The sequence below is a fragment of the Homo sapiens genome, chromosome 10 (genome assembly GCF_000001405.40).
Source record: "Homo sapiens chromosome 10, GRCh38.p14 Primary Assembly".
In the NCBI taxonomy this organism is placed as follows: Eukaryota; Metazoa; Chordata; class Mammalia; order Primates; family Hominidae; genus Homo; species Homo sapiens.
In genome coordinates this window covers 111,428,613-111,500,701 of record NC_000010.11, presented here as the reverse complement: position 1 = coordinate 111,500,701, position 72,089 = coordinate 111,428,613, and the positions used below count along the sequence as shown (strand labels likewise).

General features: G+C 40.6%; 1 long non-coding RNA gene and 1 pseudogene across 1 annotated transcript; one reads left to right on the top strand and one right to left on the bottom strand.

Annotated features, from left to right (window-relative positions):
- On the top strand, nt 1,761-2,526 carry RPS6P15 (ribosomal protein S6 pseudogene 15; annotated as a pseudogene).
- Nucleotides 18,788-66,771, bottom strand: LOC105378485 (uncharacterized). Its single transcript, XR_007062289.1, has 7 exons — nt 66,533-66,771; nt 61,172-61,380; nt 59,274-59,353; nt 57,916-58,067; nt 22,278-22,393; nt 20,595-20,756; nt 18,788-18,872 (listed from the first exon to the last, which is right to left on the bottom strand). It is a non-coding gene; the product is annotated as an uncharacterized LOC105378485 (long non-coding RNA).
- Between the last annotated feature and the right edge of the window lie 5,318 nt (nt 66,772-72,089).

Here is a 72,089-nt window from a genome sequence, read left to right as displayed (position 1 = left end):
ACTTTGTCAATATCCACAAAAAACAAAAACTTTCTAAAATTCTAATTTGGATTGCATTTAATATATATTAATGGTTGACAATTAACATTTTTACATTATTGAATCTTTCATATATGAATATATACCATTTATTTATGTATTCTTTAATTTCTCTCAAGAAAGTTTTTAGATTTGTGTTTATAAGTTTTGTTAGACTTACTCCTAAATATTTGATGCTTTTAATAGTATTGTTATTTTAAATCTTATTTTAAAATAAGATTCATTTTAAAATCTTTTATTTATTAGTATGTAAAAAATACTGATTTTTTAAAAAATGTTAACCTCATACCTTCCTAATTTGCCAGACTTATTTTAGTGTAAATTCCTTTGGATTTTCTAACAACTGATCTTCAATACAATGTTGGATATATGAAAGTTAACAATAAACATACTTGTCTCATTTCTGATCATAGAGGCAAAATTTTGATATTTTATCATTAAGTATTATGCTCATTATAGGGTTTTTGTAAATAGTGTTATCAGATATAGGATGGCCTTTACATTCTTGGTTTGCTAAGAATTTTTATTATAAATGGGGATTGATTTTATACATGTCTTTGTTGAGATTATTATATTCTTTTTCTCCCCTATTCTGTTAATGTGGTAAATAACATTGATTGGTTATTAAATATAAACAAACTTCACAAATTCTGTTTGCAAACTTTATTCCTAAAATAAAACCAGTCACCTGTCTACCTACCCCTCCCCCACACACACATGCACACATATACATCACTAGAGTTATTTACTAATTTTTAGTTTAGACTTTTCATTTATGCTCCTGAGATTTTCCTGTAACTTTCTTTTCTGGTCCTGTATGTGTTAAGTTTGGTATTAAGTGTATGTTGTCCTCATAAAACAAATTTGAAAATGTTTCCTCTTCTTTTTAACTTTCTGCAAGCATTTGCATAAAATTCTTATTTATTCCTTCAAGATTTAAAAGAATTTACTGGAGAAGATGACAGCTGGGCCTAGATATTTCTTTGTGAAAGAGTTCTTTATTGCACATTCAATTCCTTTAAATGAAATAAGACCATTCCGATTCTCTATTTCTTACTGTACCAGGTTTTTACAAATGGGCTTTTATGAAATTTGTCCCCTACGTCTACATTTCCAAATTTTCAGGAATATAATTCTTCAGTATATTCTCTTGTTATCTTTCCAAATCTCTGAATGACCTGTGGCAATCTCCCTTTTTATTTCTGCTATTGATTTTTTTTTAATTTCTCCTCTTTTCTTCTTGCTAGAGATTTAACAATGTTATTCACCTTTTCAAACATTCAACTTTTGGCTCTTTGAATCTTTTGTGTTTATATTTTCTGCTTCATTAATTTTGTTCTTTATTATTTTTTCCTTCAGTTTCATTTGGGATCTATTGAATGTTCTTTCTGAGAGTGATACTGAGATTTTTCAGCCTTCCATCTTTTATTAATGTATGCATTTAGACCTAAAAATTTCCCCTTAACCACAGTTTTATTAGCATCCTCCAAAATTTTATATCGTATTTTCATTTTCATTAGTTTGAAATATTTCATAATATTACTTGTGATTCTACCTTCAATCCCTGGATTGTTTCAAAATATGTTGCTTAATTTCCAAGTAATTGGGGATGTTTTAGCATTCTTTTGTGCTTGATTCCAGCACAGCCTGAATGAAATTGTTCATTTAAAATATATTGAGCACCTTTTCATGACACCTCAGAGGTGATCAACTGCTTCAAGATGAAACTGAATATGTCCTTCCCAGCCACTGGCTTCCAGAAACTCATTGAAATGGATGATGAATGCAAATTTCATACTTTTTATGAGAAGTGTGTGGTAACAGAAGTTGCTGCTAACACTCTGAGTGAAGAATAGAGTGGTTATGTGGTCTGAGTCAGTGGTGGGAAGGACAAACAAGGTTTCCCCATGCAGTAGTGTGTCTTGACCCATGGCTGTGTCTGCCTGCTACTGAGAAAGGGGCATTCCTGTTATAGACCAAGGAGAACTGGAGAAAAAAAGCACAAATCTGTTCGAGGTTGCATTGTGGATGTCAGTCTGAATGTTCTCAACTTGGTTATTGTAAAATTTTAAAAAGGAGAGAATAATGTTCCTGTACTGACTGATACTATGGTACCTCATTACCTGGGGGCCCAAAGGAGCTAGCAGAATCCAGAGTCTTTTTAATCTGCCTAAACAAGATGACATCCTCCAATATGTTGTAAGAAACCTTTTAGACAAAAAAGGTAAGAAACCCAGGACCAAAGCACCCAAGAGTCAGCATCTTGTTATTCCACGTGTCCTGCAACACAAACACCAGTGTATTGCTCTGAAGAAACAAAGTATTAAGAAAAATAAAAAAGCGGCCACAGAATAGGCTAAACTTTTGGCCAAGACAATGAAGGAAGCCAAAGAAAAATGCCAGGAACAGATTGCCCAGAGATGCAGACTGTCCTTTCTGCAAGCTTCTACCCTAAGTCCAAGTGCAGTCAAAAATAAGATTATTTGAGTAATTAGAGGAGATTAGACTCTCAAAAAATATGTATATTGATATTTATGTTTCTGCTTGTAATCAATTTTGTTCTACATGCACTTAATAGAATGTGTATTCTGCCACTGTTGGCACTGTGTTGTACATATGTCAGTTAGATCAGGTTTTCTTGAATTGTGTTTTTACTGATTTTCTATGTCCTCACTGAGCATTTTGCTCTGCTTGTTCTGTCAGTTACCAAGGTATGTTAATGTGTCTTACTGTGATTGCACATTTGTCTATCTCTTAGTTTTTTACTTGTAAATTGCTTATCAATTAGTTTTTGTTTTATAATAAAATTTACTTTTTAGGTTTACAGAAAATTGACAGGTAGCACAGAGTTCCCATATAAGCTCTCCCTGTCACACATATACAAAGTTTCCTCTGTTTTTAATATCTTGCTTTAGTATAATACATTTGTTACAGTTAATGAAACAATATTGATTTGTTATCATTACCTAAAGTTCAAAGTTTGTATTAAGATGCACTCTTTGTGTTATATAGTTCTCTATGTTCCCTCAAATGCACAATGTCATGAATATACATTATACAATAATACCCTAAAAATTCCCTATGCTCCACCTATCCATCCCTCTCCTCCTTCTAAACCCTGGCAGTCACTGATCGTTTTACTATCTCTATAGTTTTGCTTTTTCCAGAATGTCATATAGTTAGAATCATATAGTGTGTATTCCTTTCAAACGGACTTCTTTTGCCTAGAAATATGCATTTAAGGTTCTTCCACCTATTTTTGTGGCTTAATAGCTCATTTCTTTTTACTGTCAAATAATATACTATTGTATGGATGAACCACATGTTGTTGATCTATTTACCTACTAAAAGACATCTTGGTTGCTTCCAGTTTTGGGCCATTATAAATAAAGCTACTATTCACATTCAGATTTTTGTGTAGACATAATTTTCAACTCTTTTGGGTAAATACCCAGTAGCACAATTATTGGATTATATAGTAAGACTATATTTCGGTTTTTAAGGAAATGGCAAACTATCTTCCAAAATGATTGTATCATTTTTGAATAGGAGCAATGAATGAGAATTCTTGTTTGCTCCACATCCTCATTGGCATTATTTGGTGTTATCAGCCAATCATTGATCCTCTTGGCAGGTGGTTAGGACAGGGCCATAACACCTTAAACCAATCAGGGGACTCACTTCTTTGAGGTTTATTCTCAGACGTTGTAAGGCTTGGTCAACCTCTGATCCAACCCCACTTCTATAATGTAGCCCCTGAAGGATTCACCCTGAAAATCTTGTGTGTTTTCCAAGATCCCTGATTCACCCTGAAAATCTTGTGTGTTTTCCAAGATCCCTCATTCTTAGAGTCTCAAACTTCAATGTTTTCTCTCTCCTGTAGTGTTAGACTGATGAAAGTGCCACTTAGCTTTTTCGTCACACTGTGCTCTTTCCTGAAAGTTATCATATTCTCTCTTGCTCTCATTCTCTACCTCTTGTTCTGTAACTCCTCTTTAAGAAAAGGCAAAAGCCTCAAGGGAATAACTGTCACAGGCTCACTTTCCTGCATATCCCCTATCTCTGTAATCCTGGCCCCTCAGTTCTAGTAACCTCAGAATCTCTCTAGTGCTTTTAGATAGACTGTATTTAAAATGTCTATTCAGCAAAGCAGTTGTTTAGAATACATAATTGATTAAAAGAATGTGTAATTCTTTCCTGATGTCTGTATTGTCTGGCAAGAATACAATCTCCCTGAGGGCCAGGACAAACTTGTCTTTAGCCCTACCATCATCTGAGTCATTAGCGCAGTGCTTGGCTCCATAAATTTTAACTGTCTTTTGGAAAGAACAAATAAAGAAAAGAAGAGGAGAGGCAACTTTAAAAGAAACTTCCTCTTATAGAATCAGTAACATAAAAACAAAGATTCTTATCAAAGATTCTTGAAGCTGAATGTGCTTGAGTTGTGTGCGCCAGACTGCCCTGCAGTGGGAGTAAACATTTCTGAAACTTAACAGTTCATTTTCCGTTCTCCATCTTCCATACTCCTCTGTCCCAGTGGAAATGGAAATGGAGGCCTCATATTAATGGCTCCTGGTTTCACTGGGTTCGATGTGGTATTGAGTGATTGTTAAAAGAAAAATCTAAGGAGAAATCAGGTTAGTGGTTTATGTGAAACAACAGTAATATTTGAATTAAAGCTATAAATCAACTATGCAAATAAGCCTGTGCTCAGGGCAGAAATGCAATCAAATGGCCTGTAGAAGGAAACTTAATAAGCCCTGCCTCTCCTTCTGTTACCTTGCAGTAAGTTTCCCGAGATTCAGGTCTTGTGGGGACACTGAGAGAGGGTAGTTCCAGGCATTCCAGTAGCTCTCACAGCAACTGTACTGGCACCTGGCAGCATTCTAACACCTCAGAAAGGGTTGAACAGTTTGCATCTGTGTCTCTATCAAAAGGCATTAAATATGCATCTGATCAAGATAGTAGTCAGGACTATGAAGTGCCTATGGGGGGAATTTGCTTGAAATTATGACTATATGTACATGCTTTCTTTCTGAAATGGCTTTGGGGCTGAAATTCTCACAAGAGAATTGGTTAAAGAACGGGAGATGGTTCAACAAAGATTGACTGTTAACAGTTTGGGTGGAAAGTAAGGGGGGCAGCAAGACCAAAATTCAGGGCTCATTACTAAAGATGGGGCCCAGCCCTGCCCATGGAATTTTTACCACTTGTTGGTGGCCATAGAATCATGGTAGTCAAGTAATCATAAGTCTTGGTTTGCTCAGAATAGTCCCATTTTATTTGTACTGCTCCAGTGTAATTGTTATTAGCACCTCCTTTTGTTCTTAAGAGTGTCCTCGTTAGGATGATAAATTATAGGGCCACCCTACAAAGTAAGGATTTCCAAAATTATTTACTTTTTGAATAAGTCAAACACTCAAGACTATTATTTCACAGTCCAGTAGGCCTCACAACTCATAGCCCAGATCTACATCCATTAATGAGAGTAGTAAGTTTCCTCTCCCTATAACTATTCAGGTAAAGACTAGAAAAGGAGATGAGGTCAAGGAAATTTGGACAAAAAACAAGGGCCTATGTCAATGGTTTTGTGAGATTCCTTCTTTCCCTGAGGTTCAGCAAATCTGAGAAAAAAACTCATAGGGGAAATAGTTTCTCAAGTTTGTACAAGAAGATGGTAGCTGATGAAGAGGCTGAGCCCAAGTTTTCTCACTTTCTTTACTAGAGACTGATTATGATTAGGAGAAAATAAGCCAGACAGGGAAACACTTAGAGTGGTTCTAGGTACTGCATGTCTAACTCAACTGAAACCTGTACACCCACTCCAGTTTGAATTCTAAGGGCAGTAGAGTTTTTGTTACATGCAAAAATTCAGGTGGGAAGGAGGCAGGGAAAGATGGGGGGGATAGAAGTCTCCACCAATCATGCCCCCTGCAAGGACACCAATTTAACAACTTATCTACACAGAAAAAACACGATCATAAGAACCAAAAATCAGGCAAGCCCTCATAGTATCTGGTTTTAACATTGTATCACTGTAAGAGACACTGAAGAGATAGAAAACAACAATCTTCAATTGCTGACGCCACCCCTTCCCCACCTCTGGCCGCAGCAATGTGGTGCAGAGTGTCCCTGGGCGCTGGAGGAGGGTGAACACAGAAATTATGAAGCAATAAACTCCGTGCTGTTCTGCTACAGCAGAAAGAAACACCAGACCAAACTCAGCTGATGCCAGCCCATGGCAGGAGCATTTAAACCAGCCCTACCCAGAGGGGAATCACCAATCCCAGTGGTCAGAACTTGACTTCCCACAGACCTTACCACTGAGGGACAAAGTACTCTGTGTCTCTAAATAAACTTGAAAGGCAGTCTAGGCCGTAAGGACTACAACTCTTAGGTGAGCTCTAGTGCTCAACTTGGCCCAGAGACTAACTGGATGGTGGGGCATCCAAATACTGAGATATCAGCTGGGGCAGCCAAAGGAGTGTTGGCAACACACCTCCCCTACCCCAGGCTGCACAGTTCATGACTCCAAAAGAGACTACTTCCTCTTGCTTGAGGAGAGGAAAGGGAAGACTGGGGAGGACTTTGTCTTGCATCTTGGATACCAGCTCAGCCATAGCAGGATATGGCCCTGGTCAAAGTTGTGAGGACCCATTCAAGGCCCTAGCTCCTGGACAACATTTCTAAACATACCCTAGGCCAAAAGGGAACCCACTGCCTTGAGGGAGGGACTCAGTCCTGGCAGCATTCATCACCTGCCAACTGAAGAGCCCTTGGGCCTTGAATAAGCAGCAGCAATACCCAGGTACTGTGTCAAAGGCCTTGAGTGAGCCTGAGACTTGCTGGCTACAGGTGAGACTCGGCATATTCCAAGCTGTAGTGGTTATGGGGCAAAACTCTTTCTGCTTGAGAAATGCAGAGGAGAAAGTCTTGAGCCTTAGGTACCAGCACAGCACAGGAGTTAAAGCATCAAGTGGGATCATGGGGTCTCTGATTCCAAGACTTGACTCTTGAACAGCATTTCTGGACCTGCCCTGCAACAGAGGTGATCCTACTGCTCTGAAGGGTGAGTCCCAGGCCAGGCAACATTCACCACAACTGACTTAAGAGCCCTTGGGCCTTAAGGGAACATCAGCAATAGTCTGGCAGTACTCCTCGTGGCCTGAGGTCTCGGTGGCTGTGGGTTGAGGCTTTTCTGGCTTTAGAAAGGGAAGGGAGGAGAAGGAAGGACTACATATTGTGGTTTGAGTGCCAGCTCAGCTGCAGTACAGTAGAACACCAGGTAGACTTCTAAGGTTTTTGACTCCCAGATGGCACCCCTGGACTCACATGGGGCCTGGGGGACCTTGCCACCCTGAAAGGAAGGACCTACACCCAGCTGGCTTTGCCACCAGCTGATTGTAGAGCCCCAGGGCCTTGAGCAAACATAGGCAGTAGCCAGGAAGTGGTTACAGCAAGCATTAGCCAACACTCACTGCTGTGCTGGCTTCAGGTCTGATCCAGTGTAGGGGTGCTTGTGTCACTTAAACTCCAGCTTTAGGTGGCTCAGAACATACAGAAAGAGAGAGACTCTGTTTGGGAGAAAGTAAAGGAAGATAACAAGAGTCTCTGCCTGGTAATCAAGACAATTATCTTGGGTCTTGTCCAAGACTGTCAGTGTGGTACCACTAATGAGTCTGCAAGAATCATGTTATTAGGCTTGGGGTGCCCCCTAAAGCACATACATCTTAGATCACAACACCCAAGTCCTTTCAAATCTCTAAAATGTCTTGCTCAAGAAGGATGGGTAAAAATAAGCCCAGACAGTGAAGACTGCAATAAATACCCAACTCTTCAATGCCCAGAAACTGAAGAACATTTGCCAGCATCAATATCATCCAGGAAAACATTACCTCACCAAATGAACTAAGTAGATCACAAGGGACCAATCTTGGAGAAACAAAAATATGAGACCTTTTAGATAGAGAATTCAAAATAGCTGTTTTGAGAAAACTCAAAGAAAATCAAGATAACACAGATAAAAAATTCAGAATTCTACAAATAAATTTAACAAAGGGATTGAAATTATTAACAAGAATCAAGCAGAAATTCTGGAGCTGAAAAATACATTTGGCATACTGAAAAATATGTCAGAGTCCTTTAATAGCAGAAATGATCAAGCAGAAGAAAAAATTATAATGAGCTTGAAGACAGGCTATTTGAAAATACACAGAGGAGACAAAAAAATAATAAAAAACAATGAAGTACACCTACAGGATCTAGAAAATAGCCTCAAAGGCCAAATCTAAGAGTTATTGGCCTTCAAGTTATTGAAAGTTTATTCACAGGGTTAATAACAGAGAACTTCCCAAATCTATAGAAAGATATCAATATCCAAGTACAAGAAGGTTATAGAACACCGAGCAGAGTTAGCCCAAAGAACACTATTTTAAGGCATTTAATAATAAAACTCCCAAAGGTCAAGGGTAAAGAACTGATCCTCAAAGCGTCAAGAGGAAAGAAAAACAAATAACATGCAATGGAACTTTGATACATCTGGCAACAGACTTTTCAGTGGAAACCTTACAAACCAGGAGAGAGTGTAATGACATATTTACAGTGCTAAAGGAAAAAAAAAAAAAAACTTTAGAATAGTATATCTGGTTAAAATATCCTTCGAACATCAAGGAGAAATAAAGACTTTCCTAAACAAAAGCTGAGGGATTTCATCAACACCAGACCTGTCCTACAAGAAATGCTAAAGAGAGTATTTCAATCAGAAAGAAAAGGACATTAATGACCAATAAGTACTCACCATTAGGAACAAAACTCACTGGTAATAGTAAGTACACAGAAAAACACAGTATTATAACACTTTAACTGTGGTATGTAAAGTACTCTTAACCCAAGTAAAAAGACTAAACAATGAACCAATCAAAAATAATAACTGTAACAACTTTTCAAGACATAGCCAGTACAATAAGATATAATTAGAAACAACAAAAAGTTTAAAAGTTGGGGGATAAAGTTAGGGCATGGATTTTTTTATTCATTTCAATATTTATACAAAGTGTTACATTATTGTCAGGTTAAAATCATGGGTTATAAGATAGTATTTGCAAGCCCATGGTAAACTCAAACAAAAACATACAATGAATACACAAAATTAAGAAGCAAGAAGCTAAATCATATCAGAGAACATCACCTTCACTAAAGGAAGGCAGGAAGGAAAGAAAGAAGAAAGAGGAGACCACAAAACAAAAACAACCATAAAACAAATAACAAAATAGTAGGTGTAAGCCTTTCCTTATCAATAATAACAATAAATGTAAATGGACTAAGCTCTCCAATCAAAACACATAGAGTGGCTGAATGGATGAAAAAACAACACCCATTGATCTTTTGCCTACAAGAAACACATTTCACCTATAAAGTCACACATAGACTGAAGATAAAGGGATAGAAAAAGATATTCCATGCCAATGGAAACCGAAAAAGAGCAGGAGTCACCATAACAATATTAGACAAATAGATTTCAAAACAAAAACTGTAAGAAGAGACAAAGAAGGTCACTGTATAATGATAAAGGGGTCAATGTGGCAAGAAGATGTAATAATTTTAAATATCTATGCACCCAACACTGGAGCATCTAGATATACAAAGTAAGTATTATTGTAGCTAAAGAGAGAGATAGGCCCCAATACAATAATAGCTGGAGACTTCAACACCCTTCTTTCAGCATTGGACACATTTCCCAGACAGAAAATCAACAAAGAAACAACAGATTTAATCTATAGACCAAATGAATCTAATAGCTATTTACAGAACATTTCATCTGATGACTGCAGAATACACATTCTTCTCCTCAGGACATGGCTCTTTCTCAAGGACAGATCATATGTAAGATCACAAGACAAGTCTTAAAACATTCAAAATCATGCAAATAATATCAAGCATCTTCTCTGACCACAATGGAATAAAACTAGAAATTAATAACAAGAGGAGTTTTGTAAACTACACAAAGACATGAAAATTAAATAATATGCTCCTGAATGACCAGTGGGTTAATGAAGCAATTAAGAAGGAAATTGAAAATTTTCTTAAATGATAATGAAAACCCAACATACCAAAACCTATGGGATACAACAAAAGCAATGTTAAGAAGGAAGTTTATAGCTATAAGTAGCTACCTCAAAGAAGAGGAAAAGAATTCAGATAAATAACCTAATGATTTTGGGTTATCATAACCAAGTGGGTTTTTCTCTTGGGATGCAAGGATGGTTCAACATATACAAATCAATCAATATGATACATCATATCAACAGAATGAAGGATAAAAACCATAAAATCATTTCCATTGATGATAAAAAAAAAGCATTTGATAAATTTCAACATTTCTTCATGACAAAAACCCTCAAAAAACTGGGAATAGAAGGAACATACCACAACATAATAAAAGCCATATATGACAGACCCACAGCTAGTGTCATACTGAATGGGAAAAAACTGAAAGTCTTTCCTCTAAGATCTGGAATGTGACAACACTGCCCATTGTCACCACTGTTATTTAACATAGTACTGGAAGCCCTAGCCATTGCAATCAGACAACAGAAAGATATCAAAGGCATCCAAATGGGAAAAGAAGTCAAATTATTTTTTTTACAGATGATATGATCTTATATTTAGAAAAACCTAAATACTACACAGGAAAACTATTAGAACTGCTAAACAAACTTAGTAAAGTTGCAACATACAAAAATCAGTAGCATTTCTATCTGTGAGTGAGAACTCACTCACTGTCATGAGAACAGCATGCGGGAAACCACTCCCATGATCCAATCACCTTCCACAAGGTCCCTTCCTTGACACATGGGGATTACAATTTGTCTTACAATTCAAGATGAGATTTGGGTGGGGACACAGCCAAACCATATTATTCTGCCCGTGATCCCTCTCAAATCTCATGTCCTTCTCACATTTCAAAATGCAATTATACCTTCTCAACAGTCCCCCAAAATCTTAACTCATTCCAGCATTAACACAAAAGTCCAAGTCCAAAGTCTCGTCTGAGACAAGGCATATCCCTTCCCCCTTAAAAAATCAAAAGCAAGTTAGTTACTTCCAAGATACAATGGGGGCACAGGCATTGGGGAAATGTTCCTATTCAAAATGGGAGAAATTGGCAAAAACTTGCCCCATGCAAATCCAAACCCAGCAGGTGATTAAATCTTAAAGCTTTGAAATGGTCTCCTTTGACTTCACGTCTCACATCCAGGGAATGCTGATGGAAGGGGAGACTCCCAAGGCTTTGGGCAGCTCTGCCCCTATGGCTCTGCAGGGCATAGCCCCTGTGGCTGCTTTCACAGGCTGGCGTTGAGTGCCTGTGGCTTTTCCAGGTGCAAGCTGTCGGTGGATCTACCATTCTGGGGTCTGAAGGATGTTGGCCCTCTTCACACAGCTCCACTAGGCAGTGCTCCAGTGGGGACTCCGTATGGGGCCTCCAAACCCACATTTCCCTTTCATACTGTTTAAGTAGAGGCTCTGTATAAGGGCTCCACCCCTGCAGTAGACTTCTGCCTAGACATCCAGACATTTCCACACATCTTCTGAAATCTAGGCAGAGGTTCCCAAAGGTCAGCTCTTGCCTTCTGCATATCCACAGGCCCAACACCACGTGGAAGCCACCAAGGCTTCAGGCTTACACCCTCTGAAGCTACAGTCTGAGCTATACCATGACACCTTTTTGCCCTGACTAGAGCTGGAGCAGCTAGGACAGAGGACACCAAGTTCCAAGGCTGCACAGAGGAGAAGGGCCCTGGGCCTGGTCCATGAAACCATTTTTTCCTCCTAGACCTCTGGGCCTGTGATGGGAGGGGCTACCTTGAAGATCTCTGACATGCCCTGGGGACGTTTTCTCCATTGTCTTGGCAATTAACATTCAGTTCCTCATTACTTTTGTGAATTTCTGCAGCTAGCTTGAATTTCTCCCCAGATAATGGGTTTTTCTTTTCTACCACATACACAGGCTGCAATTTTCCCAGAATTTTATGCTCTGCTTCCCCTTTAAATATAAGTTCCAATTTTAAATGTCTGTAAGTGCATATAACTGTATACTTTCAGGAAAAACCAGGTCACGTCTTGAATGCTTTGTTCCTTAGAAATTTCTTCTGCCAGAAACCCTAAATCATCTATCTCAAATTTAAAGTTCCACAGATCTCTAGAGCAGAGGCAAAGTGCCATCAGTCTCTCTGCTAAAGCAGAGCAAGAGTGACCTTTGCTCCAGTTCCCAATAAGTTCCTCCTCTCCATGTGAGACCACCTCAGCCTGGATTTCATTGTCCGTATCACTATCAGCATTTTGGTCAAAACTATTCAAAAAGCCTCTGGGAAGTTTCAAAGTTTCCTACATCTTCCAGTCTTCTTCTGAGCCCTCCAAACTGTTCCACACTCTGGCACTTACCCAGTTCCAAAGTTGTTTCCACATTTTCAAGTATCTTTACAGCAGTACCCCACTAATGGTGCCAATTTCCTGTATTAGTCCATTTTCACACTGCTATAATGACACTATCTGAGATGGGGTAATTTATAAACAAAAGAGGTTTAATGGGCTCTCAGATCCACATGGCTGAAGAGGCCTCAGGAAACTTACAATCATAGCAGAAGGTAAAGGGGAAGCAAGCACATTTTACATGGCAGCAGGAGACAGAGAGAGGGGAGGAGGATGGGCCAGACACTTATTAAACAACCAGATCTCATGAGAACTCACTGTCATGAAAACAGCATGGGGAAAACCACCCCCATGATCCAATCACCTCCCACGAGGTCCCCTCCTTGACACATGGAGATTACAGTTTGGCTTACAATTTGAGATGAAATTTGGGTGGGGGCACAGGTAAACCATATCACTAAGTAAAATAAGCCAGGTACAGAAAGACAAATATCACATGTTCTCACTTAATTGTGGGATCTAAAAATCAAAGCAGTTGAACTCATGGGCATAGAGAGTCGAAGGATTGTAACAGAGGCTGGGAAGTGTAGTGGGGGTTTGCAGGGAAGATGGGGATGGTTAATGGGTACAAAAAATAGAAAGAATGAATAAGACCCACTATTTGATAGCACAACTGGGTGACTATAGTCAATAATAACTTAATTGTACATTTTAAAATAACTTACTTAAAGAGTATAATTGAATTATTTGTAACTCTAAGGATCAGTGCTTGGGGGGAATGGATACCCCATTCTTCATGATGTGCTCATTTCACATTGCATGCCTGTATCAAAACATCTCATGTACCCCATAAATATATACACCTACTATGCACCCACAAAAATTAAAAATTTTGAAAAAATTAATTAAAACAAAAAAAAATTTGGGTGTATATCTGCACCTAGGGTTTTGTGTCAGACAGAATAGGGTAGGTTTTGATGTAGTAGTAAACAAAATTTCAGTGGCTTAAAACAACATAGTTTTGCCAGGAGGAGTGGCTCATACCTGTAATCCCAGCACTTTGGGAGGTCAGGAGTTCAAGACCAGCCTGGCCAACATAGTGAAACCCTGCCTCTACTAAAAATACAAAAACTAGCCAGGTGTGGTGGCAGGCACCTGTAATCCCAGCTACTTGGGAGGCTGAGGCAAGAGAATTGCTTGAACCCAGGAGGCAGAGGTTGCAGTGAGCCAAGATCGCACCATTGCACTCCAGCCTGGGTGACGAGTGAAACTCCATCTCAAAAAACAAAACAAACAACAAAAAACCATAGTTTTGCTTTCTTCTCAGCTACACTTTCCATCGTGTATTATCTGGGAGCTCTCATCCATGTCAGACTTGCTCAGGAACACCATATTTCCTTGATTATTGAAGCAGTACAAAGAAAAAAGGGTGAATCACCCACTAGCTCTGAAAGGTTCTGCTGGCTATGACATATGTTATTTCGACTCACATTTCATTGGCCACAGAAAATCACATGGATATGCCTAATTTATTATGGGAAGGGAAGTCATGCCATTGTCATGGAAGGCAGAGAAGAGGAAATATTTAGAAAATAGCACAAACAACAGGTTAATGGCAGAAAGTATAGAGATGGCATGTCAAAGTGCCTGTTACACAACAGGAGCCAAACACATGCCAGCTTCCTGCTGAGAGATGCCCAGATTCTTTGGAGCCTTTCTGTTGCAGCTCCCCTGTTCTTCCTTTCAGATGACACTCCAGCATCAAGGATTACTTAGTCTGTAGACTCAGAAAGGGTAGAGTCCTATATTCCTCAAACAGGCAAAGAGTTAGTACCTGAATCATAGACAAGGACTTGTCGTATTCTGGCCTCAGCATTTTGAAACAGCAGCAGCAGCAGCAGCAGCAGCTAAACATCCAGCATTTATATGGCACAAGCGGTGTGCCAAGCACTTGCTGAGTTTCACTATTCTGTGAGACTCACCATGTATTTAATCCTGACAACAACTACATAGATAGTTACTGTTAGTACACTCTCTTTACAGATGAGAAAATGGAGGCAAAAATGGTAAAGTAACTTTTCCCAGGTCAATGGTTAGTAATTATCAGAGCTGGGATTCAAACCCATGCAGTTTGCTCCAGTATCCAAGTTCCATTACTTCTACGCTAGACAAATTGGGGAATAAAGACATGCCCATCTTATCCAATAGCATCTGATGGCATAGTACATACTACAATACGGTTTCTCAGGAAATGGAGCCCCTGGGGTCTTATGAAATAATTTTCTTGGCACTCAAAGAACATTAAATAGCATCGCCTCATATGATGGCAAGTGCATTTTCTTTTTATTGCTTTTCTCCCTTTGTTTCCCAATACTTCTGATTATGTCAAAAAAAAAATGTCAAAGACATGCTAGCACTAACCATTATTGTTAATCTCAATTTGGAAGAAGAGAAAGGCCCCCAGCACATAGCCTGCTGAAGGCAACCATATCCGCCTACATAGAAAAAGAATGTTTTCGTTTCATTGTACTTGTTTATTGTTATTCTTTACTATTGGAAAGTGATTCGATATTTCCATTTATGGCAATAGTGTAGTTTCACTTTAAACATATTTGTTTAATAAAAATGAGCTGATGTGATAAAATAGAAAATAAATAGCATGGCTAGTGTGCAGACAGGCCCAGAAGAGTAGAAGCAGTTGGTCAAAGACTGGAATGTGGGAAACACTATTCTGGAGGGATGAGTTTCCAGGGCAGTAGGCTGGACTTAGGGTAGATGCCAAGAAATTTCTTTCCTCTAGTCAGCTGCTAGTCAGTTAACAAAGAAAACAATAAGAATCTCCTCTTTTCTACCAATGACACCTGTTAAACCCTAAACCCTGCGAAGGTACACATTTAAGATGAAATGAGCCTGAGAGAAAGTGGTAAGGTGAAACAAAGAGGGCATTAGATTAGCAGGGGGAGAAATGGGCCTGCATCAGATCAGTAACAAACTGTGTGACCTGGGTGAATTTTCTACCAACTCAGAGAGCCTCTACCACCATCTATAAACTAACTTGGGGAAATACAGTCTACCTCCCACGGTTCTTGTGATTATTAAATCATATCATGGGGAAAATATTACCTGACTTATCTTGTTAGCTGTTGGGAAGATCAAGCATTCATTCCACAAATTTATAAACCTACCGTGTACTAGACAGTCAAAGGACAACCTCAGCTTTTGCCCTGTGAAGCTCAGTCAAGTAGGAAATTTCACTAAGAGCAGCAAGAGAAACAAAACCACGCAACTGCCACTTACTGAGGATTTGCCAGTGGCCAGGTATTGAACCAAGTGTCCTATTTGTATAAGCCCCTTTCATCCTAACAATAGTTCTGCAAAGAAATTTACATATGTATCACCACCCCCATTTTACAGATGAGAATCCTGAGACTTAGAGGGATAAAGAACTTACATAAAGTTATTCAACTGGCGAATGGCAGAGCCAGGACTCAAACACATCTGTTTTCTTTTTAAAACAGAGATCATTAGGCCAGGCATGCTGGCTCACACTTGTAATTCCAGCACATTGGGAGACCAAGATGGGAAGACTGCTTGAAGCTAGGAGTCGAGACCAGCCTGAGCAACATAGCAAGACCCTGTATCTACAAAACTAAAAATAAGAATATCCAGGCACAGTGGTGCATGCCTGTAGCCCCAACTACTCAGGAGCCTGAGGTGAGAGGATCACATAAGCCCAGTTCTAGTCTGTAGAGAACTATGATTGCACCACTGCACTCTAGCCTGGGTGACAAAGCCAGGCCTTTTCTCCCCACCCCCACCCCCCCTAAAAAAAAAGAAGTTATCCAGACAAATAGAGGTGGGATAGGTTGGAGCTGCACTTAGAGAACCAGCCCTGCATCCACCAAAGCACTTTGTAGATTATGAAGCATTAAGGAGGGAAGACTTTTTGATATTCACTATTCCTACTGCATTATTTTTAGAGTCAAATTTTCCCCATGTGGCATTCGAAGTTCTCCAAAGCTCCCATGCAAGTGTATGGGGTATTTCCAGTGTTAGAGCAATGTTCTTCAGTGCTTCCCAAGCTTTCATGGACACAGGAATCATACCAGGAAGGAATCTTGTTAAAAGGCAGCATCTAAGTCAGTAGTTCTAGAGAGGGGCCTGAGATTCTGCATTTTTTGATAAGCTTCCATGGTCTATGCTGCTGGTCCACAGACTACAGTTTGAATAGCAAGGGATTAAAGGCTTGCTTCAGAGCCTATGGCGTGATCTTTTCTACCCCTTCCAACGCATAGTGCCCTACTCAGCTCTGAATCAAGGTGCGGCCTGCACAGCAGCGGGGGCAGCCTCCCTGCCATGGTGGGAAATGAGCAGGAGCAAGTAGGACTTTTCAGTCCAGCACAGCAGCTTCAGCACAGAAAGGAAGAGGAAGGTTCACAATCCCCATCAGTTATCAGCCAGAGGGAAGCTAGTGAAGCTAGTGAGAGGAGCTTTTACTGTTTTCCAGTCACTGCAATAGCCCTTCTGGGCACTCAAGGGCACAACAAAGTGGTGGTTATTAAGGCTAATAAAAAAGCATGTAAAATGTGCAGTTAAATAACATTAACCCAGGGGTTGGTAGCTCATTTGGGGATGGGCTGTCTCTGCCCCTTGGTAGTGGCCTTTTTGTTTATTTAGTTGTTTCTCTGTCTCTAGCTATCCTGGCACTGGCAGGTACACAGAAAGCAGATAAGGGGCATCAGGCCCTTCCTTGGGGTCATCTCATTTTAAGAACAATAGCTGTGTTTAGAACCAGAAAGACCTGAATACAAAATGCAGCAGTGTAACTGTTGGCCAATAACCTAAGCTTACCAATCTATATGTGCCTCAGTTTGTCAGTCTATAAAATGAGGATAAGAATAGTACCTACCTCATAAGGAGTGTTGTAAGGATTATAGAGATGATGTGCACAAAACACTACCACTATTAATGTAACTCTTTCAAAGTGCTGGTCATTTTATATTATCTCATTTAATCATAAGGTTCTGAATGTGTATGTAACTTATTCAAAGACCCAGGAAGAGTGTGATTTGAATTAGATCTGTCTGGAATCTAAAACGATAGGTAGTTTACTTTCTACTTGACTTCACTCTCTCAGCACCTATCTGTGCCATGAATGCCTCATAGAGCTTACGTACACATTGGCACTTCATGGACATTTGCCTATTTGACTTGGTCTAAGTCCTAACCCAATATACACACTGAGAATCACCTGGAGGGCTGCTCTGGACATTGACATGAGGCACACACTGAGGGCTGCTAAGAAACCATGTAATATTGGCAAAACAAGGCTTGTTGACAGGCATCACAGAAAAGCAGCAGGGGATGGCATCAGCTAATGCAGACCTTGTCTCAACTGGAAGACGTGGCCATGATATCATTCCTCTGGGCTCAGAGAGGATATAGGAGTATCAATAGCTACCTTGTCTTCCTTTCAGAGCTGGCTGTAAGGATCGAGTGAGATCACTTATATGAAAGTGTCAGGCGTTGCAGGTAAGGCTTTCTCATCATTGTTATTATAATCAGAATGACAGGTATAAAAGTCCCAAGAGAACTCTAAAGCCATTCTGCTTTGGAGAAAATATTGCATTGAAAGAGACAGAAGATGAGAAAGACCCAGGGCTGTGGAAAGACTTATTATCTTCTATGGAAATATAAAAGTAACTGATTCCCAGTCTTAAGGCCACTGTGGAAAATAATAATGTGGCTAAAATTCATGGCCTGGTGGGCAGATGAATGTGGATTCATCTAATAAAAAGACGTAAAAGTGATTTAAATAAGCTATTTGGCAATATTTAAACTTTACCTGTGAAACTGACCCAGTTTTCTGGGCCACATGTGTAGTCTAGCAGCAAGGGGACAAGAGTCCCATTAAATAAATACAGAAAACCTGTCAAAGGATCTGTTAAAACTAGGAAGACTCTATCAGAAGCCTATTCAAAGCTCTGAATTGAATTTTACAGCTCAAGAGGTGAAGGAGATCAGTCCATGATTTACAACAGAGGGCAGCACAATTAGTGAGTCTGTTTTTTCAAGCTAACTGAGCAAGTCCCTCCAGAGATACACATGACATCTGGACAACTGTTCCCAGCTAGGAGGGGAGGCTGAGACCAAACCAGCATTGACCTTCCAGCACACCCATATGTGCACTGGTCACCAACTTTCTAGAATGAGGCTGCAATGATTGTAATTGGCCCCTTCCCTTGGGAGGCATCTCTAGCAGAGTTACAAAGCAGTGTCTTTTCAGGAGCTCACTGAGTAAGCCACAGACTTTCCCGGTCATTCATTTTTCAACTCACACTTACGGATCAGAGTAAGCAGATCTGAATCCTCCTCATCACTCTGTTTTCCAAGTGGAGCTCTCACTGGAATTAAAGAAGCTGTAATTAAAGTACCTTGTTTGGGAATGCTGCAATTAGTCACCAATTCAACATGCTATCAAATGTAATTCAAATATAAACACCCAGGCTGCAGGTGCCAATCCCCTGATGAGTTCTAGGAGACAGTGAGCCCTGCCTGCCTTCTTCATATGAACCTGTCGCCCCTGGGTGACTCACCTGGTGAGGTAGATACTGGCTCTGACCTGATCTATGGGAGTAAGCCCCAAGGCAGCCTGTCTTCCCAGTTATTTCTAAGCTTTGGGAGTTGGACTCCATAAGGAAAATGGCTGTGCTTTTGTCAGGAGTAGGCCGAGGTGGCCTTCCAGGGGCAGCATGACTCAGCGGGTTTGGAGCACAGGCCCACAACCCCACACATTATGTAACCACACCACATGAGGTACATTAACCACTCACGTAAGCTCGTGCTTGGCTCAGAGCCACTATTGTCTGTAAAAGGCATAACTACCCTGCTCATGCTGTACATACAGCTTGCTACCAGAGAGAGAATAAAGTCATGTCAAAACTGCCTCAAGTGTTTTTCCAGCTATCCACCACTTGCCTACCCACTCCCCTCAAACCTCAACTTGGGCTGGAAACTGATATTTGGCATGACAGACTTCCAAGGAGTTGATTTTGTCTCATTGCCACATAGAGAAGCTTAGGGTAAAGACAGCTTCTTCAATCTATATTTCAAAGGGAATAATGTGGCTTCATGATTAAACATAAGCTTTGAGGCTATATTTTCATTATTTCAGTCGCTAAAAATGCTGGGGCACTGAAATCTCAACTGGCTTGGTTGCAGCGTTGCCTCCCAGTCTGGCATCTGGCTTCAGCCCCTTCTGATCTGTTCTCCACGCATATCTTTTTTAAAATACAAATCAGATCAGGTTACAGTCCTGGTCAAAGCCCTCCACTAGCCCTCACTCCACTTGGAATCAAGTCCAGGCCTTTTGCTTTGGCCTCATTGCCCCAATGCCCTGCTCCTGCACATCCACCCTCTCACTGTGGAGCCCCAGGGCCTTTGAATTCGCTGTTGACTCTGCCAAAAGACTTCCTCCATAGATCTTAGCATGGATGGAAGCTTCTCGATTCTCGACTCTTCAGAGAAGCCTTTCCTGACTTAACATACCCAGCCTCTTCCCAGGCATTCCTTATCACACCAGTCTTTTAAATTTTCTATCCCATCAGTGTCTGATAGTTTCTTATTTAATTCTTTAGTCTTTCTACTTTCGCTGAGAATGCAAACTCCTTAAAAGGGATTCTTTGTCTTTGTCCCCCACTTCCTGAAGCAGAGCCTGGCACATAATAGAAAATATATTGGTGGGGTGAACGAAGCAATCTTCATAACAATTATTTATAAAATAAGGATGAACCTGCCTGAGCAGGGTAAGGTGAGTTGTGTGGCATGGCTGGTATGGAGCAGAGCCTCAATTCAAACCTGTCTTTACTACTCTAAAGTAGATCCTTTTTCCACCCTCACTGTCTTCTGTTTTGTTTCTTTCCCTTCCTCTGTTCCCAGCAGCTAATACAATGTTGTCTGAACATTTCATCTTTACGTTAAATGCTGGCGCATGACCTCAAGTCTCTGCCTCTTCTATCTGAACTGACTCATGGCTCACACTTTAAATGTCTGCATTCCAGCCTCCACTGCTTTTCTGAATCACTAGGAAACACTTATTCAAAGTAGACCCAGCCAACATATTTTACCTTTTATCAAGAGGTGCTCATCAAGTATCCTACATTTCTGTCCATTGTGCCTGCAGAAAAGCAGCATCCACCACTCTGCAGATCAGAACATGGAGGGGAAGTGTTTCTCCTTGAGGAAGATTCAACCAAGCTTGCTATCTTGGGGCTGGTGGGCCAAGCTTTCTGGAATGGAGGCAACACAACAGCTTCAAAATCCCAGACTGAGGCTTGGGGGCAGAACAGGAAAGAGGGTGAGGTGAGTTAGTGTGGGCACCTGGTGCCAGTTGCAGAGAGCTCATAAAGCAGGAGGCAGGGTTGGGGGAGGGGGGAACATCCACACCTGTACTCACCTTTTTAAAGAAAAAATGAGCAATATTGAACTGGGAGTCCAAGCACTTCCCTTTGAACACTTGTCTATTATTTGCTTGCTGCAGAGCCTCGGGCAAGCCCCCTAACTTCCCTGACTCTCAGAATCCTCATCTCCTGTGGATCAAGGTCAGCACCCCATCCCTGCTTACCTCAGGGCTTCCATGAAGACCATTCCAGATGATCAGTGGGAATGGAATCTGTGCAAGATATTATTGTGGTTCTTACATTAAGAGATGCCACATTTTGCAATCAAATCCACAGTATAAAGATGTGGCAGGGAGAGTCAAGATAGGTAAAAATAAGCATACTTTTATAATTTTAAATTATATACTTTTTAATTATAAAAATAAGGAGTTGGCTTCCCATCTCACCACCTATGCCTTTTCATTACTCAGCTACCAGCCCCAACACTCTGTACTAAGGGCCTTGGGCCCCCATGTTCTGCCCCATCCATTCTGCAAACTTCTCTCAAACTCTCCACTAGACCCAAATTTGGCCAAGAACAATACTGCTGCTGGCAGGAGGAGCTCTCCTTGGGCTCCTGAAGTCAGAACCTGTGGTCCCTGAAAGAAAAAAAATCCAGCCCTGGCCCCCTTCCAATGTAAAAACATTAAAAGAAGTCACATTAAGAAACAAGGTTTACCCTGAGAAGTATGCCCAGTCCAGGGCACTGTCCTCCATAACTGAAAAGCAAATCCATCATGTAAGACCAAGGATGAGCCTCTGAAAGCAAATGGAAAAGCGCTTGTGGGGGTGACAAATTCCATCACCATAGGAGGTGGGCTAATGATGTACATAATCCAGCCTCATATCTGCATCATGTTCTCGGCCCCATATGTCCTAAAGTCATTTGGTTGAGAAAAGGAAGGGGATTGCATTATTCATGGGTATAAGACTATTCATAGTACTATTCCTGCCACTGACTAAAATATTTACACCTCCATGGGGAGGTCTGAGCAGCTAGCCTTCTGGCACACCCACGTGAGTTTGTCAAGCCATTTGAAGAATTGGCATCCTCAAGGGAGACAATACCATATTCAGGGAAGATATTCAGCATCTCTACAAAGGGGTCACCCAGCTGAGAGCTGGTGAAGCACATTGTGTCCAGTTCAACATACCTTTTTTGAGCCCCTGCTAGATGTGGGCTATATGCCAAGAGTAAGCTCTTGCAGATCTAAGGGCAAGTCATAGTTCTGTTGCTTATTGCCATGGGATAATACATGACTTAATCTTTCCAAGTCTGAGTTTCTTCATCTGCTAAATGAGGATAACAGCAAAGCCTATGTCACCCAGAAAAAAGAAAAACACAAAAACAAAAAACTGGAGTTCACTCACCTGGCAAGTAACAAAAGACTCTCCACGAGAACACAGGTTTTCATCAATCATCAGTAAGAGTTTTATTACTTGGTGCAAGTGAGAACCCTGGGAGTATTTTCCAAAGCAGCATTTCCCTGAGGGAAAATGGCAGGAGGGTTTAATGGAGTGATGGATAGGAGAGAGGGCACATTGTTGCATGTAGAGAAGGGGTCCCAGTGATGCAGAGGCAGTGAGTCATTCTGCCAGCACATAGGTTGTATGTTATGGTAGTGAAGCTGTGGCTCCTCCTGGAGTGGAAACTTCAGCATGGTCATGAGGAATGTTCACTTGGGCTCATCTATAAATTGCCAGGATCTGTCAGGAGCTGGTTCCAACTAACAAGGTGACCGCATTCCACATGGAGTTTGGGGAAAAACAGGCTGAAGGGCAGGAGGCTGTAAAACAGGCTGATTGTTCAAGTTGATTAAATTCCTATAATCGTTGGAGACCCTCCTTGTCTGCTTATACCTGATTCATCAAACTTAGATAGTGTTCCAATAAAAATGCATATAAAAGTGATTGTAAGTAAAAAGTGCTATTCAAATGTTATCATCAGGGAGGACAGGAAGTGTATATAGAGAGGGGAGAGTACAGTGTCTTCCTCAGCTGGCTGAAATAGCAGTACATCTCAAGATACTTCCTTGATTTCGGTAAAATGGAATGCTTCCAATGGTGGACTTACATGACAGGCAACAGTGGTTAGAGCACAAACTTTGGAGCCAGACTGACTGGCTACTTCTGACCTTGGATAAGTTACTTACCGTGTCTGTGCCTCAGTTTTTCTATCTGCCAAATGGGGAGAATAGCAGAATCTATCTCCCAGGACTATTGCGAAGATTAAATACATTAATATATGTTAAGTACCTAGAACAGTGCCTGACCCAAGCAAACACTATGCAAATACTTAGTATCTGTTTCTATCACATAGACCTTCAAAAAGCACATTGTTCCCTGCCTGAAAGCGTCTTAGAACAGAAGCCTTCCCTGACCACTGTATTTTATGTTGCCCTTACCCATTACCCACTACTTGGGTTATCAGGTAAAATATGGGATGCTCAGTTAAATTTGAATTTCACGTAAACAAGGAATTACTTTTCAGCACAAGTATATCTCATGCAGTATTTGGGACATACACTAAAAAGGAAATAATTCCTTGTTTATTTGAAATTCAAACTTAACTGGGTATCTGGGATTTTTATTTGCTAAATCATGCAACTCTACCACCCTATTATCCTGTCAATAATTTCAGGCCACAAAAAAGTGCTATAAAACTGCCATTTTATTTTTTATTTATTTTATTTTATTTATTTGTAGAGACAGGGTTATGCCATGTTGTCCAGACTGGTCTCAAACTCCTGAACTCAAGTGATCCACCCACCTCGGCCTCCCAAAGTGTGGCAGGCCAGGTCTCACTAATGTAGGCCTTCGTAACAACTGTTTCAGCACTGACTGAGTGGTTAAGATAAATATTAAAAGCTGATAGAGTCAGTGCCCTCATACAAAGGCTGGAATGTAACAAAAGCCCGCCAAAAGTTTTGCCTAGGCCTTTCTTGGGCCTTGAAGCATGACAAGATAAAGAAGGAATTCTTAATAGGACCAGCTTAGGATTAAACAAGTTTTACTGGGGGTCTGAAGAAACTCACCAGGCCTCCGCAAACAAGTTTAGTGGGGATCTGAAGGAACTCCCCAAACCTCCATGATTTAGCAGGGACAAAAGATAAGGCTAATCACCCTAGCACCGGGACCCACTTAGATTAAGTAAATTTACTGAGGCTCCAGAGGAAGGTCTTCAGGACTCAGATCTTATAGATTAAAAGAAGTTAATCACTTACGTCTTTAGATGAACGCACGCTGACACGTAGACATATAGCTTAGAAGGTATATAAGCTCTGCAAAACTTCGTAATTTTGAGCTGGTTGGGTGATATTTTCCAAGCCTTCTCTCTGTAACCAGTTTCAGAAATAAAAACTCCCTCCTTTCCCAGTTCATCTGCACCTTGTTACTGGGCCATGAGAATAAGCAGCTCCACCCTCCATTTGGTCTGGGAACAAAAGTGCTAGGATTAAAGGTGTGAGTTACTGCACCTGGCAAAACTGCCATTTTAAATTTATCAGAAAGTCCTCCTCATTAGAATGTAAGCACCATGAGAGCAGGAATCTTGTCTATCTTATCTCTAGCTATTTTCCCAGAGCCCAGCAGACTACCTGGCCCATGAGAGGAGCTCAGCATAAAGGTGTTTTTATAAAGACTGCAGAAGTTGACTGGAAGCAGAGCAAAAGAGAGGCCCCTGGCTGCCTTCTCTAACTTCTTGCTCTTCTGGTCTCTCTCTCCAATGCTATTTTCAGGTATTGTTCTAGTCCACATACCCAGGTCTGAGACACTTCCTGTTTGCAGTCTGAGGGACCCCAACCCTTCTCAGAGCTTGGCCTTCATTCCCAGAGTGGCGGCCTTGGCATGGGGTTATGAAATGTGCCATAGTTTTCCCTTTGAACTGTGAACAATCAATTCTCTGCATTCCAATTCTGTCGCAATCCTGGGCTCCTCCACAGACCACAAGAAATGGACTTGCCTTATGCTAATGGCATTTCATTTATCATTATGGAGTCGAATGAGGAGAGACCATTAAGCTGAGCGTGATGTTTTATTAGTGTGTTTTTCTGAGGTCTGTGACTCTGCATAACAGAATGAATAAAAATGACCTAAATTTTACTTTATGAGACATTTTCAGGCTGCACTAGCTCAGCTGCCCAAGCCTTTGGTAAAAGGCGTGAGGCTTCAAGTCTTCCTTTTTAAAGTATTAGTACAGGTATGGCTTTCGCTCAATTTAATTTGATGTTTTACATTTGGTACAGCTCCAGTTTCCCATAAAATGAAGATCTCTCGATTCTTCGTGATTTTTAGTTTAAGACAAGGTAGACTTTAGGGGCGTATGAACCAGAATGCCTACCCTGTGCCTGAAATTGGCAACACTTGCCACAGTTTTAAAAACCATGTTTCCAGGTGTGGCTGAAATTGTTCACAGTCCTTTCTGATTTGGAGTGTCCATATTTGCTTTGTCTGATGTACTGCATTTAAAAAGAAATGGCTCTTTGCTTTGGAATTGAGTTTTAAATTGAATGGGTGGTTACGGAAGCAGCACTGTTACATGAAAACACCAGCTTTGGGACTGGCCGGGGGGTGGGCGGGCAGTGAGAGGAGAACGCGCTGTCTTTCCTCCTAGATTTGTTACAAGGACTTAATTATCTATGTAACAGTTAGCTGCTTTGCTCCTATAAAATAATTTTTACAAGAAGCAAATAAAAAAGAGGGAAAATAAAATAAATGGGCTTCCCCAAGTGCAGATGGATGATTTCTGCAAGTCTCTTCAAAGAGGACAGCTGATAACGAACTGTGTCCCAAGCCTCCTCTCGCTGGAAACAGGAGGGAATTCTGTGGCTTACACGCAACCATATGTTGAGGATATGAATATTGCTTCGCACATTCTAGCAGTTTCAAAATGCATGAGGGCTTTTTTCCCTTTAAGAATCAATAACTCATCAAGAAAAAAGAAAGCTATATGCACAAAAATGTTAATTAACAACATTATCAATACTAGCAAGAAGAAATTACAAGCAAGCTCTATGTGCAACATTCTGGAAATTAAGTAAATTATGGTGCATGGACGATGATGAAGATAATGCATTCAATGAAATGATAATTAGAAAGATTTTGTAGGTACGTAGAAAATATTTAAGCTAAAGTGCCAAATGAGAGAAAAATGACCAAATTATATGTGCATTGTGATTGCAACTGTATCAGTATAACTGTGTAGATGGGCACAGGCTGGAAGAGGAAAATAAAAAATGATAATACATAATAGTTGTATAGAATTCGTTGGATTAATTGTAATTAATCACTATTTTTAAAAATTATTTTTGAAAAGGTAAAAACATTTTTTAAATAATGGCTTGAAAACAAATGGCAGAAATGTGCATTTAAACATTTAACGTGCAGTTTAAATGTTTGAATCTAGAGACTAGGCATCATCAGTTCATCCTGGAGCTTGTTAATAAGGTAATATTCTACTTATAGAAGTGCTTAAATTCTCCAAATACTTACTTAGAAGGATGAAATTCAAACTATCTAGGGAGATGCTTCCAAAAAGAAAACAAAGTCATTTAATTTTAGGATGAGGTCTCAAACATACCTGTGGTAAGCTCCTGGTCTTACTGATGGAGGCCCAGAAGGATTGGAGACTTGGTCAGGCGCTAGGACTAGAAGGGAGCAGTCCTGATGCAGGACAGACCTAGTGTGTAAGTCACCAAGGGTGACTGGGAAGGTGGATGACCACGAGGCTCCCTCCCTGGGTTTCTACAGCCCACTGAAAAGCCCAGCAAGGGCCAGAGCTCAGTCCTGCTCAGCCCTCAGTCAGCACAAGACACAAAGTGCACAGCTGGGCCCAGCGGTCCAGCTTTGGAAGGATAGGGCTGGACAATGTTCTGTTGCCCTTCCTATGTTTGCAAATGGTCTTTTCCCTGCCTAAGGCTCTACTGGTCCTTGACCCACAGCTGAATCCTTGGAGTCAGCACACTCTGCTCTGTTCCTAGAATGCTTTCCTTCTTTTGCTTTAACAAAGTGCTGTCCTCACGTGGACCACTGGTGGAACAGACACGCACTTCTCTTGGGTCAGCCATGCTTTGCTCTCAGGGAGTTCTCACTCCAGTCCTGCTGGCCATACTGCATTTTCCACAGGCAAAACCCAAAGAACAGAGTAGTCTTGATTCAAGGTGCTGTGCTTTGCTCCCTGGCAGGCCAGCTGACACCTGGCTCTGAGTCACGGCCTAGAACCTCCAGGGCTTAGAAGGTGCAGGTCCTCACTTGCCTTTCTGCCCAGCTCTGGAGTACAGATGTCCTTTCTGGCCAGGTGCGGTGGCTCATGCCTGTAATCCTAACAATTTAGGAAGCCAAGGTTGGAGGATTGCTTGAGCCCAGGAGTTCAAGACTAGCCTAGGCAACATAGTTTTTTAGTGAGACCCTGTCTCTACAAAAATGTTTTAACACATTAGTGAGACATGGTTGTGCACACCTGTAGTTCTAGCTACTTAGGAGGCTGAGGTGGGATGATCGTGTGAGCCTAGAAGTTTGAGATTGCAGTAAGCTATGATCTCACCACTGCACTCCAGCCTGGGAAACAGAGCAAGACTCTGTGTCTCTAAAAAAAAAAAAAAGAAAAAAATTTCCTTTCCATGCCTTGTCCTTTGTGGTCCTTGGCCTTTGGAACGCGATAAAACACTCTCAGATGGAAGTTCAGGTTAACTGAATGCTTTTCATTACAGCTAAAACAGGAGGAGGCAACACTATAACTTATCTGCTCTGTTACTTGGTCAAGTTACTTAACCTCTAAACCTCAGTGTTCATATTTGTAAAAAAAAAAAAAAAAAAAAAAAAAGGGATCATAACAGTAGCCACCTCACTAGATTCCTATGAACATTTGATGAGAGAGAATACATTAAACATGCAGGGCAGTTCCTGGCCCACAGGAAACATATGCTGTGATTTGCTATTATTTTTTATCCTAATTTTCTTCTCTGTAAAACAGGAGTTTTAACACGTCTTCACTGCCACTATAATGGTGGTCACCATCTCTAGATGGTGAGGAAACACCATCTTCCTGTCTCTAGAAGTCAACAACCTCACACCCTAGAGGTTACTCTCCCAAACATTAGCATCAGATGAGCTGCGGTCCTGAATCTGCCTACCCAAGCGTGGAGCACTGTGGTGATGCAAGGACTTGCTGTCACGGTGTGGTGGCCCCTTTCCCCATGACATGAGCGCTAGAGTCTTTGTCCCGAGGGCAATGGGCACCAGGCAGCTCTTGGCAGCCTCATTACACCTGTGCAAGAGGACCATCATCACCACCTCAGAGACGTGGAGACAGAGGTTAAAGTACAATGTGTTTGTCACTTACCTGGGACCACCAGGCTAATTAGTGGCAGAACTTGGTTTAAAACTAGGTTTGCTCAACTCTAAAACTTATATTCTTAACCAGAATTTTGTAACTGCTTTTTGCTCTCAGTCAAAAAAATCAATTCAACCATACATTACATAAAAGAACATGTCAATATCAACTATACTAAATGTCTACTGAATTCAGGATATATAACACAATTTTTTTTTTAATGTGCGAGGATTTGTTTTTTGTTTTGTCTTATTTGTATTTGCTTCTGATTGACGTCTTTCCTCTTTAATAGAGCATGAGTGCATGTGGCTGTGGCTGGGCGGAGGTGGGATAAGGTGGAAGGTATATTCCAGATCACAGAAGGCCCAGTTGTTTAGACTTTTTGTGACTAATGATTGATGTAGACTCTTTAATCAAGATTTCAGGCTGGATGCAGTGGCTCACACCTGTAATCCCAGCTCTTTGCAAGGCCAAGGCAGGAGGATAGCTTGAGGCTAGGAGTTCAAGACCAGCCTGTACAATATAATGAGACCCTGTCTCTACAAAAAAATAAAATAAAAATTATTAAAAACAAATCAGGGGCGAGGATGAGAGGCGGTTGTGGCTATGTATCTCCTGAGAGGAAGGGTTTGGTATTAAAGAATCCTCTAAGCCTGTTTGATCCAGTTATCTTGCCCTATTGGGTCAGAGACCACCTTGATCTTAAACTTGACTTCCCTTAGGCCTACTACAAGTGAATTGTATCATCTAAGTTGCATTCAGATCCTGTCAATCATGGGTATTCTGGTTTAAACCACTTATTAATGTAAATTTTAAGAATTGGAAAAGAGGAAAATAACATAAGCTTGCATTAGCAGGAGAAAACAATAATAATTTCATCTGCATGTGGGAGTTGTGTCTCAGATTCAATGAACTCTGGAATGAGATGGAAAATATTATAAATATGACTCTGAAAATTGAATAATCAGCTTTACACATGGTTCCAACTGTAATGGATGGAAAGACATAAATAGAATAAAAGGAATATTTGCTCTTAAACTTTTCTGAGACTGCCACCCTAAGAGTGAGCTTATCTCTCCAAACAACTGCTAATTGAACTGTGAAATAAGGGACACAACTTATAAATTTGAAGTTTCAAATTTTAAGTCAAATTAAACAAAATCCAGACACTTTTAAATTTATAGGATTAATCTCCTGTCTTTCCTGCAATAACAAGTAAATTGAATCTGCACAATCATGTTCAGTGTACAATTTTCAACTGTGTAATTATTGTTTAAAGATACATGTCTTCAATTTCTTCTGTTCCCTTTTGAAACTCAAATCCATTTCAAATCTTTTGTTAATCAGCAATTTAGTTATCAGAGAATGGTTTCTTACTGTTAGTAATTAATTCTTATATTTACAGAAAAGAAATAATGAAATACAATCTCATCCAAAAAGAACATTCTAAAACATTCCACTGAGTGCAAACACATGACCCTGCAGTGTCACAGTTTCTTCTAGTGACACCACAAAAACTTCCTGAGCTATTTTACAAAGAACTGAAAAGAAAGTCTGATTCCTCTGAATGATCTGTCCCTTTTAGATGTGACAGTTGAGGTAATATTAAGCAACTCAATAGCAATTGTGAAAGTCAATATGCAGTATTACAAGTTTATTACTTGATATTTTGCATTAGATCTTGACAGTACGACATGCATTTTCTTCTTAGGCAGCAAATACCTGCAGGACAAGGGTGCTTTCTGCACATTTGATATAGTTATAGATGTAGCAGTTTACTAAAGTAGAAAATGAATATTAGCTAATTAGCCATCAAACATGGAGGGGGCACCTTCTGACCATGTGACAGGTACTCTGTCAAGAACTGCAGAAAATGCAAATCTGAATGAGATCAGGCCCATTCTCATTAGTGTTCAGCCTGGTCAGAGAAATAAGAGAATAAAGATTCTGATAAGCAAAGAGAGGGCAGGGGAATTCCAGTGATGGGCAGTAGGGTGGCAGGGGCAGAGATGGGGGCAGGACATAGGCTTGGGGGGAGGAAATGCAAAGCATGTTTAGGAAAAAGGAAGAATATATAGCATAATAATGATCATTATCATAATATTTATTATATGCCAAGCACAATGCTATATGTTTTACTTGCAATATGTCATGTAGGTGGCCACCTCATCCCAGTTTGCATGGGACTTTTCTGTTTTACCACTGAAAGCTGTTTCAGTAGCTCAGAATGCCTCTCAGTCCTGGACGAATGGGGATGGTTGGTCACCCCACATGCACTCCTTGCAAAATGACCTTATGAGATCTATTCTGTAATACTATCACCCTTATCTTAAAGAAGAGGGGATGGAAGGTCAGAGCGTCAAAGAGCTTATCCAAGATTGCATGGTTGCTAACACGTGGGAGCTGAGAGTGAAAGAGAGAGCTCTTACCTACTAGTATCAGAGATGAATCCTGATTCTAGAGTGTCTGCAAGGCAGAGTCCCAGTTAGCAAGATTTTTTTTTTTTAAAGAAAGTTGGTACAAAAATCATAGTGCAATAAAAATTCAAGGATTTCTCCTGTGGACATTGGGGAGTTATTGAAGATTTCTGAATAGAAGGACAATGTGGAAGCTTTCCTAATTTAGGATTGATGGCACCAATGCGGTTAGCACAAACCAATGGTTTCTCCAATCATTCTTCCTGTCTCTAGAAGTCTACAACCTCACACCCTAGAGATTACTCTCCCAAACCATTAGCAAACTAGAGAAAGCATTTTGAAGGTCAAAGAAATGTGCTCCTATTCCCAATCCATTTCAAGATTTTTTCCCTATTCATGTTAGTACTTTTCCTATGTTTCTGTCTATAGCAGAAACTAGAAATACTTGAAAGGTTATAAACAGCTTTGCTTAAGCATACTTCTTTTACAGTCTATCATGCCTCAAATCTCATTTCCTTCAGGAAATAACACGTAGAAGAGGTGCTGGTTCTAGACTTCCCTCTAAGAGACGGGAGCAGAAGCAGAGCAAATCACTGTTGAATGGCACGATTTAGACTGTGTTTGTGTGTGCGCATCTTTTGTCATCTTACCAATTTCCTGTTTGTCTGCTTATTTTCTTTTACCACTTTTTATTTTGAGCTGTTATGTGGTTTATTTAGTGGTGGGGAGAATAAGGATCCAAACAGCCTATCTGTTAAGAGGTATGCCATTTGAGGTCACCATAATTCCATAGTCTAGTGCAAGATGGCCAAGTGAAGTCTCTTGAGAGTGAAGGTGGTAATTTTCATCAAGTACATTTCCCTGTCTGATTCAAGGGGACACATAATGCAGAAACCTGAAGCAGTGAGTCTTTGTGCTGAGAACATTAATTTAATTCCAATCTATAATGCTCCTGCCGAGTCACAAGGCCCATATATTCCCAATCTCCGCTTGTTTGAAATTGAAATCATTCCCTTTGCAAAAACAAACCATCCTTCTCCATGAGTCCCATTACATGGCCAGAACTCCTTTCTGGGAGATTATTTGATGACAAATTATATCAAGAAATTAAACAGAAACCCCATTAGTAATGGTGACAATATTCCACACACACATGAAATATTTAATGAAAATCTAGAGCTAGGGTGTTGAATTTGCACACAAAGAACCTATGTAAGATGCATTTTCTCTGAATGCAAATGCAAATTTTCTTTTCTAAAGACCTTTGCAAGTACGCAAGAGCTGTCTGCTTTTAGTCACAGGGAAACATCCATTTAGTAATCTCCTACCTCCATTGATTCCACCCATAATGAGATATCCAGAGGTATAGTAGAAGTCCAGAAACATTCAAAATATGGAAGCAGAAAGATGAAACCAGCTCAAATGGCTAGTACTATCTGCTAAGGAGTCAGACATATGAATGGCCAAAAGAACCCTTAGTCTTTAAAGGATGAGTGGAGCTGGTCAAATTAAAAATGGGTTTCTGCTAGATCCTAGTATAAGCAGCTGAAAGAATTAGTAAAAATAGTAACAGTTCATGCTTCTGCTTGGGGCACATCTCACCCTCTATCTTTAAGTCAGTTGGACCCTTCCATACAGGTAAACAGAACAATACAGCATAGTGGTATTGTTGTTTACCACTGTATATTAAAATCATCTATGGACTTTAAAAATGTCCTGATTATAGCAGACCAATTAAATCAACATTGTGTTATGGGAGAACACAGATATCTATATATCTCTTAAGTGCCTGCAGTCAGGGTCCTGTTGGGATATAGAAACCAGAAACAGAGAATTTAATTAGTCTTACCAGTTATTGAGGAATGCAGAAAGCAGCTACTACCTCTAACGCTGAGAGAAACAAAGGAAGAAATTAGGGCTATCGAAACTTAGCAGCTGGAAGGAAGAGCCCTGCAGAACTGAGACCGTGGCCTCTGGGGTGTGCTGCCAACTGTTACTGGTGTCTGAGCTCAGGGGAGGAACCCCCTGGAGCTGGATGGGACCTGACTTCTGAGAAGAAGGCACTGGCTGGCTAGTGCTTATATCTCGGAAACAACTGCTTCTGGGATTGTGGCAAACCTGCAAATTAAAATCAACTGCTGCTACTGGGACCAAAGATTGAAGAACCACTGCTAAGGTGACAGTAAAAACAAAGAAAGCAAACAGAATGAGAAAAATCCCTTCTCCCTACTCCATCCTTTCAGTCTCTTCTAGCACCCGCTAATGGCAGAGCTGGTAAAGAAGAAATGCTGTTGGCAGAATCCCAGCCCGGGCATTACAGAGCAGAACATAGGAGGTAGGTCTAAAGTAAGAAACAAGCATTTAATAACGAGCATTAGTCCCCTAGGTGATTATGTTGTGTAGGCAGGGTTGAGAACCACTGCCTATGGAAAGCTACAATTCAGGACTCTTCTCAGGTATTTCTGGTTGTTTATGCTTTGTCCAAGTTCCCCAGACTTGGTTCAGTTTTCCCATTATTGGCCTGCTCTTTCAAGCTCTGTATTTGCTTTTGGTCTCTTGACTTTTGGGTTCCCACAGTTATGGCTTACATCTGGCCCATGGGCTCCTCAGCTTTAAAGAATTTACTCTCATTGGCCCCACAGGACCCAAGCCTAGGCAATTCGAGTAGAGGGGTTGGACTTTGATGTCCACGGAGTTTGTTTTGGCTCATAATTCCAAGGACCATATTTCCCTGGGACCGCCCAGCTCTGGTGGTCACTTACAAATCTGTGCTGATGACCAGTCCCAACAGTGGTCTGCTGCCCTTGGCTTTGCTGAGAACCCAAATAGGAAAAATCTATTATCCTGTGAGGTGTGGCTAAAATGAAAACATCAGCTTTCATGCCTCTGTTTTTGTTCTTTGGAGAGCCTGACTGGGTTATTTTCTTAGCTGTAGACTTCATCACTTAAAACACCCAACCAGTTAGATCAGAAGAGAAATAAAGCTAATCCTTTTTATCTGGAAGATCTCCCACATATAATGAGATACTCTAAATCCTCATTCAGATCACTTCAATGGATATCGGTAGGCTCTAATGTTCATTTAACAAATATATATTGAGCTCCTCCTAGGATCTGGGCAATGTCCTAGGCACTAGAGGAACAGCAATGCACAAAGCAAAGTAATTGCTCTCATGGAGGTCATATTCTACTTAAGGAAAGAGACAATAATAAATAAGCAAACCTATAATATACCAGATGTAGTTGGGTAGTTCAAGATAATAAATTCCCATGAAGTTGTCAAGCTGTTAGCTAGGATAATAGTCTCATCTGAAGGCTCATCTGGGGCTGGAGGATCTGCTCCCAAGTTAACTCATGTGGATCACAAGGCTTTGTTTCTAAACCATGTGGACCTCTCCAGAGAGCTCCTCATGACTTGGCAGCTGGGTTCCCCCAGAGTGAGTGATCCAAGAGAAAGTGATCAAGATGGGAGCCACAGTATTATTTCTAACCTAAGCTTGGAAGTGACATACCATTGCTTCTGTCGTATTCTATTGGTCACAATGGATCAAATGTGAAAGGGGACAACATGGCAGCGTAAATACCAGGGTTTGGGGATCACTGGGACTGTCTCAGCTGCCCTACATGGTAATAAGTGCTATGGAGGAAACAAAACAGGGTGAAGAGATAGGGAGGGCAGAGGTTTGGGGTGACTATTGCTCTTGATACAGATGGTCACAGAGGACTTCACTCAGGCACAAAACAGAGGCCTGAAGAAAGTGAGGGAGTAGCTTCAAGGCTTTCCTTTTAAAGGATTCCACCTAGGGGTTAGCTTTTGTGGGAAATCATCCCTCAGCTCCACTAAGAACCCATCACTCATCAGCCTCACTAAGAACCCCTACTATGCTCTCCCAGAGCATCTACACTTACTCTCTGAAAGCTGTCATCACACTGCCACATCTTCTTTCTTCCTTCGACGTTAGAGGGTGAGTTCTTCAGTGTCATGGAAAATGTTTGATTCACCTTTGTATCCTCAGTAAAAGGTCAGTAATTTTAGATGAGTGAATGAAATAATTAACTTACCTTCTCTGCAGTCTTTTTTAGGAACTTAGAACAAATTACTGTTTAACAATTTGTTAAATTAAGTATTAGTTTTGTCTAAAGCAAAAACTGTAGATATAGATTTATATGGCCACTTTAAACACATAAATCTACTCTTGTGCCCTGTCAGTGGCATTGCCTACAGATACTGTTAGTTTATGAAGTACCAAATGGAACAAAAATATGTGGCAACTTATTGAACAAAAATGTTTTGTGAGAAAAATATTTTTGTTCCCATGCAGCAACGTTTCTATTAAATTGTTTCTAAATATGTAAAAAGAAAAAAAACTCAGAGTGGCAACAGAATACCCTGAGGAGTCTAAAAAGCACGAAAACAGCAATATTATTTTGATAATGAAGAACAGATATGAATGATATTATTTCTTCATACTCTATTTTGGGAGGAGCTGATTTTTTTTTAAATATATGTCCCTTGCACAAAAAATCAAATGCTGTGACTCCCCCACAGCCCTAGGACAGAGGCAACAGTTTACACAAAAGGACAGTCGGCCATACAGAAATATGTCTCCCATATGTTTGGGAATTAACTCATCAGTCAAAGCATCAGCTACCTCTCTCCTTGTGACTCCAGAAGCATTTAATATAGTATTACTCCCAAAATTCACCCTGAGTACTTAAAGTACCAAAGCCATGGAAACTGTAATGTGCATACCAATCACCTGGGTATTCGTTCAATGCAAATTTTGGTTCAGAATCTGGGGTGGGGCCTAAAAGTCAGCATTTCTAACAAATTTCTGGGAGATTTGTGAGAGCTGGTCCTCATATTACATATTGAGTAGGAAGGTATTTAAATAGCATTCAGAGTCCAAAATCTGCCTGCCTACATTTATAGGTGACTTGAAATTTCTTTCTTCTTTTTATTTAATCAGCCTAATGAGGAAACCTATAATAATCAAGAAACAAATTTATCATATTAATTTGAAAAGTTGTTAAACCATTTATTCTTCCACAAGACAGTGTAGATTTCAGATTTGAAAATCAGCATGTTCAGCCATACATTTTTATTTGAACAAGTGCAGTTGCTAAGAAATCTACAATGTAGATTCCAAACTTAATTAAATCTTACTTCTTACCACATCTAATGTGCTGTGTTTCAAGCATTTCCAAATTGAAAGTGAGCAAAACAAAGTCATTAAAACTAAAATTTAAAAGTTATATTAATCATCCTGTATAAAATTCCAAGTGGACACCTTCCTCCTGCACTCCAGTTACACAGGAGGAACAGAGGAATTTCACCCATGATTTATTTTATTAAATTTTCTTTAATGTTACATTGACCTATTTCTCAAAGGAGGGCACAGACTCTGCAGGGTTATTTACTCTTTGGCTTTTGTATATGCAACTTGTCTTATTGAGATAGGCAAATATAGAATCATATTGATGAGGTTGTTGGCTTTCATTATTTCAAAAACCTAGCAAAGTACAAAAATCTATCAGAATTAATCAACTTATTACATCTGAAGCAGCTTGTTACATCTAGCTTGTTACATCAAAAGCGGTTGACCCTCATGCCTCACCCCCTACCCCAACCTCAGACTCCAGCTCCACTGTCAGAACTCTTGCCCAGATCTAACTGGGAAGGTTGCACTGGTGCCCAAAAGATCTTTGAGACCCATTTCCTGGGTCTCTGCAGCAGCGGAACCCAGCGTGGTGTTCTCCCATCAGCCAGCAAGCTGCAGGCTGTGAATCATTTCAGCCCCCAACTCGACAGCTCTCAAAGCACCTGTCTTTCACAGAAAATAACTCACACAGTGAATTTGGATATTTTTGGATATTTTTTAAATGTCTGTATTTGGTGGGCTTGAAGTAATCTCAGATTTACCACCTCAATTCAGTTGTGGGTCTTACTGATACACCAAACATCCTGACTTCTAAATATCTGAAGAGGCGTAACAATGGAAACCCAACTAATTCCTTTCTTTGGTCAGTGACAGAGCCTATATACTCGTTCTCCTCCTCCACCTGCTTTTGGTTGCTTTTAACAAATTTTTAAAAATTTTCCTTGGATAATGTAAACTAGAATTCCAACCAAATTGTGCCTAGCACAAAGGAAGTACTTAATACATTGATTAAATAGGTAAATGAATGAAGGATTACTCCAGTAAAGATTTTCAACCCAGCCACTTCAAAGGAGAGACGTGGCCATAACAATAACAAGTAGCATATACATGTGACTAGTTACCATTTCACAAAGTTTTTGCCTATATCAGCTCAACCAGTCTTCACTACAGCTCTGTGAGTGTGAGGAAACAAGCACGTCTCACTGATGAAGATGCTGAGACTCAGAGATTAAATGGTTGGTCAAGGTTTCATAGCCAGTAAATGGGACAGCCATGGTTTGCACTTGCGTCTTTTAACTCCAAATGCCATACCTTTCACACTGTACCCTTTTGCCTCAAGTAAGCCTAGGAGACGGAGTTTTGATCCTAGAATTGATGGGACAGATCTGAATACATTTCCAGTATTCCACAATTCTGAGTCTTAAGACTTTTTCTTAGCCCAAACATCCCAACTTTAAAACTAGAAAATATAAAATCAAAATCTAATCTAGGGGAACAGTGCCTGCCACAGTGAGAGTTTTCTGGGGATATCACAATGTATTAGTCCATTTTCACACTGCTTGTAAAGACATACCCAAGATTGGGCAGTTTACAAAAGAGGTTTATTGGACTTACAGTTCCACATGGTTGGGCAGGCCTCACAATCATGGCAGAAGGTGAAAGGCAAGAATAAGCAAGTCACGTCTTACATGGATAGTAGCAGGAAAAGAGAGAGCTTGTGCAGGGAAACTCCCATTTTTAAAACCATCAGATCTTGTGAGACTCATTCACTATCATGAGAATAGCACAGGAAAGACCCATCTCCATAATTCAATCACCTCTCACTGAGTCCCTCCTACAACATGTGGGAGTTGGGGGAGTTAAAATTGAAGATGAGATTTGGGTGGGGACACAGCCAAACCATATCATTCCACCCCTGGCCCTCCTAAATCTCATGTCCTCACATTTCAAAACCAATCATGCCTTCCCAACAGTCCCCCAAAGTCCTATTTCAGAATTAACTCAAAAGTCCATAGTCCAACACCTCATCTGAGACAATACAAGTCCCTTCCACCTATAAGTCTTTAAAATCAAAAGCAAGTTAGTTACTTCCTAGATACAATAGGGGTAGAGGTATTGGGTAAATATAGCAGTTCCAAATGGGAGAAATTGGCCAAAACAAAAAGGCAACAGGCCCCATACAAGTCTGAAATCCAGCAAGGCAGTCAAATCTCAAAGCTCTAAAATGATTTCATTTGACTCCATGTCTCACATCCAGGTCATGCCGATGCAAGACTTGGATTCCCATGTTGTTGGGTGGCTCTGCCCTGTGGCTTTACAGGGTACAGCCTCCCTCCTGAATACTTTCATGGGCTGGTGTTGAGTGTCTGAGGCTTTTCCAGGTACACAGTGGAAGCTATCAGTGGATCTACCATTCTGGGGCCTGGAAGATGGTGGCCCTTTTCTCACAGCTCCACTAGGCAGTGCTCCAGTAGGGACTCCGTGTGGGGGCTCCTGCCCCACGTTTCCCTTCTACACTGCCGTAGCAGAGGTTCTCCATGAGAGCCCTTCCCCTGCAGCAAACTTCTGCCTGGACATCCAGGTGTTTTCATACATCCTCTGAAATCTAGGCAGAGGTTCCCAAACCTCAGTTTTTTATTTCTGTACACCTGCAGGCTTAACACTACATGGAAGATGCCAAGGCTTGAGGCTTGCACCCTCTGAAACCATGGCCTGAGCTGTACCTTGGCCCTTTCCAGTCATGGCTAGAGTGGCTAGGACACAGGGCACCAACTATGGGGACCACAAGCATGGGGACCCTGGGCCTAGCCCATGAAACCATTTTTTTCTCCTATGCCTCCGGGCTTGTGATGGGAGGGGCTGCCTTGAAGACCTCTGACATGCCCTGGAGACATTTTCCCCATTGTCTCACTGATTAACATTCAGCTCCTCGTTACTTATGCAAATTTCTGTAGCCAGCTTGAATTTCTCCTCAGAAAATTGGATTTTCTTTTCTATCACGTTGACAGGCTGCAAATTTTCCAAATGTTTATGCTCTGCTTCCCTTATAAAACTGAATGCCTTTAACAGTACCCAAGTCACCTCTTGAATGCTTTCTTGCTTAGAAATTTCTTCTACCAGATACCCTAAAGTTCTCCCTCAAGTTCAAATTTCCACAAATCTCTAGGGCACAGGGGCAAAATGCTGCCAGTCTCTTTGCTAAAACATAACAAGAGTCACCTTTGCTCCAGTTCCCAACAAGTTCCTCATCTCCATCTGAGATCACTTCAGCCTGGACCTTATTTTTCATATCACTATCAGCATGTTTGTCAAAGCCATTCAACAAGTGTCTAGGAAGTTCCAAACTTTCCCACATTCTCCTGTCTTCTTCTGAGCCCTTTGAACTGTTCCAACCTCTGCCTGTCCCAGTTCCAAAGTTGCTTTCACGTTTCTGGATATGTTTTCAGCAACGCCCCATTCTACTGGTACCAATTTTTACTGAATTAGTCTGTTTTCATGTTACTGATAAAGCCATACCCAAGACTGGGCAATTTACAAAAGACAGAGGTTTATTGGACTTATAGTTCCATGTGGTTGGGGAGGTCTCATAATCATGGCCGAAAGTGAAAGGCAAGGAGGAGTAAGTCACATCTTACATGGATGGTGGCAGGCAAAGAGAGAGCTTATGCAGGCAAACTCCCATTTTTAAAACCATCAGATCTTGTGAGACTCATTCACTATCACATCAACAATGCAGGGAAGACCTGCCCCCATAATTCAATCACCTCCCACTAGCTTCCTCCCATGACACATGGGAATTGTGGGAGTTACAATTTAAGATGAGATTTGGGTGAAGACACAGCCAAACCATATCACACAGGAAGTAAAGGGGAAACTGAATAGGAGAATCTCTCAGTTCCCATGCTTTCCAAGTCACCTCTACTTCTTTTTTCTGTTTTAGAGATTGGAGTTCAGTCTTAAAAATACACCCACTATTATGGGGTAAAGAACAACAGAAGTCAGGAAACCCAAACTCATGTTTAATAGCTTACTTGCTATCTATGCCTGGTTAGCCTTGAACACGTCTCACCTCAGTTTCCCCATTTGGGAAAATAAACCAGCAGAGCATAGTGAGGAATAAATGAATACAGTCATGCTTTGGGGATAGACTCACTCTCCACAAATGCAAGGCGTTCTCACATGCATGACCTTGCTGGGGTAGAGTCAGGGATGGAGTGCTGGGTGATGGTTAAGATGAGTAAGACCAAGGAAAGAAAAGTCAAAAATTCTCTATAGCCTACAGCATGGTGGAACCTGAAGGAAAATTCTCATGACTTTCTCAAGGATCACCCTGTCCTGGGAAAGGACTTGAATGGTCCCACAGAGAAATTGGACCCTTTTCCTATTCCCCATTAAGAAAGCTGATGTCATGCAAAAATGTGAACTCTTTGGGGAGAGGAAGTGTATTTGCTGTATTAATCTTCAGTACCATCCCAGCAGGAAGGATGAGAGGACAATCTTAGAATCCACCTCGTGGGAACAGAAAAGAGAGTGTTTCCTATATGGATAGCCTGGGAGCAAGCAGGACATCAAAGTGGCTTAAGTGAACCCATACCCCATTGTAACTGGAATCATATACTTGGACTATGTAAATTTCCTTTTTTTGTCAGTATAATTTCAGCCTGAAGAGGCAGCATGGTGGAGTAGAAAGAGGACAAGGAGTCTGGGTTTGGTCTTTAGGTTTGCACTCTGGCTTAATCCCTGCTCTGTCATTTACAAATGGAGTTCGCAGATGTCTTTATACATAAAATGGGCATATGTTGGGATTTGAACACAGCAATACTTCATGCTTTTCTCCTCCTCCAAACAAAAATTTGAATCAAATAAGAAATAGACGTGAGTCAGATTGAGGGAGGGTATTGTCAACATTAGTTTAATTCCTGTTACATCTGGATTTGGGAGTCCAGCCTGGACCTATAGCCAAATGTAATCCCTAATATATTACTTTTCCAAGGACTACATCAAATTCAGACAAAACAGCCGGTCAATTGTAGCCACCTACCTTCCTCTAAAGGTCACTCTTGGCAACAAAGAAGAGGACAATGTGGATCAGACCATTTCCAAATTAGGAAGAGGTAAGCAAAAGGAAACAGGAGCTCTCTTGCCTTAAACTACCTGGGAAAAGAACAGTGAGCTGATAGATATGCAGACCATTTACACCCCACCAACTGGAAAAACTGTTCATCTTCAGCATCTCCTCCTGTGGGAAGAGAGGCTGCAAGGATCCATAACAGAAGCCCCTCACAGAAACAAGAGAACAAAGGAAAGGGTTCCCCAATCAGAGACCACTCCCTTGTAGAGTTGGTGAAAGAATAAAATTATTTCAAGAAAATGGAGCTCCAAGCCAGTGAACATTTGCATTTTTCTTTCTTTCTTCCCTCTCTCTTAACTTGCTTCAGAAAATGAAGAAGGCCACATTCCCTGGCAGCCCTCCTGAGCCGCTTGCCCCAGGACAACACTGTCTACCTCAGTCTGATGTTATGGCAAGTAGATGGCCACATATCCTTCTTTGTTGGAGACAGACTGGGGTTACTGCCACAGTCCCTGTGTTCTGTCCAGAGTGGCATTTGCCTGGACAAAAGAGTCCCAGTTGGGTGATAACTTATCCAGCCACCCTCTCCTTAGCGAAAATCTTTAACCAGGCAAACAACAAATTCTCTTCCTTTTCTTTCCAAATCACTGCCATTTCTTGCCTCTTCTCCCATCCCTTCTCAGCCTCCTTTGCTAGATCCTTTTTAATAAATGTTCAGCATTTCCCAGGTGTGACTTCTTTCTATTTCCTTCTGTCTGTCCTCTCTGGAGGACCCCACCCACTCCACATCGTCCACTACACAAGCTACATTTGAGACAACTACCAAACACCCTTCTCCTTCCCTGACATCTCAGCTCACATCTCCAGCTGCCACACCTCTGTCTGGGTTCCCTACAAACACTGCAAACATAATGTGTCCCAGACAGAACTCATTTTCTTATCCTCCTTCTCTCCAACTGCTTCTCTTTCCTGTCTTTTCCAGATTTTTTTCCCCAACTAAAAATCTTGAAGTTATCCTTCATTGTGGCATCTTTCTTACTCCCTGTATTTAATAGATGCTCAATTCTATCATGTGTGTCTTACACTGGGCTTTTTCTCTCTATCCCAGCTTTCCCTACCTTACACTAAATCCCTAGCTTCCACCTCACTCCTTGCAATGGCCTCATGAGTGATTTCCCAGCTACAAAGACCAACCTCCTCCAGGACATTGTTCACACTCATCCACAGTTAAGTTCGTTTGCCAAAACCTATTCCCCTCCCTCTGTGTATCTCTTGTTTCTGTCTGTTTTAGTCTAACTGGGTGTCTATAACAGAATATCACAGATTGGCTTATAAACAACAGCAATTTATTCCTCACAGTTCTGAAGCCTGGCAAGTCTGAGAATAAGGAGCTGGCAGATTTGGTGTCAGTAAGAACCTGCTTCCTGGTTCATTTTTTCTCTATCTTCACATGGTGGGAAAAGGACAAGGCATCTCTATGGGGTCTCTTCTATAGGGACACTAAACCCATTGATGAGGACTCCCCCTTTAAGACCTAATCACTTCCCATACCCCCACCTCCAAATACCATTACACTGGATATTAGGATTTCAACATATGAATTTTAGGGTGATGCACATGTTCAATCTGCAGCTGTCCTTTTCTTTCTCTCTCCCTCAACTCTCTCTCTCTCTCTCTCTCTCTCTCACACACACACACACACACACACACACACACTCCATGTACCTTGCAAACTTGTCTTGACTCTCTTCACCAGCCACTTGGAATCCAAACTTCTTAGAATTTCCCACAAGCCCTCAAGTGCCCCACGTATCTTTGCCTTGTCTTCCACTGACCCACCCTCCAAGCCTTAGGACCCAGTGGCACTGAATTTACATCACCATCCCAGAAAAGCCCATGCCCTCTTACGTTTCTCAGTTTATGCCCCTGGGCCCTCCACTTTGAATGCCTTTCCCCAGAACACACCCTATTTCCTGGCTTATAAACCTGTATTTTTCCTTCAAGGATAACTCAAATTTCTCTACCTTGGTGAAGCCTTCCCTGACATCCCCCTGGGTGCCCTCAATATTAACTGCTATAATAGAGTTATGCATAATTGGATTGAAGGTAATCCATTTGCACTTATATTTCTCCCATTACAGTGGCAGCTTTCTTGAGAACAGAGAGATGTTTTTCATCTCTTTACTTTCAGCAGGTAGATATTGACCTTCTTCTAGGTACTATCACTGTGTTGTCTATTCCACACAGAGATAAACTAAAGAATAAAGACTAGTTTACTTTGTTTTGATAAAGTATTCCCATTCACCACAGGTCTGCAAATCAGGAAAACATGGCCCCGGGTATCAGTGCTGCCTCTACTTAGCCCTGTGAAGTCCCTCTACCAGGCTGTGCTTTGGTTCTTCTGTCTGAACAATGATCAGAATAACTAAATACTCTCCTAATGGGTAGTAATGAAAACATAGAAAATTACTCGTTTCAAAGTACTTTCAAATCTAATGTACAAATTGACTATAATGAAACATATCATTGTTATTACCATGAATTAGACTTTCTAACAAACATTCAGGTAGCTCTTTCATCTAACATACTTTGTAATAAATGAATGAAAAGATAATACACAGAAGATTTAAGGAATTAAGCATACAGAACACAATTTATAGTATTATTATTCAACCACACATATTATCAATTTAATATTTGATAATATGTATATGATCAAAATAGCATTATGATATTATATTTTGACTTGCGTAGAATTTTTTCCTTTTCATAGATCTTTACTTTGAAGTCAGACCCCTCCCAGGATGTGACTTCAGACTAGCTTGGCTTCAAAATCTGTTCCTCACATTTTGAGAAAGTGAAGAAAAATTGAGGGCAATTTACACAGCTGAGGTGCCAGAACTCAATCTACATTAGAACTCTCCTAGGATTCTAAATACAGAAAAATCTTCATGCACTGAGAATTCATCACAATATGTTTTTTCATAAAAGAAAAAAATAACTGAAAACAATCAAAATGTACAACAGTGGTTAAAGAACATTTTGTATTTGTGTGATAGGAAACAATGAAGGCCTTATATATTTATTCTGTTACAAGGACCTGTAGCACTTGTGTAAGCACTTGTGTTATAATGTTAAATGAAAGGCAAGGTAAAAAATAGATGCACAACAGGAGGACAAGTATCTAGAAAATAAGCACGAGAAACTAAGAAGCATAGACCTGTCTACCCTTTGCTTGTTTGTATTGCTTCTCCCTCTGGAAGCTGTGAAAACTGGCTTAGGAGAGCCATCTTGGTGTCAGGAGTGGGAACCTCCACCAAGAGCTTTTCATAGTCAGAGCTTCCTTTGCCAGTTTGCCCTGTGGGAAAAGGATGTCATTATTCTCATATTCTTAGTCCTACTTCATCTCCCTAAACTTCAAAGCAAAACAAAACAAAACTTACGTTTGATTACCAAAGTAATTTATGTTCACTTAAAAATCTTAATTTTTAAGTTCCTTAGCCATCTCTGGTTTGAAGTGAAACTGGAAAACAATTGTTCTTTCAGCCACCAAAACTTTTGGCAGCTTGCCTCCAAACAGAGCTTAGAATTATGTAACTCTCAGTTTAGCGAAAAATTTTTCTAAAAAGCCCAACTTCTTTTCTAAAAGCCAACATTTCAAAACAGCATGTAAACAGATGGTAAATGGATTTCACCACTGTGGTGGTATTTCCAGAGTCCACACTTGAATGTGTGATACAGTCTATGGGGTTTTCTTAATGCCTTCTAATAAGTGATGGATTATTAAATAAACAAAGCAATTCTTCCCCTAACCCTCTAGAGGGCTGTTAGTGAATAATTAACAACTACAGGTGAATCAAAAGAGAACAAAGCCCACTTAAGAGGCAGCTTTGGGTTAGAGAATGGCCATCTTCCCAAGGAGGCAGACCATAGGCTGGATGTATACACCTGCAATCAGCTGGTGTGTAAGGCTGAGTGCCCCAATCTGTCATATGTCCAGGGGACTCCCTGTAGTCCTCACTGTGTCTCAATAAATCTCTCCAGGTATTGGTGTAAACAGACTTTCTCAACAAAATCTTCTGGCATGATGGTTACAAATACAGATCCCCAGGCCTCACTCCAAATCTACTAAATTGCAATCTCTGTGGCTAGGACACAGGACTATGCATCTTAACAAGGTGCTTGGTGGATTTTATGCATCTGTGTGACAACTAATGATGTGAGGACCAACTGACCTAGAAATTGGAATTGTATGTTATGAGACTACTAATAGAATGGGTCTTGGGAATTATTCTTATCCAAACCCTTCTCTTTACAGGAGAGGAATCTGAGCCCCAGAGAGGAACATGACTTGCCTAAGGTCACACTGATGGGTGGTGGCAGAACCTCCTTATCTGCAGGTCGGTCCCTCTCTACTAGGACGTTAGGCCTTAGACGGACAGACCTGTGCAAGAACTGAGGGCTGGGTGTGACCATGGCTCTAGCTGAAAACAAACTTGCTGCTAATCACTGGGTTGCCATCCTCCCAAGTCTTCTTTGGATCAGAGAGGCATCTTCCTGAGGTTATTAGAGGGAACTAAAAAAGAAAACTAGAGATTAAAGCAAGGTTTCCCCAAGTGTATTTCCAAGAAAACAAGTTCTTACAAGGTAGTCCATATTAGTCCGTTCTCATGCTGCTAATAAAGACATACCTGAGACTGGGTAATTTATAAAGGAAAGAGGGTTAATGGACTCACAGTTCCATGTGGCTGGGGAGGCCTCACAATCATGGCAGAAGGTGGAGGAAGAGCAAAGTCATGTCTTACATGGCAGCAGGCAAGAGAGCATGTGCAGGGGAACTCCCCTTTATAAAACCGTCAGATCTCATGAGACTTATTCACTGTCATGAGAACGGCCACAGGTTTTCACAGGAAAAATACCCCTGTAATTCACTTACCTCTCACTGGGGTCCTCCCATGACACGTGGGGTTTGTTACAATTCAAGATAAAATTTGGGTGGGGACACAGAGCCAAACAATATCAGTGATGCATGCAAAAAAAGAATGCCTGCATTCTCAAGAAGTCATTGTATCCTCTCTCCCTGTCTTGAACAGTCACAAAGAGTGACTTAGGTGAGCCTGTGAAAGGCACGGAGAAGTCTCACAGTAGGGAATCCTGTTTAACTTTCTCATTCCAGCAGTGCTCTGATTCATTTGACAGAAACAACTTTGTATGTGTTTATAATACCTTTGACATTCTGAGAAACTAGTGTTCTAGAGAAACCATCTACTCATCCAGAAGTTTCTCAACTCAAGGTTATGTCACAACCAGTAACCTGGTTGGCATTGTGGAAAACACACAAAACTTGGGGTTTTGGCTCCTCTCTGACACTCGCCAGTTTTGAGACCTTGGGCAAGTCTATTGCCCCATTTTTACAGATGAGAAAATTGAAGTTAAGAGGTACACACCTCTCCTGCTACATTACTGGGTTGTTTGGGGAACCACAAATAAAAACTGTTTACAGAACAGAAAACACTATAAAAGTCACAGTGTCACCCTCCTCCTCCTATTCCCCACATACTCATCACTCCTGAGATCATCTCCATATCTCAGAGACCTCATGCTACTTTTAACAGCAAGACTCTGACAAGATGACACCAGAAGTTGGTGGTGATACAAATACAGCATCCAAGGGTAGACCAGCTAGTCCTTGAATCACTGCAACCTCAACACTCATTTGTCATTCATAACAAAATCTCAAAGCATCTGCTGTAGAAGGTATTGATGCAGGGGTGGAGTATTTCTTACTGAATTATAGGTCAGTTGTTCGTGTAACTGAGTTTCATCTCTAGAAATATTGATGCTGCTAATACTGTCATTATCAGTATTCGTAGTCACGTGGAGGAGGACAGAACAGTTTCCCTCAGTTTTCCTTGGTCTGTGTTCCAGCCGGGTGGTTCTCTGTCAAAACACACTTCTATCAGTAGCAGCTCCTCCCTTTCTCCCTAAGGGAGGGTCTCCATTGCAGTAAAAGGGGATGAAGACTGGAAATGGAGGCATGGGTGCTGTATAATAACCTTAGGGAAATGGCCACTGATGTGTTTCCCTGGCTCTGCTAAAGTGTGACCAGGAGCCCTACCTCATGGATCTCAGTGTCCCTCATAGTGCTTTACACAGTTCCTGCCCCCTCCTGGGTGTTCAAGAAATATGTCTGAATGAATGGGTGAATAAATGAATGAGATCTGCCTTACCCTACCCCTAGCATATTTTCTCTAGTTTAATGGGGCCTTCATGAGCCATATTCCTCACCCATGATAGGCAGTACCCTATCATAAGGTTGAAAAGTTCAGATAAAACACCCATTAATACAACTCAAAAACCAGGCAGTAGAGACTCAGAGATGAACAGAGCATTCTTTGTACTTTCCAGGATCTCACAGTACAGTAGGATAAGTTTGTTGGGCCACAACCACCACAAGATAAGGCCATGGCAGCATGAGGAATTGCTTTATTTCCCTCAGCAGACATTGCACTCCCAGGTGGCAGAGACCATCTTCAATGTCATCATCACCACCACCATCATCATCCTCATTGTGTATGCTCCATGAGAAAAGGAATTTTGTTTTGTTCTCTGATGCATTTCAAGCCTTCAAAAACAGTTCCTGGCACACAGTATGTGCTTTATAATCTTCAGTGAACCTTGAATAATCATTATCAATGCTATGCTAAAACTGCGTGCTTACTTCTTTGCAAGCACTATGCCAAAGACTTTATAGTCATTATTTCAAAAATCTGAGGAAACTGGGAGACTGCAGCATCAATAGGTACAGAATGCCATAAGTTGACAGTCAAGTGTCACATCTGGGCAATCTGACTCCAGAGAACACACTCTTGCCCACACCCCTCCCATTTCATCATTTACAGCCACCTCCAATGCTTCTCTAAGTTCCACAGAGTTCCTTATAAGACAAGTGGCAAATCCTTGTCCAATGAGTTAAAGAACATGATTCCAAGCTGAATTACTGGCCCTGGACTGTTCACTGCCTCCAAGAACTCTAATCTTGAAGGATTCAGCACTTCAAGTCTTCACACCCAACCAGGGTTAACAAAGGAAGAGAGACAGGATTGACCAAATGAGCATGCCAATGTTAAACCCTTCTCAGCCAAGTGGCTAACAAGATTTTTATTGACAGGAAAATAAAGACATCAAAGAACAATGTGCTTCACTCTGCCCTGTGTTCAAGTGAAAAATGAGTTGGGCCAGAGCAATAACAGATCATTTCCCCTTTCATAGTTTGTCTCTAGTGATACTCATGCAACCAAGCTAACAGCAGAGCTACTGGTTCAACTACCACCCGGACAGGGAGACAAGAAGAGATGAATGGGGACAAGAGAGAGGGAGCTTCATAGCTTCCCAGGCCATGGAGAGATCTCCAACCCACTAGGAGAGACATCACTGGGTGGACCAGGAAGTGTGCTGAGTACTTGCCACGTGAAATGCAAATAAGAATATTCATGAGGGTCAGGGTGGGGGCATATATCTTGTGCCAAGTACTTAGAAAAGCCTCTTGTTTTAACAATTATATTTAACTCTTCAACACGTATCCACTAATCATCTAATCAGTGCCTAATCTTGCATTAGATGTTTGCTCCTTTTGTATTTGTATTGTCTAATAATAATAAAAACACCTAATATTCTGTGGCACTTTATAGTTTACTATGTGCTTTTACCTTCTGCTTGTTTTGATTTAGTCCCAAATGACACCAAGGGATAGGTGTGGCACGATTTATCATTTATTATGCCTTTTTCCCACTTGAGGAAATCAGGGTTCAGAGAACCACCACCAGCAGCTAAGAAACGTCTATTGAGTGTTCAACCTGTGCAAAGCACTGTGCAAAGAAGTTTGCACACATTATTTACTTTCACAACAGCCATGCCAAGTAGAGACAGTATTACCTTCATTGTGCAGATGAGAAAACTGAGACTTCAAGAGATAATGTTTAGTTTCCCAAAGTTGCACATACAGTAGGTAACTAGGCTGGTATTTAAAGAAGTCTTGTGCCCTTGTTTGGAGGTTCAATTTTATCCTATCAACAGAGGTTAAAATATGTGCCTAAGAGCATGTGACTTTCCAGAGACAAAGCTCTACCAATGCCCAGAGTTTTTTCCTCTATCCTTGCTGCTTGGGGAAGTTATCTATTAATATTGGAAAGGCCCCTGTTTTAAGGGCATTTATCACCTGTTAAAGGAAACAAGACAAACATAATACAGAACTAATATCAAAGTAAGGTCAAAGTTTGGCCTTCCATGTATTGATAAGATCTCCAGGTATGAAATATTGTATGTATTCAGAACAGAAAGAAAATCTATTGGCACCATATGCCACTATGAGCAGACCTTTACTGGGAATCTTATATGCACTAATGTTTGACTTGCTTTGTTAGAGTCATTTACTGCTCATGGACTGCACAGATGCTGTGTGTGCCTCTTTACTTCTTTGAATTTGGGCAGAGCCATGTGATTAGTTTTGGACAGTGAGCTGTGAGTGGAGGTGACTGATACTACTTTTGAACCAAAACAGGAGAAGTACATATGAACTTTCTAAGTGCTCTTTTTCCCCAGAAATATTCCAGATGGTAAAGACTTTGTCAGCCTGGGCTCCTTAGTTTCTTTGAGAAAGCTTCCTGCTGACTTGTACTAGATATGTATCATGGGAAAAATCTATTTTTACTGTGTGTTAACCCATTGCAATTTGAGACAGATTTGTTACTACAGCATGTCTTGGCCTATGCTAACTAATGCAGAAGCTTGGTAGCCTTTAAAGGGAGAACATGCCAAGGGAGGGCTGAGATTTAAATATTGTCTTGACAGTCCTGCTAGAGAGAGAGAAACATGGGAAGCTGGAGTACCAGGAGAGCAAGCCGACTCACCAGATCAATGGGTGTGTGGCAGAAATCAGAGTTGGCTTCGAAAAGTGAGATGAGGCCAGAAAGAGCTCTCAGGGTCACACCCAGGGATTAGAGTCATAGGAATGAAGCTGGGAAGTATCTTGAAGATCATTTTCAATTTGAGGGACAAGATACCTAGAGATGGGGATTGACTTGCCCTCCATCACATCACTTGGGTTCCATCCTGTAGGGACAGGGGCACTGCTGGGTTTTGTGTAAGAAAGTGACATTCTGCTTGAGGAGAATGCAAATGACAATAGTGTCTAGGTGGTTGGCATTTTGGAAAACTGAAACCATGAAGACAAGTTAGGAGGCTACTTCTAATGCAAAATCTAGAAGCTCATAACAATGAAAGCTTGACCTCACTCTCTCAGAGTTTATTGATATAAATATGGGAAGACTGTCTGAGGCAAGAGGTTAGTCTGAAGGAGACCACAGGATATCCAGGTCCTAATATCCAAGGAAGGGTTTGTTCCCAAAAGATGACCACGTCCCCTCCCCAAACTGGAACATGCTCCTTGCATGTTCTTTTCAGTAGTCACATTCTGCTATCCTGAAAAGATCTAAAGAAAAGGAAATAAGAACAGGGAGCAGCCCAACTAGTAGCTTCACAAAGAAATTCTCTCCCAGGGACCACATGTCTTTGGTCCTTGTTTACAGGTACAGGGTTCATCTGTTTATTAATTTATCAACTACTTCATTCATTCATAGTAAATGTTCACTGAATACCTATTAGGTGCCAGGAGCGGTGCAATGTCCGAGAAGTATAATAATGAGAAATCAGTTATGTACCTTAAGTTACTGAGAGTTTCAGTCTAGTAGAAAAGATAGATTTTTGTCATTCCCTAATATCTAATCAAGTGTCATAAGATTGCTAAAAAAGAAGCATGAGGGTACTTCAGAGCCTATAAGAGAAGGACATGATCTAGTTTGTAGGATAAAGGAAGACTTCTCTAAAAAAGTGACAACTAAGCTGAAAACTAAAGGATGACTTAGTGGGTGAAGAGAGGAGGATGTACTTTCCAGGCAGAGGGAAAGGCAATCTGTACAATCTGTAAATGTCCAGAGGAAAGAAAGACCATGCCATATTTAGACCCTGGACCAAAAAGGCCATAACACTTGGAGTTGAGAGAGACAAGGAGAAAGTCAAGAAAGATGAAGCTGAAGAAGTCAAATAGTTTCCAATTCCTTGCCGTGACCTACCATGCCTGTGTGATTGGACCCTGGCTGAGTACAGCAGGAAGTCCCAGATGGCTTTAGGCAGTGACTTAAACTGAGCTGTAGATCTAATATCAATCTAACTGAAATGGAGGGAGCAGACATGAGGAAGGCAAGACAGTATGGGGGATAAAGAGTTAGGAGGCTGCTGCAATTATCCAGGTAGTAGACGATAATTGCTTAGTTAAGGTGGTGGAGGAAAAGGTGGAAAGGAGGGGATGGATTTGAATGATGTACATAAAATCACAAGAGTTGATAATAGATAAGAAATAGTGAAACAGAGAAGAGGCCAAAGATGCTGTCTAGATTTTCTGAGTTGCACAGCTCTGTAGTAGAATAAATGTTGGCTGAAATGGCTGACACCAGAGAAGAAGCCCGGTTTGGGGAAAAGGAAGGCAGTGAGTTTGGTTTTGAACAAGTTGAAAGAGCCCAGAGTGGGCTCTTGATGCTCTGCTTTCTGCTCCATTGATAAGGGGACTTGAGGACTTCCTGTATTCCAGGTGGTGTGTCCTGTTCTCAAATCCTCCGTGAAGGACTCAGAGTTTTAGGAACTATTGGTTCCTTCCCAAATCCCTAATTAGAGGAGCTGGAATAACACAGTCACGCTCTCACTCTGTTGGCCACATTTGCAACAGAGCGGATTCACAGTTCAGAGCTACAGTGTTTGACCCTGTAATCTTCTCTTTTAAAATACATTTCACGCTTATTAAGCCCAAGTTTGGCAGTTGACTTAAGATCCATGATAAGAGCTTTTTACAGGAATAGGCACACAGAGACCAAACGGAATTGGGAGTGTGGGCACAGCTAATCATTTGGGGTTTTCCACTGTTTATAGGAGAATCCCATCAACCTCCAACAGGAACACAAGATTTCAAGTTTCCAGAAAAAGGAGTGGTTGTTTCTGGCTAAGGACATTAAGCAAAAATTTCCTGTAAAACTTGCATTTAAGTTGTCTCTTAGAGTATGAGTATGGTTTAGACAAATTGTGATGGGAAAAAGAAAAAGAATTCAGGCTAAGGAAAAGGCAAGGGCCAAGGCAGTAAGCAGGAAGATAGATGACATATCTCCTCCCCAGACACCTTCCAGAAGCCTCTACTTATTACCTTGTCCTGAGCACAGAGCCCTTATCTACCCTTACTTAGTGAGAGTGATTGCCACCTGCAAAGAGTTTCAGCTCAGCAGCTGATGCATGACCACATTGGACTAACATGGAAAGGGTTGAAGACAAGGAGAAAATGGAACTTGGAAAATATGTTTTAACAATCACTATGGGAAACAGTATGGAGATTCTTTACAGAATTAAAAGTAGAGCACTTTATCCAGCAATCCCACTACCGGGTATTTTTCCAAAGGAAAAGAAATCATTGTGTGAAAAAGACACATGCACACACATTTACAGCAGCACAATTCACAATTACAAAGACATGGAACCAACCTAAGTGCCCATCAACCAACAAGGAGACAAAGAAAATGTGGTATATGTATATACCATGGAATACTACTGAGCCATAAAAAGGAACAAAATAAGGTCTTTTGCAGCAACTTGAAGGAGCTAGAGGCCAATTATTCTAAGTGAAGTAACTCAGGAATGGAAAACCAAATATTGTACATTCTCACTTATAAGTGGGAGATAAGCTATGAGGATGCAAATGCATAAGAATAATATAATGGACTTTGGAGACTCAAGGTGGAAGGTTGGAAAGGGGGTAATATGGTTTGGCTCTGTGTCCCCACCAAAATCTCAACTTGAATTGTAATCCACACATGCAGAGGGAGGGATGAGGTGGGAGATGTTTGGATCATGGAAGCAATTTTCCCCAGGCTGTTCTTGTGATAGTGCGGGAATTATCATGAGATCTGATGGATTAAAAGTGGCAGTCTCCCCTGCATACTCTCTCTCTCTCCTGCTGCTTTGTGAAGAAGGTGCCTTCTTCCCCTTCACCTTCCACCATGATTGTACGTGTACTGAGGCCTCCCCAGCCATACAAAACGAGTGAATTCAACCTCTTTTGTTTATAAATTACCCAGTCTCTGGTAGTATCTTTATAGCAGTATGAAAATGGACTGATATAGGGGGTGAGGGAAAAAAAGACTACATATTAGGTACAGTGTACACTGCTTGGATGACAGGAACACTAAAATCTCAGAAATCACCACCAAAGAACTTATCCATGTAACCAAAAACAACTTGTACCCCAAAAATGATTAAAATAAAAAATAATTAAAAAGGAAATGCCTTGTTTTCTACCTGCCTTCTTCTCTTCTATATCCACACATGTGCTAGAATAGCCTATTCATTATTGCCTAAACACATCCTTTAGTTTTCTCTCCCCCTACCTTTAATTATACTGTTCTCTCTGCCAGAAGTATTCTTCCTCCTCCATCACTTTCTTTTCAAATCTTATATCTCCTCCATGGTACTACATCCAACTCAAAGACTACCAGAGATGACACTTCCCTTCCAGCAGCTTTCCCATGTGCTTCTCATTTGATGTCTCACTCTCCAAGCTTATGTTTGGTCATGTAGGGGTCATGCTAACAACACTTCTTGTGCCAGAGCTATGTCTAGTTCCTCTTCAGAGGCCCAGAACAACTTTGCACACAAGTGAGAGCTTCATAAATGTTAAACAAATGAAAGGCCAAGCCTAAATCAAGAACTCCTGGGTCCTCTTTCCAGTTCTGACTCTGAGCTCCAAAACACAGGAGTAATGTAAAGCCAACCACGTCCATCAAATACTTTTTTTCCATAGCCTGAAACCATGATAGTGAAACTATGAGCACCTAGATGGTTTGTAGCCAAATTTACTTTTACTTTGTCTGAGTTTCGTAGCTTTATCTTGTGAGAAAAATTTTTTCCTGACAGTAAACTGGTATTTCCTCTGGCTTCATGTGCTCTACCTCGTGGTAGAGAAGAGATGACTGTGGCAGGGAATGTCTTGTTCCTCTGCCCACCAGGCTGCCCAAGCTGAGGTCCAAATGCCACTGTGTACATGTGCCTGTATATGCCCTGTGTACACATGTGCATGTATGTGCAGACGTGTGTGCAGGAAAGTGCATGTGTGACCGTGGACATGTACAAAGACAAAGGTGCAGTCATTGGCATATGTCATACCCTTCTCAAGCCAATCCTCTATTTTGGAATATTTTGGCTTTGGCCAGAGATAAAGAGAGAATGAATCTATTCCCCAGTGATAATCACATTACTGAAAACCACCAGGAGTCATATTTATCTTTCTCATTTATCCAAACCCCAAACAGCCTTCTGCAGCAAATCACATTTCAGCATGGCAGATTATTCTGTCTGTAGCATAAACTTCTCATTGCGTCTCTCTCAGGAGAAGCCTCTCTAGGTAAATATAAATCTTACTCTAATAGCAACATTTGGAGAAGTAATGTTATTTGCCCTGATTTAGAGAAAATACAACATAGTCTCTAGCAAAGCTGATCCTTTCTTTCGAAATTGATCAAAGGCACATAGAAGCAACACAAATATTTCTCCGGCAGAGTGAAGCGCTGGTGTGTGTGGTGGTGGGGGTGGTGTGGAAGGGAAGGGGTTGTGGCGGGGGTCTTGATGAATTATTCCAGCCTTCTAACCCTCCCTCTGTGGAGGAGGCGGAAGAGTGGGATCCCTCTTTTTTATTCTTGTGATGTGAGTGGTTTCTGCAGACCAGTTCATAAGATTCATATAGAGTTGAGAAAGATCAAATGACTATTTCTCATTGCACAACTGAGAGTCTGCAAGTTTTACCCCAAGGGAACATGAAAACTCAATCCAGTATTGACCTCAGCATGTGGAGGTGAGCCTCTGAGAGTGCGGTGAAGGAGCAGACAATTACCTCCTTAAAGGAGAGACGGGGTTTTAATGACCACAGCTAGATGGGAGGGGAGGGACCCCGTGAGCCTCTTTCCTGCCTGGCAGAGTCGCTGCCTTTCTGATCCTTTCCCACCTCTAGCCCCTGGGGAAAGGGAGACAGAGTTTGTAATCAATGATTGATTGATTAAATAAATAAATAACAGTGCTGGCTGTTCTAAAGCACCACTCACTGCAACCAGCTTGAAAGCCTGGGCACTGGAGTCAGACTTGCTAAACCTACATCCCAACACTCCTGCTTACAAGCTGGGTGATCCTGAGCTCATTACTTATCCTCCCTATGCCTCAATTTCCTTATTTACAAGCTGAATTGCTAGAATGGTTGTGAGTATTGAATGAGTTAATGTGTGGACCTAGAGCAGGCTGTGGCACACTAGAGAGTGTCAACCATATTATTATCATTTTTCACAGCACTGATGAAACGCTCCTTGTGAACTTCTTTCTTGCCCACATTCTTGTGAAAACCACGCTATACAAAAGAGCATTAAATATGTAGATTTACAAACTTGATGGGTTACAAAAAAGCTGCAAAGGGCTTAGGACAGGAGGACAGTAATAATTAAACTATCTGTCCCTCCATGGTCTAAGATCTTTTAGAATCCAGGCCAAATACATACTAAAATGTTCTATTTTTCTTGGGTTGGTTATATAGAATTCACTTTTGGGATCAGAGGCCATTTTCTGTCTTCCAGAGTGAAAGTGTGCTTCTAACTACTTTTAGGATTGGAAAGAATGTAAGAGGAAGAATCAGGTCTGAATTTAATATCAGTGGGCCATGTGATTTGTACAAGTCCCTTCTCTTCTGTGGGCCTCAGTTTCCCCATCTTCGTAATGAGGAGGGTGTTGTCAATGGCCTTTGAAGAATCACCCAGCTCCACCAGTCCATCACCACCCCCATGTTCTAGGTAGCCTTTGTGTTGTGACTGAACTTCAGAAGTGGACAATAAGTTGGGGGTTACCCCCAATGCCCCAGGACTCAGGCTGGAGAAGTGAGCAAAGAATCAATGACTTACTTGGTTGTTGACATCTCAGTAGTTTTGTTTATGCTCATGGGGCCAGCAGAGTGATAATAAGTGTGGGTCTCCTGCCCCATTCTTCCAGTAGCACACTCATGGTGAGACAGGACCAACATCAAAGACCGAGTGAAGGAATTGGCTGTTGTGTGTCAGCCACTTCCCTCTGGAGGGCTGATGGTTCTCAGGCTTCTTCACTGTATGACCCTCCATGAGGTCCTTGGGTGCCCAGATTCTAACTATCTCACCTTCCAGAGGACACTGCTCATGGTACAGGCCTTGCTGCCCCCAACAGCCTCTGACAACTCTGTACTTCATCTCTGTACTTCATCTCCTTCTTGTCCTGGGCCTCCTGTCAAGCCAAGAGCTGGTGACCAAAGAGAGTGGAGGCTGGCCCAGCTTCACTCTGGGTTTCCATCTCCCTAAAACCACTGGTTTCTCCTCCCTAACAATTTCAGAGCAGGGTTATAAAACCCCATGTTTGAAATGCAGTAGAGCCCTGCTATTTCAATAAGGCAAGAGAGTTGGGTCTCTCAGCAATCAGAGAATGCATCATTCGATAAATCCTCAAACAAGAATTAGGCACCTGCCACATGCTAATAACAGTAGAGTAATCTTTAAGTGCAAACTAGATATTATAAAAGCCTCTTCACACTTTTTATCTCTTTAATATTTATAACAGCCTTATAAATCTACTAGAACAGTAGATATTTTATAATGATGCTCAGAAAACTGTGAATATTCTGGAAAGTGACACAGTCAGGACTCGACCAGAGATATAAGTACAATAGGAAATATGAAAAAACAAAGGACCTAGCTCCTGCCTCTAAGAGTGAATATCCTGTTGGGGAAAAAGAATGTGGGCTCCATCTGGCTTTGTCCTGTGCTATTGTTTGATAGTTTAATGCCCAGTGATAGGTAACATATTATGCAGATTATGAGATATAAGAGTTAGCTCACTCTGGCTTGGGAAGTGAGGAAAACTTGAAAGGGCTTCCAGCCAGGCTTTGGAAGATAGGGAGGGATCCTGTCAGCAAGGGGAGACCTGATCAGATGAGAAAAATAGCACTATCAAAGGCCACCCAACCGGGCCCTTCAAGAGCCTATTTCCTTCAAGTTATACTTGACTAAAGATGCAGGTTTGCATTATGGAAAAGGACACGAGAAGAAATTGCTCAGGTATTTCCTCACATTCAGAGCTGTGGCTGGCCTTGAGATCTGGGGACTATGTGCATAGGAACATGATCCAGGAAACAGCACTAGAAAATGGTTCTAACAATATATGGTGAAGCTCAAATTAAAGTTGGCTTGACTATTCCTAAGAGACAGCTCCTTAAACATTTTACCAAGTGCTATTCATGGTAGAAAATATAAAGACACACCCTAGTATGCTCACCTGTTTGGATTTTTAAAATTCATGCTATGCTTGTGTAATTCTAGAACATATTCCTGTTTATTTCAATCCACTTATTTATAAATTCCACAGATATTTGAGCCCCTATTCTGGGTTAGGAACTGTTCCAGGCGCTGAGAAAAAAAGCAGTGAAAATCCATACAGTCAACTCATGAAGTTGCATTTCTGAGTTTTTTTCCACATTTCAGTAGAAAATGGTCTCTTGGAAATGTATGGCATCTATTTGGGGCTTCTGGTACCCTCAGCGCAATGCCTGTGGGAGTCCCCCAGGGTATGCATGCCCACATTTGAGGAGTAGAGTCCTCAGAAGACACTCATCCAACCCATGGAAATAGGAAAGACTTCACTCCTTTAAGGAATTTTCTGTCAAATATGGGTATGATCTTCCAAAGCTGCACATCAATAACAGTCTTACTCTCTTCCTCTCCTATTATCAACAACCCTTAGAAAGAACCAAACCCTGGTCTTATGATCTCTCAATGTTCCCAAACTATGCTTCTATTTGTCAGGATTTCTTGGCTGCCAATAACAGAAAATCTAAACCCAATGGCCTCAACAGTAAGTACCACCATGTTCTGTATCTTACCTGACATGGGATGTATGATGGAGTGTTCCCAAGGGGACTAATTCGGTGTTCAAACCAGCATCACCAAGTCATATTCTTTCCACCATTCTTCACTGTCACACTTAGCATGCTAGCTTGACCTCTAGGTTGGCTCTTTCATGGCCCTAAGAAAACTACATACAACATTTTTGATGGTCATATGCAAGTGTCAGCTGGAGAGAGAAGAGCCCATTTTCTCTAAGCGTCTTTTGTTTGGTTGATTGTTTTTGGACTGAGAAACTCTTATCCAGAAGTCCCCTCTGTAGAATTCCCCTCACATCTTCTCTGTCAGACCTGAGTCATATGACTTCCCCTAAACCAGTCCCTGGCCAGGCAAATAGGATTACCATGATTAGCTGCCATGTGCTTTGAAAGAAGTGGGGATACTTTCCTATGCTGGAAGATGAATCCTGACTAAATATTTTTAAGCAAGGAGGAATGGGGAAAGGAGCAATGCCTTCTGAATGGGTAGCGAAGCGATCTGACACCATGGTTTCCTCTCATGTACTGAATTCCAAGATGGCGCTTAGTGTCATGTAAAATGTTTGCCTCCTACATGCCAAACATTGTCCTAGACACTGTAAAAGACATTGATTCCAGGTGCCTTCTGAGTTTTTCTTCAAAACTCCTCTCATAATCTGGACTTTTTTTCTGCTTATTTGTTAGTTTGCCTCACCAGCTGAAATGCAAACTCTAGGAAGGTAGTGACCATGTGAATCTTGTTCATTGTTTCAACATCTAGGGCAACACATGGCACACGATTGGCACTCAGTGAATATTTTTGAATAAATAAATAGGTGAATTCCTTACAAGATGCAATATTCTTCCTATTCTTCCATAGCCATTCTTCTTATTTTCCTTTTGGGGAAATTGGTCAATAGAGCTCAGGTAACTTGCTCAGGATCACTCAGGGAACATGTGGTAAAGTCAAACTTTAAACCTAGATCTGTTAGATTCCAAGTCCTTGTTCTGTCCCCAGTGCTATATTCCCTGTCCTTGCATGAACACAGCCTTTGATTTCATGAGTCCTCTTCCTTGGACAGCTACAAACCCCTTAGTCTCTAACTGCAGTCATGCTCTCAGTCACCTCTGCTCCTGCTCTTCTCTTGATCTGGAACCTTTTCTACCCACCTGTGCAGAGCTTCTCCCCACCCTGTACACATCCATGCCCAAAGTTTAGCCCAGGTCCCTCCCCCTTCCTGACACCATCATCTTGCCTCCATTTCTTCATCCTCTACTTCTAGCTTAACTGATCTCCCCAGGGAGAATGCAAATCCTCAACTACCCCATGGCCTTGAGAGAATAATGACTATGATCTCAGGTTCTATGGCCGGACTCACTGTGTGCAAATCCCAGCTCCTCCTGCTGATTTGTGTGATCCTGGGCAAGTTTCTTTGCTTCTTTGGGCCTCTTTGCTGATCTGAAAAATGGGGATAACCATGGAATGCACAGGACAGAGTTGTTGTGAAGACTGAGTCACCACGTGCAGAAGTCTTCATGCAAAGCACATGGTAAGAGCCATTTAAATATCAACTGTGATTTTTCATTTTTCTTATTTTCTTTCTTAACAGTGCCAGGCACTTGAAGGATGTTGAAGAAATTCCTGCTAGCACAAATTTGCTAATCGCCTGCTTCCTCAGTATATGGTATTTCTCCCATACTGTCCCGCAAATTTCAAGGACAGGCATTGTTAGTGTTTTCTCCTTCCTCTGTACCCTTTCAGGGTCTACTGTAGTGATAAAAGCCCGACAAGCACTTAGTAAATCCTTACGAAAATGAACAAACCAAAAAAGCCCTGGGCTTCAAAGAAAATTCTCATTTGAATTTCTTTTCTGCCTTTCCTCTTGCCTTTAATTCTACATCTCTTCTTCCCTTCTGAAAATCAGATTAAGCCCCACTGAGGCTAAACCGATAGTGTTTCAAGTCATTTTGTTAATGGATGTAAATTGGCTGTAATCCTTTTGTTTCATGGCTACTGGCAGTTGGTCAGGCAGGTGACTGAGATGAAGATTTTAATCACACCCAAAATATGATACCGGCTTAGAAAATGTCAGCCCTCCCCTGCACCACAGAGTCATTTATGATGACGCTGCAGTCGGAAAGAACCCAGAGAAACCTTAATTGGCCTTTGGCTAATTTCAGAAGCCAGGCCTTCCTTGTAATTTGCTGCAAAACTGGTACAATTCTCTGAAATAAGATCAGTGAGAACGTTACAGAAAATGGCTCAAGGCCAGATCTGTGCACCACAGATTCATTAAGGATGCCCTAGCTAGATTTAGCTTCCAATGCGCTTGTCTTCGGGAGCACTGGTTTCCTATTAGGACTTGACTTTCCAAGGCCACAGAAAAAGTTGCTCCCAGCAAGGTTTTGCAGCTGCCCCTTTGGTCCACACTTTAGTGACCCCAGAGAGAAACACTGGTGAGAGAGAAAAACAGGATAGTTGATTCACTTTGGGCAGGAGTCTGTGTCCCCACAAAGGTGAGTCTGGAATTGAAATTTAGAAAACGAGAGCATATAGAGCATATCAGCTGAGGCCAACCTAGGTGACACCTGGGCTTACACACATACAGTAAGGCCTCATTAACTTAGAACAGGGATGGCAAATGGATTTCATTTCATATGACATTTCTGATCGATTATAGTGGCTGCTGAGAACACTGTGTCCAGAGGGATTCTCCCACTGTATCTCAGCTCAACAAGAAAGAATGCTGTGATCATTCAGCAATGTCTGCTGTGGCAGAGTCATAGGAAGTGAACCCATATACCATGTGTTTGCAGTCTTTGACTTGGAATAATGGAGACAGAGTGGATTTCTGTCCAAAATGTTGAAAAATCTGTAAAGCTCCGTTGTGTTTTTTTATTTACTATTTTCTATAGTAAACAGTAACATAAATCAAAATAGGAATGTCTAAAGTTAGAGCACTTATTTAAAAGCTTTTATTCAGTGGACTCTCACATTTTTTGTTTTCTATCATTGGAAAACCTCTATCATGAGAGCCTATTGATAGTTTGTCAGTGAGGGAGACAGTCAATACAGAGGAGCTGTTCTATGGTAATGAAGGAGAGAAACCAAATGCCCAGTGTCGCTCACAGAAGACTTCTCCCTGAGTACATTCACCTTGAAACAAACCCTATACACATACCCCCTATTTCCATGGGTTCAGGCAAGCCTTAAAAAGAGAGCTCTTGCTCATTCTCACCATTTGCTGAAAGAAGCAGCAGCTGATGAGTAACTTACCTGTTTCACTTGCCATCTGCGTCATTGGTTCAGAACAGTAGGAGGGAACCCAGGAATTGAGCAAGAGGAAAGTCGCTCCACCAAGGGTTAGCTCCAGCCCCACTGCTGACACTGCCTGGTGTCAGCTCTGACAGCTGTTTGGCAAATCCACTCCTCCACTACTGTTCATGATGACAGCTTGAAATGGGGCTGGGGATATTCTCCCTTTCCTGAGTAGAGAGAATGAGAGAAATCAACACAGCAAGAGACATCTTCTCTGCATATTTTGTGGGTACCTGCAGGCTAATGGAAAAGGCACCAGTGATTCAGAGAGTAGGAGGTTTCTGTGCAAGTCTGAGCCTGGAGTGCCAAAGACTGGCAGTAGCCCTGGAATAAAGACAGTGCAAAGATTTCTAAAGACATTTCAATCTTTTCAAAGCCTGGGCTTGAATGTTTCAGTGCAAGTCAAGGGAAAGAAGAGGGGTTTTTTGGGAAGCAGCTGCCAGAAGTTCCACCTTCCGGCTGATGAGCTTCCCTTTCAGGCTGATGAAAGCAAGACAACTTCTTCAGCTTCACCAAGAAAGACATTTAGAAAAAGTCAACTGAGTCAGGCTAGAGATCAGCTCAGGAAAGTCACTGTCCTCCTCTCTCTCCCCCTACTGTGATATCAATAGCTGCAGAATCATCCCTGGTTTCTAATAAACTTGATGAAAATATGAATAACAGTTTTTTTCTGTTCACCTTCTCATGAAGTGGAAAATTCCTTAAATTGGGGGGAGGTTAGTCAGTGGACCAGTCTAGTTGGAAATTAAGTTAAATTCAATTTACATAAATAAATTGGGTTACTTTGGTATTGTAATTAATTCTTGCTTTGTAAAGTGAAGTTTGTCCCTGCAGACTGTGTCGCAGAATGTGCCATGAGAAACTGTCCTAATCTTACTGACAGCCTGGCTTCAAAGTCACCAGCAGATGGATTTTAAGCTCTTTGAGGACAGAGTCAAGGCTGATACTGTTCTGTTGGATAATCAGGTATTCACTTGGCAAGTATTTATTGAGCGTCTACGGTGGTTGTCCACCAGTATACACATGGTGCTTAAAAGTAGATACGATAGACAGATGTCCCTTCATTGATCTTATGATCTGGCTGAGGAGGGACAGTTTATAAATAAGGAATCCAATCAATAACAAAATCCTTTCAGGTGATGACAAATGCTATTTTATACTATAAAAAAATAGAAAATAAAAGCAGTAAGAAAGGCCCCTGGAGATTGGTGGCTCAGGGAGGAGGTGGTACATAGATGATAAAGAGTCAGCCTAACTCCTAGCAGAGGAAATGTCAAGTGCAAGGTGCCATAGGCAGGCAGTCTCAGTGGTACAAGAAACAGAAGGAAGACCAGCATCACCAGAACCTGGTAAGTGAGAGGGAGAAAGACATAAGAGGAGGCAGGCAGGGCAAAGAGGGGCTTAATCAATGAGAAGCCATTAGAACATTTTAAGGTTTTAATCAGTGATCTGATTAATATTTTAAAAGGTCATTCTAGCTTCTATTTAGAAAATGGATTGTAAAGGTAACAATAGATGCATCTTATATGTACATTATCATTCTAAATCGAAGGGGGGGCAGGTGAATGAGTGTTGAGCAGAAGTACACAGGCAAGAATTAGCTGGCTCTATTCATGGGTACAGGATAAGCTGCTATAACAGAAAGGTCTCACAATACAACAGCTTGAACAATATAGTTTATCTTCCTGTTGATAAGTCCATAGGTGAATAGTCCAGGGTTTGAGGGATGGCCCTTCTCTACAAACTCATCAAGGACACAGACCACTAAGTTGACCCAGCCTGTGGCTTCCATCTCTGAATCCCAGGCAAATGCTCTAGTTTTGCTATTTCCCAGCCATGAAGAAGCAGATAAAGGGAGAACTCCAGAAAGCGTCTGGTCAATGTTTAATAGCTGGCTCTCTGAGGGGGAAAAAAACGAACCCTGATTTGTAGCATTTGCTGATGTCCATGGTCTAAATACTTCTACCATGACTGATTTCAGACTACCAGCTGGACCTCTCTGAACTCAGAGTTGGAAAGAAATGCATACAGTGAGATCTCACAGGCAGTATGAGCAGGCTCAGTATACCACTGACCTCAGGACAGAAAAGAAATCCTTTACAAGTAAAAGCTTTTGCTAATTCTGCTGAAAGAAGTAAAAGCTTCTACTACAAGCTTGAACTATTCTCATATGGAAGCGTGATAAGGCACACCACACTCAAGAACACTAGACCATAGAGTCTGGGAGAAGCTACACATTAATTAGTGAAAAGGGGTTCAAAACTTTACTGAACTTCCCAGAAAAGAAACATTTTAAATGATGGGGGTAGAACACACGGAATTTTTAGGTTGGTAAAACTATCCTGTGTGGTACGGTAATGGTGGCTACGTGTCATTACACATTTGTCAAAAATCTACAGAATGTATCACACAAAGAGTGAATGTTAATGTAAACTATAGACTTTACTTGGTAATAATATATTAATATTGGCTCATCAATTTTAACAAATGCAAGAGGATGAGAAGGGAAATTGTGGGGGATGAGGGAGAATATTGGAACTCTTTATACTTGCTGCTAAACTTTTCTATAAGTCTAAAACTGCTCAAAAACATTAACTATATTAATTACATCAATTAAAAATATTTGTAGGGGAAAGATCACCATGTATATGTACATAAAGGTGAAAGTGTGTGTCTGTGTCTGCATGTGTATGCTGATGAGTATGCCTGTGTTTGTGTTGGTGCATATGTGTGTTGGGTGTGGAGGGTGATAGGAGAGACTTCTTCATCGGCCTGGTGACAGGAGAGCTAATTGGCTCACTGTGCTGCCCCTGAACCTCAGACCCAACAGAGTCAGCCCAAAAGCAATCCTTTGGAGGAAATGCCCATCATGCCTCAGTCAACATGGTGCCTTCCTCCATAAGTACACTAATTAGGGGCTTATTAATGTGGGCCTGCCTGAGACTGTACTTTCATTGACTATAGATATTTCCCATGAGAGTTCCCCTAAATCAGGGGTCCCCCAGCCTTTCATCCCTTTATTTGTAATTCCCCTGTCTACAATTGTTTTGGAAATAACCATCCACATGCATTCTGGTCTTGGAGGGGAAGGAGCACCAAGATGGAGCTTGAGAGGAATCACTATCCTCTTCTCCCTTTGTCCTTTTCCCAAAGACAAATAACCGTAAAGGATCATCTATATTATGATCTAAAATATCCAATTTCCTTGCTATTATACTATGGCCTATATGATAGTTCTCCTCCAGAACCTGTGAATATGCTCCTTATATGACAAAAGAGACTTTGCAGATGTAATTAAGTTAAGGATCTTGAGATGGGAGATTATCCCATTTTATCTCAAGATGGGATAATCTAGCCAGATGGACACAATATAATCATGAGGGTCCTTACACGACAAAAGTCAGTGTGACAAGGGAAGCACAGGGACAAAGAGAGAGAGATTAGAAGATACTGTGCTGCTGGCTTTGCAGTTGAAGAGTGGACTTGAGCCAAGGAATGTAGGTGGCCTCTAGAAGCTAGAAAAGGCAAGGAACTGATTCTCTCCAAGAACAACTAAAAGAAATGTAGCCCTGCTCACCCATTTTAGGACTTCTGACCTCCAGAACTGTAAGAGAATAAATCTGTCTTGTTTTGAGCCATTAAGTTTGTGGTATTGTGTAACACAATTTGTGATACAAAATGGGAAACTAATATACATCACTGCAGCCTGAGAATCTGCACTCTCTCCAAGATTCAAGCTCTCCAGGTATCCCTTTGTCTGCTTATTCTTTTTTCTTTTAGCACCTACTTTAACCTGTGGCCCCTGCAGTGAACCTTGAACCCTGACAAAACACACGTCATCTTGTCTCACTAGTGCCAGGCACAGTTGCAGGCTGGCGCATCAGGGCACTCAGTAAACACTTGTTGAATGAATGAATGAATGAATGAATTTTTCCAAAGTTATTCCATGCTCAAAAGGAAATATTGGGATTTATTGTTTTTGTGTTTTTTCAGTTATCTTCCCTCTATCCTGTAAGAAACCACCCACACACATAATTTTGGTGGCCTCTAGCTGTAAGTACACACAGATTCATTTCTTGTTTTGACCTGGCCCTGTGATCTAAGCTCTTTATGGGACTCCAGTTCCCAGAACTTCCTGCTGGTAAATGGACATCTCAACTTATTTTTATATGGGGTGTCAATTTAAACTAAAATCAGATGGGAAGCTCTACACAGCCCCAAAATATACTACGCTGGGTTGGGGTCAAAAAGAGATGGTGACTGTATCTGGGACAGTTTGCATGTGGAACTAATAAAGAAAACCTTAAATTTGGGCTCATAAAGAGAAAAAACTGCTACCAAGTCACAGATTGTACCCCTAACCCAGCCATCCATCTCAGATATGCAATATCCTGGGTCGCAAGGAGACTAGGCAACAAATTATAAGCAGATGAGATCCTAATATGGAAAAACATATCAAAGGCTGTCTCCTTCTGAGGGTGGGTCATAAAGTCTAAAAGTATCCAAAATACGATTTGCAAAGAAATTTAGAGACCAATAGTTCAACTTCTCTTCAGAGCTTGGTAAATGACTTCTCCCAGACCTCAGTTGTCTTAAGACAGTAAATGTCTGTTTCAAGTCTTGGCAGCATGTAAGTACAGGAAGTCACTTTTGTTTTTTAAATTAAATGCAAGGAATTAATGAAATGATCACATTAACTTTCTAAAATTTAATATTGACTAATTTCACTCTTTGGTCCTTTACAAAGCAGTTGAACTCTGTCAACCAAGAACACACGCAACACACACAAATACACATACAGGCACGCAAGCACGATTGGGAAGGGTGCTGATCCACAGAGGGGACAAGAGCTGTGCAAAAATCAGCTGTTCCCACCCTCCTTTCTCTTTGATTCCTTTCCATGAAGCTGGAAATGCCAAGTGTCAAATATTTCCAGTTACTTAAGCCCCTCAAGATGGATCTTTTATTTCTCAGAGAGAACACTGGGCAGGAGACTTCAGAGAAAGCTCCATTTAAATGTTCCAAGTTGATTTGCTTTTCCATGGGAGCAGAGAAGGAGGAGGAAAATGCCAATTAAACCAAGGCCTCAGGCACAGTCCTCTCATTACAGGAATCTGTGGTGCAAGATCTTTGCAGAACCCCTTCACTGTGCTAGATGAGCTCCTGTGATTGCCCACCTCTTAGAATGACCTCCAGGCCAATGACAGAGCATTCTTTCAGTTGTTCCAAATGAGACCCCATGGCTAGTAGGACATTTGGCATTTCTGTAGGGGTTCCTTTAAGCCACATTTTTCTACAGTCATACATGGGAAAACTTACCTCAGCTTAAATACAAGGAAATGCTCCAAGCTTGTGCATCTCTACGGATGACTAGTAGAGTCCACTTGATTGGAAGAAAGGCAGGCACCTCATGGCTTTGAAGTTCTGTTGTCTTTTGGACAAACAAGCTGGTACAATGGTGTTCTCATGGTGCTCAGCTTTGATCTTAAAATACAACCCATGAAATGACTGGAAGAGATAGTTCACAGTAAAAGAAATACAGTTGGTTAAAAGTTAATGCCTGTAATCCTAGCACTTCGGGAGGCCGCGGGTGGATCATGAGGTCAGGAGATCGAAACCATCCTGGCTAACATGGTGAAACCCCATCTCTGCTAAAAATACAAAAAATTAGCCAGGTGTGGTGGCGGGCGCCTGTAGTCCCAGCTACTTGGGAGGCTGAGGCAGGAGAATGGCGTGAACCCAGGAGGCGGAGCTTGCAGTGAACCGAGATCACGCCACTGCACTCCAGCCTGGGCGGCAGAGCCAGACTCTGTCTAAAACAAAACAAACAAAAAAAATTATATGGAAAAACTTTGACCCCATTTGTGATCAAATATGTTTACATTTATATAACAATGAGAGATGACTCTTGTCTGTAAAATTTGAGAAGAAATAAATATAATGTGTACCTATATGTGTGCATGTGAATGGGTATATGTATGTATCTATATCTCAGGTCTGGTGAAACTGGCATGTAATAAACATTCTCGTAATATGCTAGTGACAGTATCAGTTGATTCAACTGTCTTAGAGAGTACCAGTCATTTATGTCAAGAACCTTAAAAAAGAACCTTTTGGACTAGTTATGCCACTCCTGAGGAGGCATTTGAGAGCTATTACCCACATTTAGTATACACAAAGTCTTCAAAGCAGTAATGTCTACAGTAGCAAAAACAATAAAAGGAAACAGTGTAGCTCCTGATTATGATGTACTCACATTACAGATTATGCAGCCCTTGAAAATGGTATATAAACATTATCTTTAAAACACTGTAAAAGGCATATATTGTCATGTTAAAGAAAAGGATAAAATTTATATGCTGTATGCAGATAATTTCTGGGGGAAAATAGAAGGAATGTAAGCACAGCAAAATGCAATTGGTGGTAAGATTGTGGAGAGGTTGTTCTTATTTTCCATTTTCCAGTTTTTACAATGAGTATATATCGCTTTTATAATCATAAAAATATAAATAAAAATTTGCTATATTTTAAACCATAAATAAAACTGAAAGTACATAGAAAAGGTAGCCCATTTTTGCCTCTACATTGGGGAACATAAGCTATAGGAAAACTCATATCATGTTTTAATCCCTATGCAAATAGAACTCTAGTTTTCATATGCAGATATCATGAATATGGAGAATATGGAGACTGTGGCAGCTGAAACCAGTACTTTGATAAATGCCAATCCCTGCAGGACTATTAGAGAGAGGATTTGTGATAATCCTGTTGACATAACCCAGAGAACTTTACCTATTCCAGACATCAATTTGAACACAAAAATGTCCAAGACAGACAAACAGCATGGGGTAATTAGGAATTGCAGTAAATGGATTGGGGGATGGTTTTGTTCATCTCTGTTTCCAAAATTTCAATAACAGATTCCTTTGGAGGGTGAAATAGAATAAAGCACTCCAAGCTAATATTTGTGTTGAGAAACACTAGGGTGCAGGAAATATCTCCTTTGTCATCTTGAAAAGGTTAGGGCAATACAACGCTACAATAAAATGTTTTAGAATCCCTCAGAGTTGCATGCATCACTGGACAAATTATGGCCCTGGCCATAGAATGATCCTCTGCAGCATTGGTGAGGTAAGACCCCAGGGCACAGGACCTTTGCTTACATGCAACCCCAAACAATTTTGCCCATTGCAAAATCAGGAAAATTCACTTTAAAGGGTATATTTTCAAGGAGGCAGTGTTGACTTCCCTGCAAGGGAATCTGCTCTGACTCAAGACTTTTAATATGTTTTGCCATAAAATATATAAAGGAATAGAAAAGAATATATTTTTAAAAGTTGCCACAAAAATATCTTTTTAAAGATGGTATTTTTAAAAAGACCCACTGTGGCCGGGCGCGGTGGCTCACGCCTGTAATCCCAGCACTTTGGGAGGCCGAGGCGGGCGGATCACGAGGTCAGGAGATCGAGACCATCCCGGCTAAAACGGTGAAACCCCGTCTCTACTAAAAATACAAAAAATTAGCCGGGCGTAGTGGCGGGCGCCTGTAGTCCCAGCTACTTGGGAGGCTGAGGCAGGAGAATGGCGTGAACCCGGGAGGCGGAGCTTGCAGTGAGCCGAGATCCCGCCACTGCACTCCAGCCTGGGCGACAGAGCGAGACTCCGTCTCAAAAAAAAAAAAAAAAAAAGACCCACTGTATTAGTCAGGGTTCTCTAGAGACAGAACTAATAGGAGATATATGCATATATGTATGTATGTATGTGTGTATGTGTGTGTGTATATATATTTATATATGTTATATATATTTATATTATATATAATATATATTTATATTATATATAATATATATTTATATTATATATATTTATATTACATATATTTATATTATATATATTTATATTACATACATTTATATTATATATATTTATATTATATAAATATACATTTATATTATATATATTTATATTATATAAATATACATTTATATTATATATATTTATATTATATAAATATACATTTATATTATATATATTTATATTATATAAATATACATTTATATTATATATATTTATATTATATAAATATACATTTATATTATATATATTTATATTATATAAATATACATTTATATTATATATCTTTATATTATATAAATATACATTTATATTATATATCTTTATATTATATAAATATACATTTATATTATATATCTTTATATTATATAAATATACATTTATATTATATATCTTTATATTATATAAATATACATTTATATTATATATCTTTATATTATATAAATATACATTTATATTATATATCTTTATATTATATAAATATACATTTATATTATATATCTTTATATTATATAAATATACATTTATATTATATATCTTTATATTATATAAATATACATTTATATTATATATATTTATATTATATATATTTATATTATATATAATATAAATATATTTATATTATATATATTTATATTATATATAATATAAATATATTTATATTATATATATTTATATTATATATAATATATATATTTATATTATATATAATATCGATATTTATATTATATATAATATCGATATTATATATAATATATATATTATATATAATATATATATTATATATAATATATATATCTATATTATATATAATATATATTTATATTTTATATTTTATAATATATAAATATATATTTTATATTTTATAATATATAAATATATTTTTATATATTATATATATTTACATATAATATATATATATATATATATATATATATATATATATATATATATATATAAGGGAGTTTATTAAGGAGAACTGACCTCAGGATCACAAAGTGAAGTCCCAGGATAGGCCATCTGCAAGACGAGGAGCCACCAGTAGTGGCTCAGTCTAAGTCCCAAAACCTTAAAAGTAGGGAAGCCGACATTGTGCAGCCTTCAGTCTGTGGTGGAAGGCCCAAGAGCCCCTGGCAAACCACTGGTAGAAATCCAAGAGTCCAAAAGCCAAAGAACCTGGAATCTGATGTTCAAGGGCAGGAGGAAGGGAAGGAAGCATCCAGCATGGGAGAAAGATGGCCAGAAGTCTCAGCAAGTCAGCCCATTCCACCTTCTTCTGGTTGCTTTTTCTAGCCACACTGATAGCCAATTGGATGTTTCCTTCCCAGATGAGGGTGGTTCTGCCCCTCCCAGTCCACTGACTCAAATGTTAATCTCATCTAGCAACACCCTCACAGACATACCCAGGCACAATACTTTTCATCCTTTAATCCAATCAAGTTGACAATATTAACCATCACACCCACCAACCGAGCAATGTTGTGAATAACACTGGGCTTGCTGCCATAGAACTGAGTTTCAACACAAAATCTGCAACACCTTGAGTTCATGACTTTTCTTCCTTGAGATTCTGTTTCCATAACTATAAGATGGAGGGAAAGGGGGCAGATGAGCAGGGCAGATAGGACTGGATTTGTATTAGATGAGTTCCGGGTCTCATCACAGGGTTAATGTTCGCTAACCCTAAAAGGATGGGAATTCTTGCTTTGGGGGAAGCATCTGACAGAGAAAGAGATTCTGCAAACCACACAACAGACCCTGCCAGCATTGTCTACATGCTGGATTCTTAAGGCTAATGTTGCTGCATATGACTCTCTGGAGACTGTGGTTTAAACCACATCCAAAACTCAATTGCCTAATTTGAAGTCTTTGCCTAGGAAAGCCGAATCAATTGCTCTGTCTTCCAGCAAACCTTAAACTGCACATTATTCAAAGAAACATCTCTGAGCTCAGGGTAGCTGATGGTCAGGCTGTCAGCACCAAGTGGGCCTCATTTCAGATTCAGGCTTGGATGCCCAATCCTGTTGATGGAGAAGCAAACTGCTGACCTGGGCAGATCATGGCCCTGCCTGCCAAATCAGCTGCTGCTGTTGTGCTTAGAAATCTGCCCCTTGGAGTTAAGGTCTTGGCTATTTGCCAGGCTTTTTCCTATCTCAGGGAACATGTGCCTTCAATCAAGGACCCCCAGTGACAGAGATAATCAGTGGATTCATCAGATCTGCTATGTTCCTGAGCTATACTGACTGGTCAATATTTTGAATATAATACCTTGTTATATGTCACTTAAAAAAGCAAGTCATTAAAATTGGGAAAAAGCAATATTTAGTAGCTTGAATTCTAGTCTCAACTCTGTTGGTATCTTGCTAACTAGACTTAAATGAACCACTTATTTTCCTGGTCCTTGGTGTTCTTTTCTATACAGTATTTGGACCTATTCAGAAGGGTTTCTACTGTTGTGTTTTGCTTTGCTTTAACCTGGCTTCAGGGGCTATGTAAACTCCATGAAATTGTGTACAGAAATGTGGGTGTATGTAGTTTTTCCTTCCAGAGGATCCATATCCTCAAAGAGGATCCACTGAGTCCCAAAGAGATCCATAATCCAAAAATCGATTAAAAGCCATTGCTTTAAGCAGATTCAGAATTTGCACACCGAAGGGGCTTAGTGGCAGCATACTGATGACAAACAACTGTCTTGAAGCTGTGTTTGCACAGCAAGAACATTCATTTGATTTACACCATATGATCCAGATCAATATGAATAGCAAAGTTTTCCAAAGATGCTATCCACCAGACTAAGAAAATGCAATGTGTCCACATCATTGCTGTTATTTTCTCACCAATAATATTACTAGCACTGAGGCCCATCTTTGGCTCCAAGGTCTCTAAATGTTTCATGATTTCCATTTTGGATTATGAGACATAGAGAAGACCCAGAGAATGTAGTATTTCTCCAGGGAAGGCAAGCCCAGGAAACCAGAGGAGCACATGAAGGATAGCAGCATATGATGCTCTCAAGGCCAAA